Source organism: Ranitomeya imitator, chromosome 2, assembly GCF_032444005.1.
Source record: "Ranitomeya imitator isolate aRanImi1 chromosome 2, aRanImi1.pri, whole genome shotgun sequence".
Classification (NCBI taxonomy): domain Eukaryota; kingdom Metazoa; phylum Chordata; class Amphibia; order Anura; family Dendrobatidae; genus Ranitomeya; species Ranitomeya imitator.
The window spans coordinates 449748667-449812646 of record NC_091283.1 but is presented as its reverse complement, the minus strand read 5'-3'; the positions used below and the strand labels follow the sequence as shown (position 1 = coordinate 449812646).

The window sequence follows — 63980 nt, the reverse complement described above, 5'->3', positions numbered from 1 at the left end:
CTGAGTTTGACGGTACCTTAAAAGCAGGCATAAGGGTTCATGCAAAGGTCCGTGCCGACGTCCCGACCCAAGTGTGACAGCGTCATAGAAACTTATGGGAAACCAGCAGCCAGTCCATACCTTAGTGGTCCGAGATCGGACCGAAATCCACAGACGTGTGCATGAGCTGTAAGAAGTATTCCACTGCCGAATGACCGGTAAGTCGATCACAGCGCCAGCCTTTACAGGCTGTGTGTGGTATTGCAGAATCCAGTCGTTCACAATTTAGGAGGATGCAAAAATGAAGCCACTAACCCCCTCTGAGACTGAGCCAATTTTGTTTTTAGACTAAACCAGTAAGATCAACTCACCCACATATATGTGCATGCAGGTCTTAGAAGATATAAAGGTGTTGGATTTCCATTTCAATTGATTGCTGCATAGAGAAGCTGAGTGCTCTGGGTGTGACCGAGAACTTAAAGGGACACTGTCACCTGAATTTGGAGGGAACAATCTTCAGCCATGGAGGCGGGGTTTTGGGGTTTTTGATTCACCTTTTCCTTACCCGCTGGCTGCATGCTGGCTGCAATATTGGATTGAAGTTCATTCTCTGTCCTCCATAGTACACGCCTGCGCAAGGCAATCTTGCACAGCGCAGGCGTGTACTATGGAGGACAGAGAATGAACTTCAATCCAATATTGCAGCCAGCATGCAGCCAGCGGGTAAGGAAAGGGTGAATCAAAAACCCCAAAACCCCGCCTCCGTGGCTGAAGTTTGTTCCCTCCAAATCCAGGTGACAGTGTCCCTTTAAACCACTGCCTCTTTAGATTGATTGACAGTTCATGTGGAAGCTATTTGTGGTATAGACGCACTGCGGAGCTCAGAAGGGGTTGGGGCATTTGGATTTGGGCGCGATTTCCCTGGATTGGATTTGGGGCTAGGATGGACATGTCACCTTTCCAGAGCTTTTGGGCTACCAGTGGCCTTGAAACTACTACTATTGCATTGACGGATAAAGGACCTAAGTGGAGACCTGATTTTGCGGGATGAGTTGAAGCTCTTATTGGAAGAATTATCAGATTTTTGAATGCAGAATGAACAGAAACCAGCCATTTAAGAATTATATTTTTTTATGCTGTTTACTGGTGAATATAAGTGATAACGCGGCCATATTCTTTGGGTCAGTACTATTGCGGTGATAACAGATTTATACTAGGTTTTTATGCTTTGGGACTTATACACATCCTTTTATTTTGCAAAACTAATTTGGAGTAGCCATTTTCTGAGAGAACTGAATTTTTTTTTTCGTTGTCTCAGCCTTATGCGGGCCTGTTAGTTAATTTTTGGGGGGATATTTTTGTTTTTTTCAGTTTGATAAATTTTTTTTAATGGTAAAAGTTTGGGCCGTTTCGGACTCGGCGATACCAGTTAAGTGTGTTTATTGTATATTTAAGATTTTTCACTATGATCTTATGGACTGCAATACATGAGACCTGTTAGTTTTACACTGACACAAGCCCTTTAGACTCTGCATATGGTTGTGGCCACTGTCAGGACCCACAATTGGCGATGTCAATAGGGTTAAAGGAAACCATTTACATCTGATAATCATTTAGGGGTTTGAACCGATAGTGACTGTGAAAATTTGTTTTCTCCTTATCTCACACGATTACAAAACTTGATACCAGATCGATCTCTCCTGCCCCTTAAGATGTCAAAGTGGGATGGGATCATAGGAGTTTCAAAATTTGGGATACAAAAACAATGTTTCCATTCACTGACAGCAACACAAATGTTGATTCAGAAAGGAAAGAGGTGGATGTTATGCTGTAGCCACCCTCCAGTCCTCAGCTACAATAAGTATTCACTAGTGATGAGTGAATATACTCGTTGCTCGGGTTTTCCTTAGCACGCTCGGGTGACCTCTGAGTATTTGACTGCTCGGAGATTTAGTTTTCTTCGCCGCAGCTGGATGATTTGCAGCTACTAGCCTGCTTGGTTACATGTGGAGATTCCCTATCAACCAGGCAACCCCCACATGTACTTAGCCTGGCTAGGAGCTGTAAATCATTCAGCTGCGGCGATGAAAACTAAATCTCCGAGCAGTCAAATACTCGGAGACCACCCGAGTGTGCTCAGGAAAACCTGAACAACGAGTACACTCGCTCATCACTTGTATTCACCATTACTTTGGGAAAGGAGGACTTCATGTCTGATGCAACAGGTTTCCCCATCAGAAAGTTTCACCTATGAATAGGGTGACCCAAAAAGCATCTTGGATCATTTTAGACTTTCTGCTTCACACAAATCTACAGATACAGCAAACGAGCCTAAACAAAGCCCAGTTCTCCAGTGGAGCAGAGCAGTTTCACCTACGTCAGGGGTCCCCAACTCCAGGCCTCGAGGGCTGCCAACAGTGCAGGTTTTCAGGATTTCTTTAGTATTGCATCGGTGGTAATGTGATCATCTGCACAGGTGATGATTCCAACCCCTGTGCAATACTAAGGAAATCCTGAAAACCTGCACTGTTGGCGGCCCTCGAGGCCTGGAGTTGGGGACCACTGACCTACGTGAAGGTGGGCACAGAGGGTCCGGGTCTCCTTCCGTGTAGTGGTCTTGTCCCTGCACTCCTGTAACTTGAAGAAGAGTAGAGAAGGTTATTGTTAGGTCCCAGAGCACTCTCAGGTCTACTTATCAGTGACATATTACCCATCGTGCCTCGGTGACGCTTCTGGTCTGGTGTCCTTCCCGCTGCAACATCGCCACATTGTTAATACATTCTGATAATTGGAATGGATCCAGTCATCGGCTTCATGCTCCCTGAACCGCAGACAGCATAAATTGAAACCTGGCAGCAAGACTGTAGACCGATACAGGTGCTTCTCACAAAATTAGAATATCATCAAAAAGTTAATTTCAGTTCTTCAATACAAAAAGAGAAACTCATATAGTCTTTACAAACAGAGTGATCTATTTCAAGAGTTTATTTCTGTTAATGCTGAGGATTATGGCTTACAGCCAATGAAAACCCAAAAGTCATTGTCTCATTAAATTAGAATAATTAACATAAAAACATCTGCAAAGGCTTCCTAAGCGTTTAAAAGGGTCCCTTAGTCTGTTTCAGTAGGCCCCACAATCATGGGGAAGACTATGAACTTAACAGATGTCCAGAAGGCAGTCATTGACACACTCCACAAGGAGGGTAAGCCACAAAAGATCATTACTAAAGAAGCTGGTTGTTCGCAGAGTGCTGTATCCAAGCATATTAATGGAAAGTAGAGTGGAAGGAAAAAGTGTGGGAGAAAAAGGTGCACAAGCAACCGGGATAACTGCAGCCTTGAAAAGATTAAGAAAAGGCCATTAAAATATTTGGGGGAGATTCACAGGGAGTGGACTGCTGCTTGAGTCATTGCTTCAAGAGCCACCACACACAGATGTATCCTGGACATGGGCTACAAGTGTCGCATTCCTTCTGTCAAGCCACTCATGACCGATAGACATGACTTAGGCTCAGAGGTCCAAGGTGTTGTTTTCAGATGAAAGTACATTTTGCATTTCATTTGGAAATCAAGATCCCAGAGTCTGGAGGAAGAGTGGAGAGGCCACAATCCAAGCTGCTTGAGGTCTAGTGTGAAGTTTCATCACAATCAGTGATGGTTTGGGGAGCCATGTCATCTGCTGGTGTAGATCCACTGTGTTTTATCAAGACCAAAGTCAGCGCAGCCGTCTACCAGGAAATTTTAGAGCACTTCATGCTTCCATCTGCCGACAAGCTTTTTGGAGATGGAAATTTCATTTTCCAGCAGGACTTGGCTCCTGTCCACACTGCCAAAAGTACCAATACCTGGTTTAAAAACAACAGTATCACTGTGGTTAATTGGCCAGCAAACTCGCCTGACCTTAACCCCATAGAGAATCTATGGGGTATTGTCAAGAGGAAGATGAGAGACACCAGACCCAACAATGCAGATGAGCTGAAGGCTGCTATCAAAGCAAAATGGGCTTCCATAACACTTCAGCAGTGCCACAGGCTGATCGCCTCCATACCATGCCACATTGATGCAAAAGAAGCCCTGACCAAGTATTGAGTGCATTTACTGAACATACATTTCAGTAGGCCAACATTTCGGAATTTAAAATAATTTTTCAAGCTGGTGTTATAAGGTATTCTAATTTACTGAGATAATGACTTTTGGGTTTTCATTGGCTGTAAGCCATAATCAACATTAACAGAAATAAACACGTGAAATAAATCACTCTGTTTGTAATGACTATATAATATGAGTTTCACTTTTTGTATTGAAGAACTGAAATACATTCACTTTTGGATGATATTCTAATTTTGTGAGAAGCACCTATATGTTTTTGTCAAACACTGCTGAATTTTGGCGAAAACACAGACGACAGAGTTTTGCAGGTGACGTCAGCCAGTCTACCTCTCTCTGCCCAGATCCCATTGATTGACATGCAGAGAAGCATCAACTGGGGCAGGGAGAAGCAGTGTAGAACAGACTTCCGACTACTCACCCAAGACGCATTGTTCCCGGCCGGCTTTTCAAAATGTTTACTCTGAAAAAGTTGCAGAGTTTGCATAGCACATACCTGGCTACAATAACGCATCTAAGCGCTGATTCATACTACCTGTGGTTCAGGTAGCTTAAAAGCAATGACAGGTTCCCTTTATTTTGTATGCAGATACATTCTGATGAGATATAAACAGGACAAATTGTAAGGCCTCTTTTCCACTTGCGAGAAACACGTCCATGTCTCGCATGTGGAAACGAAGCTCTGGCGCCGGCACTCCGGAGCGGAGCGTGCAGCTCCATGTGTTGCTATGCGGCCGCACGCTTCGCTCCGGAGTGCCGGCGCCAGAGCTTCGTTTCCACATGCGAGACACGGACGTGTTTCTCGCGAGTGGAAAAGAGGCCTAACCGTGTATACAAACAGGTTTTTTTTTTGCACCCCATACATTTTATCAAACTGCATCCACAATTCTGATTCCCAACAAACACCTATAACATGATTATAAAATTCAGTCTGCAACTGCCACTAGGGGGAGCACTCAGCTGATGTAGACAGGTAGTACTGCTTTCCAGAGGAGCTGTAATACAATGAGCTCCCCCTAGTGGAGGCTGCTGGCATTTAGCAATGTATCATGAATCGTAACTTTGAAAAGATTTGGTTTATAGACCCAAAATTGAAACAAACATGGAAACAATTTAAAATAAAGGTGGTAAAAAAAATCCCAGAGTGAAGTATCACATATTTCAGGTTGCTAATAGAGACAAATGTTCTAATATCAAGAGTGGGAAAATTGTGACGTACCGGATTATCTTGGTATGTACACAGGGCGGATACACTGCAAGTTTTCCATTTAGATAAGCGTTCGGTCATCATGCAATTGTCTGTTCTAATTTTATCACTATTAAATGGTGTTATGGCAATTTCTAACTATAAGCTGAAGTTTACGCTTCCAAAGACATATGGATAAGGGACAGCTGAATAAGAGTAGAAACCGCCAGGGATTTGTTAAAGGATTGGACATATTGGGTTTCAACTGCCCAGTCCTGTTGTTCTCACAAAGATAAGCGGCTGCCTTCTTGCTTCTTAGGAGACTGTGAAATGCCTGTATAAATGGGACCGAGATCGGAGCGCAATGCACGGACTCAGGTCGGGAGCGCCGTGGCCAGTCCGAGCACAGCCGTCTGACTACACCCTGAGAACACCGGCAGGAGATCACTATATGACCTGCCTTAGGCTGGCTATTGCAGTTCATGGACCGTATCATGCAGAAGCGTGAATTCAGCCTAAGTGGGGGTCTGCTGACCTGAACAAACAGTTCCGTAGATATATACAAGGAGGCTAGTTTGGGCAGTAGAGCCACGGTTGGGAAAAATATTGCAATCCGAGCATAGCCGTATAATAAAGACATGAGAGTCCAGCCTAAGGTTGGTGTCACACTTCCTTGAAACATGGACTGTGCTCAGATTGCAATAACCGGCCTGAACTGAGCTAACTGATTCATCCAGGGGTCAATTAGCTCAGGAGACCCGGCGGGCGGTCAAGTCTAGTGATCAAAGCACAGTCAACATTTCAACAAGCCAGTTATCTACCCATTCTAGGGTTGGTATCATACGTCCAAGGGTGGGCAGGGGTCTCGGCAAGGTGCCTATTCTTCCCATCAAATCTGTTGGATTCTGTGATGGGGTCATTTCTCCAGTCAAGACAGACAGAATATAATTAAAAGGCTCCAGTCCACATCTGCACTAATTCATTCAGCTGCTGGTTGTATACAGAAACAGAACAAGGGGCTGGACCCATTATACGACGGACTCCAATGGGACAAACATGGTAATGTCTGTCTGGTCATCATTATTGTGCCCACTGTAAAGGTACCGTCACATTGAGCGACGCTGCAGCGATATAGACAACGAGCCGATCGCTGGAGCGTCGATGTTTAGGTCGCTGTAGAGACGTCAAACACCGGCAACAGCTGAGTGATGCAGGAGTGATCCAGTGACGTACTTATCGTTCTCGCTGGTTGTTCGCTCCATGTAAAACATTGCTGGCATCGTTGCTTTTGCTGTCAAACATGACGAATCACGCCGACCTGACGACCAAATAAAGTTCTGGACTTCTAGCTACGACCAGCGATGTCACAGCAGGATCCTGATCGCTGCTGCGTGTCAAACACAACGAGATCGCTATCCAGGACGCTGCAACGTCATGGATCGTTGTCGTTCTCGTTGGAAAGTTGCTCAGTGTGAAGGTACCTTTAGTCCAGTGTGCTGCTCTTAATCCTTGAAGGTAAAACATTTTTCCAGCATTTGTGAAGAAATCTGCAACCGACCTTAAAAAGGTTGTTCACCTTTGGGGAGGGGACTTTTCTAAAATAATATATTATATATATATATATATATATATATATATATAATAATCTTTATTTTGATATAGCGCTAACATATTCCGCAGCGCTTTACAGACATTATTATCACTGTCCCCAATGAGGCTCACAATCTGAAATCCCTATCAGTATGTCTTTGGAGTGTGGGAGGAAACCCATGCAAACAAGGAGAGAACATACAAACTCTTTGCAGATGTTGTCCTTGGTGGGATATATATATGGGATATATAAATAATCTTTCTAATGGAGTTGCATTCGAAATTCTGCATCGTTTCGCTTCCTGTAGATTCAACTTTGATGAGGTCTGTGGTCATAAGTTAGCCAGCAGGGCCGGTTTTAGACAAAGTGGGGCCCTAGGCAAAAAATTTAAAGTGGGGGCCCCAAATGATAACATTGCACTGTGGCCCCCATATTTAGGGGCCTCATATCGGCCAACGGGTCTGCCACTATTAGCTGTACGCAGGGGCGTTGCTAGGGTCAGAAAAGATTGGGGGCCCAAGACAAAGAGTTGCCCCCAAACCCCTCTTAATTTTTTTTAACTCTTCAGATAAAACAGTGCTAACTCTCTGAGTACAGATAATGTAGTAGATGTCACCTGCAGTCCTATGTAACACCAGCGATAGCAGTGATAATTCTCTGAGTACAGATAATGTAGTAGATGTCACCTGCAGTCCTATGTAACACCACAGATGGCTATAGCGTTTCAGAGTAAGACTATGTTCATATGCAGCATTTTTTTTCAGTAGCCAAAACCTGTTTTTCAGCTTGTTTTGCGGTGTTCTTCACACTTTTTTCAGCTTTTTTTTTTTTTGGAGTGAGGATGTTTGTTTTGTCTACAGTATGTTTAAGGCCACATTCACACGTTGAGTGTTTGGTCAGTATTTCACATCAGTATGTGTAAGCCAAAACCCGGAGGGTGATAAATACAGAAGTAGTGACGTGTTTCTCAGGCTATGTGAACACATAGCGGATTCTGCTGTGGATCTGCAGCAGTTTTCCATGCGTTGTACGGTACCATGTAAACGTATGGAAAACAAAATCCGCGGTACACATGCTGCGGAAAATACAGCGCGGAAACGCTGCGTTGTATTTTCTGCAGCATGTCAATTCTTTGTGCGGATTCCGCAGCGTTTTACACCTGCTCCATAATAGGAATCCACAGGGGTAAAAACGCTGTTGAAAACCGCACAAAAACCGCGGTAATTCCACGATAAATCCGCGGTAAATCTGCAGGTAAAACGCCCTGCGTTTTACCTGCAGATTTTTAGGAATCTGCGTGGAAAAATCCACAGCAGATTCCACAACGTGTGCACATAGCCTCATTGTTCCACTGCTGTTTCTGCATTACAAATACTGATGTGAAATACTGAACATGTGAACGAGACCTAATCGTTTAATTCACCAAAACCACTTAAAAAATTGCAGTGAAAAATGCCGTTGCAATATCTGCAGCTTTTTTATTCTTTCATTGCTTTATACGGGTGAAAACACACTGAAAGAAGTGACACGCTACAGATTTAAAAAGCGCTACAGTTCTGAAATCCAGTCAGAAAAAAAACAAGCGCATGCAGGAGATTTTGGAAATCTCCTATGTTTTGCTGGCACTTTATAAAGCAGCTTTTCGCCATGTTCATGTGCAGAATTTTTGCAGCTTTTTCTTCTGCAAATAAGAAGTTTACAGCATTTTACAGCACAAGTAAAACTGATATTTTCAGAAATCTCCTACACACCCTTTTATTTCCCGACTGAATTTCACAACTGCAGCGTTTTTTAAATCTGCAGCGTGTCACTTCTTTCAGCAATTTGTTTCACCCGTAGAAAGCAATGAAAAAGTTTGAAAAATGCTGCAAATGTTGCAACGTTGTTTTTCGCTGTGTTTTTTGTGAATAACACTAACTTTATCAAAACAGCAAAAGCTCTAAGGGTGTGTGCACACAGTCAGAAAACGCTGCGGGTCGGCTGCTGTGTACTTGTGCAGCGTCCAACCCGCAGCGGCCACATGTTACAGTATAGTGGAGGGGATGTCAAGAAATTCCATCTTTACTATCACCTGCACCTCACCCGTAGTGACGGACATGGGGCGCGTCTGTCCTGGCTGTAGCATATCAATTTATCTGGTGTAGACGCGAGTCTCCACAAGAGAAATCTCACCCCTGCAATGCATAGGACGCAGGGACTCCGCACAGATCAATGAACACACGCGGAATCACCAGTGTTCAAAAGATGGCAGCACTTTGGACACCGCACATGTCCGAGACATCCAAAGGCCTGCCATTTCCGGATCCTCTGCACATACCCTAAAAAATGGGTGTTTTGAAAGCAGTGTTTTTACTGCCAAGAGAGCAGGCTTTGGCTGCAGAAAAAAAATGCACCAAAAACGCTGATTCCTATGCACACCTGTACTATATGTGTAGAGTTTGCCCTTATTGTAGCTGGGCAATATACATGACTGGCCAATATACTACGTGGCTCTGTGCTGTATACTACGTAACTGGGCAATATACTACGTGACTGGGCAATATACTACGTGGCTCTGTGCTGTATACTACGTAACTGGGCAATATACTACGTGACTGGGCAATATACTACGTGGCTCTGTGCTGTATACTACGTAACTGGGCAATATACTACGTGACTGGGCAATATACTACGTGGCTGGGCAATATACTACGTAACTGGGCAATATACTACGTGGCTGGGCAATATACTACGTAACTGGGCAATATACTACGTGGCTGGGCAATATACTACGTGGCTGGGCAATATACTACGTGGCTGGGCAATATACTACGTGGCTGGGCAATATACTACGTGGCTGGGCAATATACTACGTGGCTGGGCAATATACTACGTGGCTGGGCAATATACTACGTGGCTGGGCAATATACTACGTGGCTGGGCAATATACTACGTGGCTGGGCAATATACTACGTGGCTGGGCAATATACTACGTGGCTGGGCAATATACTACGTGGCTGGGCAATATACTACGTGGCTGGGCAATATACTACGTGGCTGGGCAATATACTACGTGGCTGGGCAATATACTACGTGACTGGGCAATATACTACGTGGCTGGGAATATACTACGTGGCTGGGCAATATACTACGTGGCTGGGCAATATACTACGTGGCTGGGCAATATACTACGTGGCTGGGCAATATACTACGTGGCTGGGCAATATACTACGTGGCTGGGCAATATACTACGTGGCTGGGCAATATACTACGTGGCTGGGCAATATACTACGTGGCTGGGCAATATACTACGTAGCTGGGCAATATACTACGTAGCTGGGCAATATACTACGTAACTGGGCAATATACTACATGGCTGGGCAATATACTACAAGGCTGGGCAATATACTACGTAACTGGGCAATATACTACGTGACTGGGCAATATACTACGTAGCTGGGCAATATACTACGTAACTGGGCAATATACTACGTAACTGGGCAATATACTACGTAACTGGGCAATATACTACAAGGCTGGGCAATATACTACAAGGCTGGGCAATATACTACATGGCTGGGCAATATACTACAAGGCTGGGCAATATACTACGTGGCTGGGCAATATACTACGTGGCTGGGCAATATACTACGTGGCTGGGCAATATACTACGTAACTGGGCAATATACTACGTAGCTGGGCAATATACTACGTAACTGGACAATATACTACGTAACTGGACAATATACTACGTGGCTGGGCAATATACTACGTGGCTGGGCAATATACTACGTGGCTGGGCAATATACTACGTGGCTGGGCAATATACTACGTAACTGGGCAATATACTACGTAGCTGGGCAATATACTACATGGCTGGGCAATATACTACAAGGCTGGGCAATATACTACGTGACTGGGCAATATACTACGTGACTGGGCAATATACTACGTAACTGGGCAATATACTACGTAACTGGGCAATATACTACGTGACTGGGCAATATACTACGTGACTGGGCAATATACTACGTAGCTGGGCAATATACTACGTGACTGGGCAATATACTACGTGACTGGGCAATATACTACGTAGCTGGGCAATATACTACGTAGCTGGGCAATATACTACGTGACTGGGCAATATACTACGTGACTGGGCAATATACTACGTGACTGGGCAATATACTACGTGACTGGGCAATATACTACGTAACTGGGCAATATACTACGTAACTGGGCAATATACTACGTGGCTGGGCAATATACTACGTGGCTGGGCAATATACTACGTAACTGGGCAATATACTACGTGACTGGGCAATATACTACGTGACTGGGCAATATACTACGTAACTGGGCAATATACTACGTAACTGGGCAATATACTACGTGGCTGGGCAATATACTACGTAACTGGGCAATATACTACGTAACTGGGCAATATACTACGTAACTGGGCAATATACTACGTGACTGGGCAATATACTACGTGACTGGGCAATATACTACGTGACTGGGCAATATACTACGTGACTGGGCAATATACTACGTGGCTGGGCAATATACTACGTGGCTGGGCAATCTACTACGTGGCTGGGCAATCTACTACGTAACTGGGCAATCTACTACGTAACTGGGCAATATACTACGTAACTGGGCAATATACTACGTGGCTGGGCAATATACTACGTGGCTGGGCAATATACTACGTGGCTAGGCAATATACTACGTGGACATGCACATTCTAGAATACCCGGTGCGTTAGAATCGGGCCACCATCTAGTAAACTCACTGACTGATTCTCGGCTAACTCATTCTGTAGAGAGCAATAGACAATGCGACATAGCAAGCAAATACTGCAAAAAGGATATTAGCCCCCAATGACATGCATTTCATAAAATAAAGAAAAAGTGGTCGTCCTCTCCATGCAGAGGTGAACACAAGTGGGGCCCATTGAGCACCACTGTTGTCTTGTGTCAGTACTCCGATCATTTGCAGTTTTTTTTTTCAGCTCCTATGATGGAACAGAAAACCACGTAATGCACATGTGAATTCAGCCTTACAGGAGGTTTTAAGAACTTTTAGTCTCTACTGTCGGTATCTGAAAGGAAACAATGTAAACCAAAAAATACAAAAAGAAAAATCTTTATTTTTTTCTTTACCAGGATAACTGACAAAAGGTTTAGCTCTGTGCTTGGCACATAAGTCTCCATGAGGTGGCGCTGTGTGTATACTGTCAAACAGTCACAGCCGCACATATGGAAGAAACAATTGCACAGCCTGCACCTTTTCCCTATATTTCACAAGTAAGGACCCCCTTCCCTTAGGACGTACATCTCTGCTATGGGCACAGACACTACACCCTCCTCATCCTGCGCACAAGTAGCGTGGTGCCCCTCCTGCAGGCTACAATATACCATCCCTAGTGCATATACCAGCCCGTCCCCCATTCAGCCCCTTTATCTATGGCATGTTTTTTTTTTTCTCCAGGCCAAACTTAGTGCAAGAATTTTTTATAAAATAAAGCTTATCATTACTTTTTTGCTTCATGTAACTTTGGAATGTGCCTCAGACGCGGCATGGTGCTATATCCCCACCCGTCTGTGAAATATCCGTTGCAGTGCCAAGCAGCTCTAGCACAATGGCCAACATCACACATGGCATGATGGCACGGTACAGCGCCTATGACTCTTGCATCCAACACTGCCCCCATCAGCCTTGGTTTAGGCATTCTGATGGCGAAAGACAGACGGGCAAAAAGACAGAACCCCTGCCATGCAATCCATGATTGCTGCCACTAGTTCTAGACATAACAGATGCAGAATATTCAGTCTTAAGATGGACATCGACATTAGATTATAGGTGGATCACGTGCAGTTGCAGAAATATCCACATTCATGCCATACTTGACACTATTACGTATAGCTTATATGGGCTATAAAAACTATAAAAGTGATTGTGCAACCCCGGCAGTGCCTGTGGCTTGGGTGGCACTCCTATAAGGTCAATGGCCGGCTAGGTTGTATATGACAGGCTGATCTTTGCCAGTACACATTCTCTGCGCACGGCAATGACAACATCGCCATCTACTGGTCGTTAACAAGTACTGCTACTAAATTAAATTGCAGGATTTCCCCGTCTTGACACTCCATTATATTTTAGTGTCAAGAGATCAAATGCAATCAGATGATAACGATGAAAGTTGTTGAAGATGTTACCCTGAAGGCCATTAAAGACCCCAATCATAATACCAGATTTCTATTGTGCTGCGACCGATCTTCAAAGACAACCTTGCTCCTTTCCTCTGTGTCCCCAAAATCTAGCTTCCTGCAACGGGGTTACATTTTAAAACACAAAGCACAGGGTACACAATACAGAAACATGCCAAAATTCCCTCTACACACACCACTTTTTCCCCCAGACTGTGCAAAAGTAATGGCGGAGACGCAGAATGTTCACTTCTCATCTGAAAAAAAGAAAAGATTTCAGCTAATCACATGATCGAGTGCAAATTGATGAAAGCATTGTGTGGCTGCCCACCTCGGTCTTCCCTTGGGTTGTGTAACACTGCCCCCACATGGCTAAGTGGGGGTATCGCACCATCCAGATCAATGCATCTCACCATGATCTGCATACATTACTGTGCTTGTTGCCCTGAGCCCAATTTATCAAGTGCAAAAAAAATCATCTTCAAAGAGTAACCCTACCGAAACTGTACGAAGAAAGATACTCCATATACTTCAATAAAGTCTGCTGCCGCCCCGGGCCATCGCTCAGGCTTGGGACACATGCACCAACTATCGCTTCTAGGAAAATAAAAACACTGCAAGTGTGCAGGAAAAAATCCCCAGAATGGTTTCCTATTCAAAAATGCAAATGGCATGACAAGCAAGATGCACCGTCACCCGATCTTTCCATTTCCCAATATATAGGCACTCCTAGAGCTGAGCAGATAACGGTTATTATGGAATCAAACATGGCCAGTTGCCATAGCAACAGACAATGCGCTCATTATGATAATTATTAACAAGTGCGACCGAAAAGTGAAGATTCTACACACACACCGACCAATCAGATCACTGCTATCAATTCTCAAGCTACACTTAGACAATGGCCTGACCGCCGGTCACCGTCAGCACCGCCATCGCAAATACTTGCACCCGCTGGATTAAAGTGCGCCTATCGTTGTGTTCTCTAATAGCTAGACAGGGTCACAATTACGTGATGATTGATAGATTTTTTTTTTTATAGGGGTTAGAGATGCTTTCTGAAACAGAGCGCCAAATCTTCTGCCACATAGTACAGATGTGGCCAAAAGCTTTTGAGATTGACACAAATTTTGGTTTTCACAAAACCTGACGTCTGCCCCTCGCCCTGACAGCCGATATCGGTGAATAGGCCAAATCCTTACTGATGACCGCCCATTCTTGGCTCATAAGTGCGTGGAGTTTATCCCAAATTCTGTGGTGTGGCTTTCTTGGTCCTCTTGCTTTTTGAGGATTGACCCCAAGTTCTGACTGAGATCCGAGAATATTACTTTACCCAAGGTCTCGGCAGTGCAATCCCTGTACTTCCTGCAAAATGACTCTCCTTGATAAAGCCCCCTTCAGACTGGTGAAATGAGTGTCCGGACAAGGAAAGGTGAGCGCTACCATGAGTCCTGTATCTGCCCACAGTAAGGCATCCTGAGACCATTCATGTGAGGGGGCTTCTCATCCATGGAGGGGGTCACTCACAATTGAACACGGCCATGAATATAGAATGGGATCTAACATCCTCCAAGAGTAACTTCTCCCAACCATCCAGGAGCAATTTGGGGATGGACAATGCTTTTTCCAGCAGGATGGAGACCATGTCACAAGACAAATGTGATAATTAAGTGGTTCGGTCGAAAAAAAACATTGACATTTTGGATCCATGGCCAGAAAACTCCCCAGATGTCAATCCTATTCAGATCCTGTGGTCAATCCTCAAAAAGGACAAACAAAACCACAGAATTTGGGATAAACTCTAAGAACTGATGAGACAAGAATGGGCGGCCATCAGTCAGGATTTGGCCCAGAAGCCGATATCCAGCTGCCATGGAGAAGGGCAGACATCATGAAAGACACAACCTTATGAAGTGCTGATAATTGTACTTCAGTATCCATAAAAACATTTGACTAGAATGTGAAAAAAAACACTGAAGCTGCAAATTGTAAAAAAAAACAACAAACAACTAAATTTGTATCGGTCTCAAAACTTCTGGCCCTGACTAAGTGGCAACATTTTGGCTGTGCACCACTAGAGGGCGCTCACGATACAGATTTATTTTTCCGCTTCAGAGCACCCCCTAGTGGCATCTCATTAACCTAATCACAAAATTGTGCCCCTTAGGAAAGCTTTGATTTCACCAGCTTCTTCGTCTATGCAGCATTTACCCTACTGACGGCAATGATTTAAGGAGAGACGATACCCTCCCTCATGTGCTCATTACAGATGTAAAAAAAAAAAAAAAGGATCCTGGTCCCTTGTGCTAGGCATTCCTGGGGAAAGTCAGGGACGTTTCTGCCCTGGCACAATACTTATCATCCCTTGCAGTTCCTGAGATGGTACAGGAGGGGGCAGTGAAATGTATGACACTATTATATTGCACTGGTCATGGAGGGGGTTCTATACTATATGTTACACTACATTACACTCCTCCTGTAAGGTAGGGGAGAAATATCACAGCTGCCTTTCCTTACGTGCTTTATAGGGGGACATTAAAAATATTAAATTAACTCCTATTAATAAAATATATTTCTCAGAGCAAAGAAGGGCTCCATACACCTAGGCCACATATGCGGTCAGTGGCTATGCTGGAAAACTCCAATGTTTAGCGTGGGGAAGAAGATAGCTGCCATCTTTGTTTTTCTCCTCAAGGCTGTGCAGGATTGTAAAGAAAAAGCTGCGTGTATTTCAGAAACAGCGCCACCATTTGCCTACAGGTTGTGTCAGGTATTGTAGCGCATCTGCTTTCACTCAAATGGAGAGGAGCTGCAATACCAAGCACAACCTACATGGACCAGAGTGGCGCCGGAGTGCAATGAAAGCAGATCCTTCTCTCCAAGAAGTGCTCAATGACTGCTGTGTATGTATATATATATTCATTTTCATATTTAATTGTGCAACATGGTAATCAAGGATGATCACAAAAAGCGTCATCTTTGGGGGTCTGGCTGAGTACCCTCTTTAAATTCTCCCAGCTGCTGGTGGCCAAGCTCTAGTATTTCTCCCCTACCTGCAGATGTAGGAGCCACAAGACAGTAATGAATAAGCCTTTATGGCCCCCTCCATGTCCACAGAGCCTCCAAAAAGTGCAAAGCATAGTGCAGCAAAAATTTAAGACCACCCTACAAAAATGGGGAAGAAAGAAACAGTCAAAAATCACATCAACCCCTCCCCCTTTCCTCTCTGAGCCCTGCCCCGTACAACCCGATTCCTCATCTCATAATATCAAAAATAAAGCTCGTCTTCTTTCACTCGCTGAACAGTCCACCAAAAGGAATCTCAGAAACCCGGCAGCGCGTTACCTGAGAAGAACCTCCTCATGGCCATCTAGGCGGGGTCCAGCCCAAAAGGGGGCTCCAGACCATACAAAAAGAAATGCAGTCAATGTATAAAAATATTGGGTGTATAACAACAGTCCTGAATCATCGGGGACTTTTCACAAAAGGCTGGGAATAAAACAGTTTTTAGAGGAGGGGGGCGGAAAAAAAATATTCAAAAGCTCAGTTGCGCCCCCTAGGGGCAGTTGAGGTTTAGCGGCTGCAGCCCTCAGTCCATGAATCTCTGACAGGCCTTCTTCCAGCGGCAGGCAGTGCACCACATGTCTTTCCGTTCCATCCCGTACACCTTCCGGCATTTCTTTGCTTCCCCACGAGGCTTCCTGGGGAAGAGGGAAGAATACGTGGCCTGGATCAGAGGCGGACCTCTGTTATGCCCTTAAGATACTTGCCGGACACTTAAAGCGTGATTTTGCTGGAGCAGCTGCAGCAATCACATGACAGGGCACATCACACCATCGATTAGCCGCCGGCACAGGCACACCAGACTGCACATAACAGACACAGATGGAGGAGATTGTGCTGCTCACCGAGTCCCGGCCACTTGCTTTATGTTCGGTGGGGCGGTCAGGATTTGCGGCCTTTTCTCACTGATATTCAAAGTGGGTCGAACCTACAGCCAAAGGCAAGAAATAAAATGGTGCAATAATATGCCCTGGAGGATCCAGTAGGTCTCTTCTACAATTGGTGCAATCGATTTCCAGGTCCAGTGACCAAATCTGTAACCTATTGCTGCACAGGCAGGAAAGAGGAGGTTCGCAGGGCTCCCGTCTGACAGCCACAGATTAATGACGTGGCCGCTGGATCGGGTCCTGTGAACGGAGTCACTCCATCTCTAATCTCTGCACATCCAACTGCTGTCACCACACTCGGATTTCCACCATGTCTGTCTGCCTATGTGTTCATGCGACTTACATACATGCAGAGATCGCCATCTTTAAAAGTCTACTACTAGGACAACCCCTTCTTGATCTAAATGTATGGGCCCAATAAAATAAAACCGCCTATACTCACCTTCCATGCTGGCGCCATTCTAGTGGTATCGGCACTCGCGGTCCCGGGTCTATAATGCGGTTATTATGACATGTGAACCTCATGCCCAATCAGCGCTGGCGTCACTGTCCACGCCTACGGACGAATCGAACATGAAGATGAAGTCATATCAGCTCCAGCCCGGACTTCCTCTTCATGTTCAATCCGTAGGAAGTCGGGGACAGTGACGCGAGCGCTGATTGGGCGCCGGGCACCATACACCGCACAACAGTCCTGGGACCGCGAGTGCCATCACCGCTGGAACGGCATTGGCACGGGAGGCGAGTATAGGCTTTTTTATTTTATCGGGGGTCAAACATTTAGATAAAGAAGGGGTTGTCCTAGTAGTGGTCAACCCCTATGAGGACTGGACGATTTTTTTGTTTTTTCCTCCCTTTCTTCAAAGAGTCATAACTTTCTTATTTTTACCATGACATGTTATCAGCCGCAGGCCGAGCAGCATTTCACTGGCGGCTGTCAGAGGATGACTGAATAACACAGCCATCATTTGCCAGGACTGGAGCAGGTACAGCTCTTGAGCCTGCTCCACTCATCTGCTCCTGTCGAGTGCCGTAAATATACGATGCTCGTTATTAAATGGTTAAAGGGTCACTCCAGACAGAACTGGTACACAATGTTATACCTAGAGCAGGTACATAAGGAGCAGGGAATGACCCAGGTACTCCATTACCCTCAAGCCCTGCAAAAGATTAATTAGTTTAGCTTTGAAGTTTTATATAGAGTATGTAATCTGTTTTATTGCTGGAAAACCCTTTTAATTATTGAAGCAATACTTACTGGAGGGGCTTTGATGAGCAGGGGCGGAGGAGACTGCCAAGTGAAGTTGACCTTCGATGTAAAGGACACGCTGACAGGTGAAGGAGCCTGTGGGCAGAACAGGAGGAGAAGCCATGAAACCTCTGTCCGAGATTGTGAAGTGAGGACACATAAAGGAAGATGGCAGCATAGCTGGAAAATGGCGAGCTCCTGCAGTGTGATAAGATGACATTTACCTATAGCAGCTGCCAGTGCTTCACTTTAAGAGGAGCTAAACCCAGATCAGAATGGCCATCTCCACTAAGGCTGTACTCACTTGATAGGCGTGATCGGAGTGCACGTGGCAAAGGGTGCTGGGGGCCGACAGACTGAGGGGAGATACCAGTGGCAAGTCTATGTGGTTGGCAGCTCCAAGGGACCCAGCACAAAGGAAGGGAGCCGGGGGCCCGATGGTGGTAGGAGAAGTGGGAGTCAGACTGGACAGTCCATCTGTCAGCGTGTCCACATTCACGTCCATCTCGGTGTAGTAGAAGTCTTCTTCACCGTCATTGTGCTCTGGTTCTGCACGGGGTCTGCGGCACATAAACTTCAGGTGAGCAGACTGAGAAGAGATTTACTAAATTAATCCACCCCTTCTTCAACTAAACTAATAAGGAGAGAGGTGTAAGCTGCCATTAGCGACTTCAGCTTCTGACTACAGTTCATCTCCCTTAAGAACAATGGGATTAAGTGATCAAATCCAATATTTCCCCTTATATCAGCTGTGGGTGAAAGTATGGGAGACCCCATACTCATTTGAAGATTGGAGAGTCCACTTCATCTTCTTGTAATGTCTATGGGGGTCTTTAATGTAATTTAAGGAAAATCTGTGACTTGAGTGTCAGTTGTAATGTAGATACGGTATATCTGCAGATTTCTTGGGAGGGGAATACATTTTTTTGCTGTATGTGACATGTAACATCGGACATTGCTAATACACAATCTGTGTAAAAACCTTGCATGGTTTTGACGTTGCATGATTATCTAGATTTACATAGGACATCAAGGGTATTTGTACAAGCTAACAAACAGCTCACCGATGGCTGGTTTGTGTGTTCATGTCCTTTTTCCATACCCTCCAGAATAGATATAACATAATAGGGTTTGTCGACCTTTATCTGTCCTCTACTTTGGAATATCTGGTTAAGCCCAAGGATAGCCGACGCATTAGCAGGGGCACCCTTTCTTGATTTTTTATTTTCCATAAGTTGCCATTTTCCGCAGTTGGGGGGTGCACAATGAGTACAAGGTTATAGGGCTAGAGCACCCCACTGACATTCTTACGTGTGTCACTTTTTCACTATGTATGCACTTTATCTACACTTGAATAATTAGGGATTGTGATTTCATTATTTTATTATATACCTAATAAAGGTTATATTTTAATAAGGGTTTTTTAGAGGCTAGGGGATAACTTCCCAATTGCGAGGATCCTAACAGATCTCGACTGATCTGTGAATGGAGAAGTGGGTGACCATGCACACCTCTGCTTCATTCATTCTTAATGGGATTGCCGAAGACCAGCCAAAATTTGTACTTGGTCATCGCTAGTGGTCCTATAGAGAATGAATGGAGCAGAGGTGCACATGATTGGCAGCCAATCCATTTACACAAGGCTCTAGGAATCAGTGGTCAGATCCTTAATGATCAGAAAGATATCTCCTATCTAATGGATAAGGGAAAACTTCCAAGCCTGGTACGACCCCTTCAAGCTTTCACCTGAATGACTGAAAGACTGGCTGCTACGAATGAGCAGCTGGACAACCTCAATATAAAAACTGCACCCCGTTATCACACTCACCCCAGATGTTCAGTACGGATATGCTTCTGTATTGCAGCAGATGTGCTGAGAACTTTCTCGCAATTCTTCCAGAGACAGCGGAACATTAGCCTCCCCGAGTTCTGCAGGAACAGAATGTAGATGTCAAGATCATGTGACGGAATCACTATCGACCAATGGAGGAGGAATTAAAGATATCTCTGTGCCGTTACCTTCCTCTTCCGGGGAACAGGTTCTCCAAACAAAAAGTGAGTGGTGTCAGAGTCCTCCAGTCCGGCATCGGCACATGCCAAAGAGGGTGCGGCCTGTAGCGGAGGAGACGGCGTGGAAGGGATGGACATGTACAGTTCACAGCTGTTGGAACTGCTCGAGCTTGATGAATTGATGGCGTTCACCATGCACTGTTCACTCTGACATCCTGTAAATGCATCAGGATTAGTGATGAGCGAATATACTGGTTACTCGAGATTTCTCGAGCACGCTCGGGTGTCCTCCGAGTATTTTTTAGTGCTCGGAGATTTAGATTTTCTTGCAGCAGCTGAATGATTTACATCTGTTAGCCAGCATAAGTACATGTGGGGATTCCCTAGCAACCAGGCAACCCCCACATATACTTATGCTGGCTAATAGCTGTAAATCATTCAGCTGAGGTGAGGAAAACTAACTCTCCGAGCACTAAAAAATACTCGGAGGACCCCCGAGCGTGCTCGAGAAATGTCGAGTAACGAGTATATTCACTCATCACTAATCAGGATCAAAGGGGTCAAAACAGTTCAAAAATGTATAATAAGTCATGGATGGCAGGTTTAAATGGAAACTAAACTTACACTGCGCGTTGTGAGAATTTTCTGGTGCCGATGGTGAGAGCAAGCAGTCATATAACCACAAGTATGCAATATGCATGCTCCCAGCCACATTCCGACTAGACGTGTGAGGCCTTGCTCAATACAAGTGAACTGAGTAAGGCCGTGTACGTGTAGTCGGAATGTAGTCAGAAACATACATATTACATACTTGCAGTCACATGATTGCTCGGTCTGGTTGCAGGGGTCACGTGGGTAAAAGGCTAAACAAAATACCAGAAGGGAAGATCGGAGGTACCATCTTTTCCCAGGAACGTGCTGCTTGACAAGCCTATTTATAAAGATCATGGATGTTAGACATCAGGTACCCAGCAGCCAGACAATACAGAAAGACTCGGGAGAATCTGCAGAGCAGTAGTCATGCCATGCCAGTCCCCAGCTCAGCAGCAGGGCACAGATGGGTGAACACCTCCTTTACTGCCCTGTATCGTGAAAGCTATAGACGTATATGGATACCTGTTCCTGCTGGCAGCACCAAAGGCCCCGAGGACAGGCTGGTCAGAGCGGCTGCTGCGATCGCCTCATCAAGCCTGGAGAGAAAACAGATGTGTGATCAAGAGTCAAAGTCAACTTCTCACCCACTGGTAACAAGTAAACGATATTTCTGTTCACAGACACAAAGCAGAGTTAGGGAGCAGGGAATGTAAACATTTCCCTGCAATAGACGTAGATTATTCCGGCGATTAAGGTGGAACAGTGCAAAAATGACCGCGCACGAGTGCAGCCCTCGTTCACCTGTGTTTAGGGACAGGAATAACGGAGGGTAATGTTGGTTGGATTCGGTTCTGCACAGGCTGAGACCCGGATGCTGTTGATCGGGGGTACGGCAGGCCTCCATGGAAACTGTCCTGGTACTGCCCAGATGGCGTGTTCTGCATCTTGCCAAAGTGAAAGGATGTTCTTACATTGTTGTAATACACGGAGACCTGAAGGTGAGAGATCATACATGGGTTATTCACTGGTCTGTGCCGCTGGCTTAATTTGGGGCGTATCAACCCTGGAATGTATCTGTCAAACAGTAATGTGAGAATGGAAAAGCGTAACTCTGGAAATGGGGAAGACAATAAAAAATGTCAACCATCTTATTTACACATCTGCTCTGCTGCCCTCTGGTGGCCACAGGTGGTTGTGACGAGTAGGTGGTGTGTACACTAAATTCACACCCTATATAGAGCATACAGGACCCTATACACAGCCGTACTACATCATGAACCCAAAAATTGAGAAGGAATGAAAACAAAATGTGCATGGGGCAAGTGTCTATTCTAAAAACCTGAATATAAACAACATGGTCATGTGTCATGATCCCATCTGTACGCCTGAGCCACTTTTTTAAAGAGAAAGTTGACCAACTCAATTTGGCCATCAAATGGGATCGCTGCATAATAAAAAGTTCCACATTCTTAAACACTCTGAGATTAATATCACCATCTCTGATTGCGGTCAGTGAATGGGAAATGGACTCCTTTAAGTCTAGAGACTGAGAAGCTCCATAGACTTGGTATTTCTGATAGCTGAGAGTTTGTGGCAATGTATCAGTGCAGGGGAGATGCCTGGCCTGGAGCCCAGGCTGTTTGGCTCACAGGATTGTGTAGGCCAGATACAATTTTAACAAACCCTCAGCTGTGAGACAACGTCTATACAGTGCAGAGATTATGAGGCAGCCGTGGAGCTGAAGCACACACATTAGCTGTAGAATGGCGCCTCTGGGATACAGGAGGTGGAGAGGCCGCTGCTCACGAATCCTGTCCTGGCTCCAGGTGGACAACAAGTGAAATACTAGACCGGGATCTGTCCCCCGGAGCTCACAAGCTAATCAGCCATTGGGACCAATGTGCCATAGAGGACACAGAAATCTAAGGTGAACCCAGTGATGGCATCAGTCCTGCTGAGACCTGTAGTGCCACAAGAGATCTCCGCCAACAACATTGTCACCAGTTTCCCCAAACACCAAGAAGAGTCCTCAGATTCCAAGTGACACTGTGACCATCACTATTTGAGCCAGACGATCGGTCACAGTGTCACTTGGAACCTGAGGACACTTCTTGGTGTTTGGGGAAACCGGTTGACAATGTTGTTGGCGGAGATCTCTTGTGGCACTACAGGTCTCAGCAGGACTGATGACATCACTGGGAAAATACATTGACGATGGAAGTGACAAGGAGGGAGGAATCTGCTGTGCAGATGGGGCGTGCGGTGATATAGGGTGCTATCTCCAGTGATGCTAGGGGTCACTACGAGGAGGGGTGTGTGTGGCCCCCGGTGACACTGAGAGGAGGGGGTGTGTGTCCCCCGGTGTCACTGAGAGGAGGGGGTGTGTGTCCCCCGGTGTCACTGAGAGGAGGGGGTGTGTGTCCCCCGGTGTCACTGAGAGGAGGGGGTGTGTGTCCCCCGGTGTCACTGAGAGGAAGGGGTGTGTGTCCCCCGGTGTCACTGAGAGGAGGGGGTGTGTGTGTCCCCCGGTGTCACTGAGAGGAGGGGGTGTGTGTGTCCCCCGGTGTCACTGAGAGGAGGGGGTGTGTGTCCCCCGGTGTCACTGAGAGGAGGGGGTGTGTGTCCCCCGGTGTCACTGAGAGGAGGGGGTGTGTGTCCCCCGGTGTCACTGAGAGGAGGGGGTGTGTGGGCCCCGGTGTCACTGAGAGGAGGGGGTGTGTGTCCCCCGGTGTCACTGAGAGGAGGGGGTGTGTGTGGCCCCCGGTGACACTGAGAGTAGGGGGTGTGTGTCCCCCGGTGTCACTGAGAGGAGGGGGTGTGTGGGCCCCGGTGTCACTGAGAGGAGGGGGTGTGTGTCCCCCGGTGTCACTGAGAGGAGGGGGTGTGTGTCCCCCGGTGTCACTGAGAGGAGGGGGTGTGTGTGGCCCCCGGTGACACTGAGAGGAGGGGGTGTGTGTCCCCCGGTGTCACTGAGAGGAGGGGGTGTGTGTCCCCCGGTGTCACTGAGAGGAGGGGGTGTATGGGCCCCGGTGTCACTGAGAGGAGGGGGTGTGTGTCCCCCGGTGTCACTGAGAGGAGGGGGGGTGTGGGCCCCGGTGTCACTGAGAGGAGGGGGGGTGTGGGCCCCGATGTCACTGAGAGGAGGGGGTGTGTGTCCCCCGGTGTCACTGAGAGGAGGGGGTGTATGGGCCCCGGTGTCACTGAGAGGAGGGGGTGTGTGGGCCCCGGTGTCACTGAGAGGAGGGGGGGTGTGGGCCCCGATGTCACTGAGAGGAGGGGGTGTGTGGCCCCCGGTGTCACTGAGAGGAGGGGGTGTGTGTCCCCCGGTGTCACTGAGAGGAGGGGGTGTGTGGGCCCCGGTGTCACTGAGAGGAGGGGGTGTGTGGGCCCCGGTGTCACTGAGAGGAGGGGGTGTGTGTCCCCCGGTGTCACTGAGAGGAGGGGGGGTGTGGGCCCCGGTGTCACTGAGAGGAGGGGGTGTGTGGGCCCCGGTGTCACTGAGAGGAGGGGGTGTGTGGGCCCCGGTGTCACTGAGAGGAGGGGGTGTGTGGGCCCCGGTGTCACTGAGAGGAGGGGGTGTGTGTCCCCCGGTGTCACTGAGAGGAGGGGGTGTGTGGGCCCCGGTGTCACTGAGAGGAGGGGGTGTGTGTCCCCCGGTGTCACTGAGAGGAGGGGGGGTGTGTCCCCCGGTGTCACTGAGAGGAGGGGGTGTGTGGGCCCCGGTGTCACTGAGAGGAGGGGGTGTGTGGGCCCCGGTGTCACTGAGAGGAGGGGGTGTGTGGGCCCCGATGTCACTGAGAGGAGGGGGTGTGTGTCCCCCGGTGTCACTGAGAGGAGGGGGTGTGTGGGCCCCGGTGTCACTGAGAGGAGGGGGTGTGTGGGCCCCGGTGTCACTGAGAGGAGGGGGTGTGTGGGCCCCGGTGTCACTGAGAGGAGGGGGTGTGTGTCCCCCGGTGTCACTGAGAGGAGGGGGTGTGTGTCCCCCGGTGTCACTGAGAGGAGGGGGTGTGTGTCCCCCGGTGTCACTGAGAGGAGGGGGGGTGTGTCCCCCGGTGTCACTGAGAGGAGGGGGTGTGTGGGCCCCGGTGTCACTGAGAGGAGGGGGTGTGTGGGCCCCGGTGTCACTGAGAGGAGGGGGTGTGTGGGCCCCGATGTCACTGAGAGGAGGGGGTGTGTGTCCCCCGGTGTCACTGAGAGGAGGGGGTGTGTGGGCCCCGGTGTCACTGAGAGGAGGGGGTGTGTGGGCCCCGGTGTCACTGAGAGGAGGGGGTGTGTGGGCCCCGGTGTCACTGAGAGGAGGGGGTGTGTGTCCCCCGGTGTCACTGAGAGGAGGGGGTGTGTGGGCCCCGGTGTCACTGAGAGGAGGGGGTGTGTGGGCCCCGGTGTCACTGAGAGGAGGGGGTGTGTGGGCCCCGGTGTCACTGAGAGGAGGGGGTGTGTGGGCCCCGGTGTCACTGAGAGGAGGGGGTGTGTGTCCCCCGGTGTCACTGAGAGGAGGGGGTGTGTGGGCCCCGGTGTCACTGAGAGGAGGGGGTGTGTGGGCCCCGGTGTCACTGAGAGGAGGGGGTGTGTGGGCCCCGGTGTCACTGAGAGGAGGGGGTGTGTGTCCCCCGGTGTCACTGAGAGGAGGGGGTGTGTGTCCCCCGGTGTCACTGAGAGGAGGGGGTGTGTGGGCCCCGGTGTCACTGAGAGGAGGGGGTGTGTGGGCCCCGGTGTCACTGAGAGGAGGGGGTGTGTGGGCCCCGGTGTCACTGAGAGGAGGGGGTGTGTGTCCCCCGGTGTCACTGAGAGGAGGGGGTGTGTGGGCCCCGGTGTCACTGAGAGGAGGGGGTGTGTGGGCCCCGGTGTCACTGAGAGGAGGGGGTGTGTGGGCCCCGGTGTCACTGAGAGGAGGGGGTGTGTGTCCCCCGGTGTCACTGAGAGGAGGGGGTGTGTGGGCCCCGGTGTCACTGAGAGGAGGGGGTGTGTGGGCCCCGGTGTCACTGAGAGGAGGGGGTGTGTGGGCCCCGGTGTCACTGAGAGGAGGGGGTGTGTGGGCCCCGGTGTCACTGAGAGGAGGGGGTGTGGTGTGTAGCGGTGTTCCGTCCGCCCCACCCCCTCGTACCTCAGCTCTTTCTGCACCGGCTCCTAGATTCTGCGATGTTTCTTCGATACGGGCGGCCGGATTTACAGGTTGGTGGAGGCGGAGCGGAACCCCGGTGCTCCCGCCCGCTCTATCAAAACCTCCGGTGCTTAACGCCGCCATCTTCCAGAGGAGAAGGGGGGAGGGGCAGGGGAGAGAAACGACCAACGGAGAGCGCGCACCGGGACCCCGCCCACTCTGCCGCCTTCAGCACTGGGCACGCCCTCCTCCGCCTTCCGAACTCAAATCGCTTTCTATTGGCTGCCGCCAGATATCAACAAGACTCCGCCCTCCCTTGCTCTCTGGCACGTGGCCAGACCCTGCTCTCTCATTGGCTGGTGCTTGTTGTTGTTCACCGGCTAGGTCACGTGCTGAGGATAGGGGCGTGGCGGGCTTCTGGAGCATTCTTAACTCTTTCGTGGTCAGAGGGGGGCGTGGTGCTGCTGGCAGTCACTGGACTCTTGTGCTTGTTGTCGCTGTGTGGCCACTGTAACTCACCGTCACCTGTTCCTGCAGGGCTGAGCGGGCTGGCACCGGCTGTCACACAGCCACATGTCCTCAGCTGCACAATTTCCTCTCTCCCTTCTGATCTTCAGAACTTTAGTAAAGCTGGGTGACATCCTGTCTTCTCTCATGTCCCCAGTCCTACATGACAGTGACATGGCACCGTGTGATCAACACTGTTCTGGAATTTAGGAAATTCCTTTGTCAGAAAGGGAAATTTAAAAAAAATGGATGAAAAAAAAAGCAGAAAGAAACAAAATGGAGCAACAAATCAGCTTTCAGTTCTCATCCACTCACTCTCCTTGGAGAAATGAAAGCTGGAGTCTTATTGGTTGCTAGGGGCAACAGCTCCATTTTCTGCCTGTGCTATTCTTTATAGAAAATGGCAGCAACAGAGGAAGAGGGGGCGGCAATATAATGAGACAATGACATGAACACCCATTTTATACATAAAAAACACTGAGGGTTTACGGAGAAAACGTTTAATCCATTAAAACATAATAGCAAAACAAAATATTAACGTACATGTAAAGGTTTATATAACAGTACGGGATTTCATCCTCAAAAACCCCAAGTGGTCCTCGTCCTGGAGTCAGGTACTTGTGTCAATTAACAGTCAATAAAGCTGGTTGAAATCAATATGGCTGCCATGGTATTGTCACCCCTATTCCTGCAACGCAACTGGGACCAATTGGCCTCATGGGCCGAAGGGCCTTTTTGGGGCTCCAGGGCCGGGTGCTCCCACTGCCGTTACACTCCTAGTAATACACCCGCACCTCCTATATCCAGGTGAAAGACCCCATACACAGCCCCAAAACGGACTTTGAGAACAACACCGACAGCCATGTTGTTGGCCGTGACCTGACACACCGTGACAGAACAGGAGGACTCCAGGACTGATGGGCACTTTGGATTTGAGGGAGAATTAATGATCTCAGTGACAGCCTCAGTGTCTTCGCTTTCCTGTCGTTGGTGACTTGTCTTTTGCACATTGTAGCAGACGGGATGTGAATACTTTTACATTCGCTTTCTTTTCAGTTACCATAAAGGATGACAGCAGAAACTAAAAGTAAGAAAAATTCTAAACAGTGTGAATCATTTTCATGGACGACTTGTACGTGGCGTTTGCCTTCACCACATGAGGCCATTTTGTGTTTTTACATTGTGATTGCACAATGTAATGCAGTCAGTGAGTACGAGGAGATGATGGGGAACCAAGCCTGCAGTTAGCATTAGGAATGGGGTGCTGTCTAATGTAAGCCAACGGGGTGCTGACTAATGTAAGGTAACGGAGTGCTGCCTGATGTAAACCAATGGGGCGCTGCCTAATGTAAGGTAACGGAGTGCTGCCTGATGTAAACCAATGGGGCGCTGCCTAATGTAAGGTAACGGAGTGCTGCCTGATGTAAACCAATGGAGCGCTGCCTAATGTAAGGTAACGGAGTGCTGCCTGATGTAAACCAATGGGGCGCTGCCTAATGTAAGGTAACGGAGTGCTGCCTGATGTAAACCAATGGGGCGCTGCCTAATGTAAGGTAACGGAGTGCTGCCTGATGTAAACCAATGGGGCGCTGCCTAATGTAAGGTAACGGAGTGCTGCCTAATGTAAACCAATGGGGTTCTGCCTAATGTAAGGTAACAGGTGCTGACTAACGTAAACCAATGGGGTTCTGCCTAATGTAAGGTAAGGGGTGCAGCCTAACGTAAACCAACAGGGTATGGCCTAATGTAAGGTAACGGGGTGCAGCCTAACATAAGGTAACGGGGTGCAGCCTAATGTAAGGTAACGGGGTGCAGCCTAACATAAGGTAACGGGGTGCAGCCGAACGTAAACCAACAGGGTACTGCCTAACGTAAGGTAATGGTGCGGCCTAATGTAAACCAACAGGGTGCTGACTAATGTAAGGTAACAGGTGTTGACTAACGTAAATCAACGAGGTTCTGCCTAATGTAAGGTAAAGGGGTGCAGCCTAATGTAAGTTAACTGGGTGCAGCCTAACGTAAGGTAACGGGGTGCAGCCTAACGTAAACCAACGTGATGTGGCCTAATATAAGGTAACAGGTGCTGACTAACGTAAACCAATGGGGTTCTGCCTAATGTAAGGTAACGGGGTGCAGCCTAACATAAACCAACAGGGTACTGCCTAAGGTAAGGTAATGGTGCTGTCTAATGTAAACCAACAGGGTGCTGACTAATGTAAGGTAACAGGTGTTGACTAACGTAAATCAACGGAGTTCTGCCTAACGTAAGGTAAAGGGGTGCAGCCTAATGTAAGTTAACTGGGTGCAGCCTAACGTAAACCAACGTGATGTGGCCTAATGTAAGGTAACGGGGTGCAGCCTAACGTAAGGTAACGGGGTGCAGCCTAACGTAAGGTAACGGGGTGCAGCCTAACGTAAGGTAACGGGGTGCAGCCTAACGTAAGGTAACGGGGTGCAGCCTAAGGTAAGGTAACGGGGTGCAGCCTAACGTAAGGTAACGGGGTGCAGCCTAACGTAAGGTAACGGGGTGCAGCCTAACGTAAGGTAACGGGGTGCAGCCTAACGTAAGGTAACGGGGTGCAGCCTAACGTAAACCAACGGGATGGGGCCTAATGTAAGGTAACGGAGTGCTGCCTAATGTAAACAACAGGGTGTGGCCTAATGTAAACAACAGGGTGTGGCCTAATGTAAGGCAATGGTGCGGCTTAATGTAAACCAACGATGTGCTGCCTAATGTAAGGTAACAGGTGCTGACTAACGTAAACCAACGGGGTACTGCCCAATGCAAGATAATGGTGGTACTGACTAATGTAAGATAATGGGGTGTTGACTAATGTAAACAACTCTTGAATGTGAGGGAAAGCACACTTAAAGGGGTTGTCTGGTTACAATAGCTTACCTATGTGCAGGACCTTACATATAGGTGGGTGTCCTACGGCTGACACCAGCATACTTGTGACAAGACGGAGCGTCAACGTAAACAGCCGACCGCCAATTTCCTATACAGCTGCTGGGAACAGCAGAGGTTAGCAGCACCAGAAGGAATGAATGGAGCACGTATTTCCATGGCATACTTATGGGGATAAAACATCTGCCAACCGCTGAGGACCCCCAGCTGTTGGACCCCACCCGATCAGCAAGTCATCACCTATCCTGCAGATATGGGGTAAAACTTGTTTGAACTGGACGCCCCCTTTAATGAGAGGCCAGTTAATCGTTCAGGTGCCATCCTCCTCTGAAAAGAGCCCGTATTGATGCCAGGTTGCCTTTAAGGCTTGGGCTATACAGCAATTTTGGCTCCAACACAGGTCGCTCGGCCAAATATCGGTGTTACTACAAGGGAATGGGATCGCGCTGCAAACCGCTGGGTGCCGTGAGCGTGACAAACAAGTCACTGAATGTCAGAATCAGATGCATTTGTTTGGAACTCGCCTATCGGGGGCAAAGTACATTTGGGGGTCACAATACAATTTAAAGGGGAACACCACCCTAAAACTATTGATGACAATATTAGACTCAGGAGATGTTACCATGGGGTCAGTGAACTGAAAGTTTCCTTATTTCATGCTATTACCCTCACCACATTTAGAGAAACAGAATATTGTGCCACCACTTTAAAAAAGGGATTCAGTGGGTGACCATTACTACCGCCCCAACACTAACTTCACCTTTAAATACGGTTTACAGTAAATACAGGACAATCATTATACTGAAAAGGTCTGCGGCTTTCTGTGACACTTATGCCCCATCTGTGCTTGCTGTCATTGAATGGGAACTGGATCCATGGTCACACATCGGAGGAATGGTACAGATGTTACTTAACCAAGAGTGTTCTTGTTACTGACAGCATGCACAGATCTTGAAAAACGGTACCAAACACAAACCCCAAGTCCTCCTCCCTTTAAGCATAGACTTCAGAAGCCGTGCTGCAGTTAGTGTGATGGCTGCTCATGTCGCTTATACTCTCGTACAAGTTTTCTTCAGGTTGATTGATGGGGGTCTCGGAGTGAACGACCTCCTCTTCGTTACACGTCTTTATTAACCCCTCGGTGCTCTCCGTTTCTCTCACCTTCATTTTCTTCTGTACTTTGGAGTACATGTCTTCAAGCTGCAAGACAAAGATAGAAAAAAAAAACCTAAAATAATTTCTAGGATTTGCAAAAATGTTGCAGCGCCTCTGGCTTCCCGCCTTCTGACGGTCACAAGTTACTATAAGATGGATTCTATAGAGAGCAATGGAGAGATTGCCATCTGCTGGACACATGTGGCACTGCATATGACTATAATGAAACCTACACTCTAATGTGTCTGGACATCCGAAGTCTTCTATTATGTCATGCATGGGTCCTGTAGTATATACTTAAAAGGGCAGAAGTTGCAGAATGAGACCCGTACACATAAGAAGATAGGGGTTGTCCAAAGGCCTGATTGGCAACTAGCAGTTCCTCTCAATACTCCTCTATACATTGAGAGTGCACTCCTGCCTGGCCTTTCTTTCTTCTGATCTAATGGAGCTCAACGTCTCTGCCTGAAATAACAATTGCAGCGTTGATTGGCTGCAGATCTCTTGGCATTCCATCAGTGCTGCAGACAATTACAAACTGTGAGAAACAGTCAAGAATTGGTGCTGGACCTGGGGAGAGTGAGTAAACGGCTTTGTTTTTTAAGCTAGACAGGGTTTTTTGTTTTTAAACCAGAGAACCCCTTTAAATGGGAATTCTCATCTCATATATCGATGACAGATCCAAGTGATATGGTAGAAATATATAGTACATGTGGACCCCACCAATGGGATTTTAATCTCTCTCGATGCTGCGGCGGGGGCTGGAGAGACAGACAGAATTCTCATTCATTTCTATCGCAATTTTGCACAGGAGGCCGAGCGTGATGGAGGAGACAGATGTAAATCCCATGGGTGGGGGATCTACCTCTACTGTACATTCCTGATCTGACCCATGGGTGTGATATAAATGTATGAGATAGGAATAACCCATCAAGTCATACCCGGTCTGTAAGCCTGATGGGGTCTGAAAAACACCAATATTATAAATGTGGGGGCGTTACTATGGATTCTGCATGAGGTTTTACGTGTGGGATTATCACTAGATCAAGATTCACCAACAGGCCCGGTTGTCTGCTTTTGCGAGATTGCAATGCCCTTGTGGAAACACTGTGGATCATCAACACTTCTGCACTATTGGATGCCAGATTAAAGATATCCGCCACAATTCAAATACTATACAAATTGTCCAGACCCCTGACATATGGACCATGGCACAAATGAGGGTCCATGTACAATCCCACTTAGAAATCCTGAAACACAAGGGCCCCTGATTGTGCTGAACGTGCCAAGAATCTCAGTATGCCAAGGACAGGGACATGCTGGTCCGATGTGGCTGAATAGGCTTTATTGTCTCCGAAAAATCTGTGTGGTAACCAATCTCACCGTCAGAAGAGCTGCCACCCAGCTTTCCTAGAGATGTGAATGGAAGACCCTGGTGGGCATCTTGGTTATAACGCAGCTTTTCCAACAATAGGAATGACCGAAAAGAAAAAATAACAATGGAGGACATTGCCACGCAATAGCCCAGGACACGTACGGTCAGATCAGCTGAGCGACTCGGAAGACAAGGTTCTCCAGAAGATGCCGCGGGTTGGGTCTTCTCCTCTTCCCTGGTGTCTGGGGCCCTCTGGTTTGCTGCCTTCTTCACCTTCCGCACACAGGCGTACTCAGCAGTGACAACATTGACCTGAGGTTCGCTAATTGACGACTCCATGTCCGCCCGAGACCCCACACATTCATACAGAGAGTTCTTAGGGTTGTAGTTTAGGTTAGAGTAGGTTGCATCCTCGTTGGAGGAGGCATTTGGTGTTGGCCACCTTGGGGGGTGGTAGAGCGGATCCATACTGACTGGCCTTAGGTCTGGAGAAGGGAATTAAAAAAAAATAATAATTAGGCAGGGTTTCTGCTTGTTCAGTATCTGCATAGTGCAAGCTCTGGTGATTTCCATTCTGAAAAAGGTCATGCTCAGACCTCCACTGTACAGTCATCTGGAAGAAGCAAATAGCTCCCAGTATCCCCTGTAAAACTTAGCTAAGATGTTACAGTGTGTGTCTGACAGTGTATTGTCTGCTTCTAATAACAAGTAAAATAATAAGTGCAGCTCTGGATGATAATACAGGATAAGTAATGTAATGTATGTACACAGTGACTCCACCAGCAGAATAGTGAGTGCAGCTCTGGAGTATAATACAGGATGTAACTCAGGATCAGTACAGGATAAGTAATGTAATGTATGTACACAGTGACTCCACCAGCAGAATAGTGAGTGCAGCTCTGGAGTATAATACAGGATATAACTCAGGATCACTACAGGATAAGTAATGTAATGTATGTACACAGTGACTCCACCAGCAGAATAGTGAGTGCAGCTCTGGAGTATAATACAGGATGTAACTCAGGATCAGTACAGGATAAGTAATGTAATGTATGTACACAGTGACTCCACCAGCAGAATATTGAGTGCAGCTCTGGAGTATAATACAGGATATAACTCAGGATCACTACAGGATAAGTAATGTAATGTATGTACACAGTGACTCCACCAGCAGAATAGGGAGTGTAGCTCTGGAGTATAATACAGGATGTAACTCAGGATCAGTACAGGATAAGTAATGTATGTACACAGTGACTGCACCAGCAGAATAGTGAGTGCAGCTCTGGAGTATAATACAGGGTGTAACTCAGGATCAGTACAGGATAAGTAATGTAATGTATGTACACAGTGACTCCACCAGCAGAATAGTGAGTGCAGCTCAAGAGTATAATACCGGATATAACTCAGGATCACTACAGGATAAGTAATGTAATGTATGTACACAGTGACTCCACCAGCAGAATAGTGAGTGCAGCTCTGGAGTATAATACAGGATGTAACTCAGGATCAGTACAGGATAAGTAATGTAATGTATGTACACAGTGATTCCACCAGCAGAATAGTGAGTGTAGCTCTGGAGTATAATACAGGATGTAACTCAGATCAGTACAGGATAAGTAATGTAATGTATGTAAACAGTGACTGCACCAGCAGAATAGTGAGTGCAGCTTTGGAGTATAATACAGGGTGTAACTCAGGATCAGTACAGGATAAGTAATGTAATGTATGTACACAGTGACTGCACCAGCAGAATAGTGAGTGCAGCTCTGGAGTATAATACAGGATGTAACTCAGGATCAGTACAGGATAAGTAATGTAATGTATGTACACAGTGACTGCACCAGCAGAATAGTGAGTGCAGCTCTGTAGTATAATACAGGATGCAACTCAGGATCAGTACAGGATAAGTATTGTAATGTAATGTACATTCCCTTTAATGGTACAATCTATGCTTCCTGTCAACTGCTGCCTATCGCCCTGTAACAATTCCTTAAATGTGCCTGCTGAATGTGTGCTAAATTCATTTGTTGTATTGTATTAAATATTTACTGCTGCACATCCATTCTGGGGTCACGGGAGATACTATCTTGTGCAAGGAGGTGTTCGAGCACATGGTTGTAGCCAGATTCAGTGCCTTTGATCATGTAACCTCCCTCGAGGTGTTGGCCAATTGCTAATTTATCCCCAAGCAGGTTCCACAATCCCTCTCACCTGATCCTTTACTCAGTCCTATAAATTTAGTAGCATCTTAAGGGGTGCACGCGTGTGGGGTCAGGCACGCACATCCGTGCAGCAAAGCATCACGCAGCAGTTATTTCAACGGCAGTAGTCAGGACCCCACTCTATGTATCTGTCTCTTTTGGGTATGTCTGCTGAATAAGCACTTCTAATTACTTGAATCTTGCTTTTCTATTAACCCATCTTACTCCTTAACCTTCGTCCGGCTGAGTAGGTACAATTGTAACTATTCCGTTTTAAAATTGCAATAACTTTTTTTTTCGAAAAGCCGTAGAGGGCTGAAATTTCGTGACATCTCTGCAGTTTTAGTCCAGAATATATTGGCCAAATTTCAATAAAATATATATGAAGGTACAATTGTACTTCTGCAGCCTGTTAACGTTGTAAAATAACGCAGCCTGACGAAGGTTAATCATGTTTACATATGCCCTTACAGTGTTTGCTCCACTAATCCTCTCTCCTTCGCTGTCCACAAACCCCAGCACCCTCTAACCAAATAACCATCTCCTCTCCCCTTCCCTCTTACCTACCAACCTGTCCTCCTCTGCTTACCTGCTCCTCAACCTCAAATCTGTCCTAATAAAACATAAAACAAGTCGCCCACTCTTTTTCTCCCACCTGCTCTCCCTTTCTCTGCTTCTCCTCACTGCTGGCGACATACATCCTGACCATGGACCCCCACAGCTCATACCTCCCATGACTACCCCCTCCTATCGCTCCCTATCTAATACGAACTACTGCAATCTTTCCAACATAAAACCCGTGCCCCTGAGGCCCACTCCCCTGCTCCCTCTCTCTGGAGCACTCTGGAATGCCCGCTCAATCTGCAATAAGCTTCATGTGATTCATGACCTTTTTCTCTCTCACAATCTTGCCTTCCTTGGCCTCACAGAAACATGGCTAACACTCTCTGACACCGCCTCCCCTGCTGTGCTGTGTTACGGTGGCCTCCACTTCACCCACACCCCTCGTCCCGGCAATAGACATGGTGGAGGAGTGGGTCTTCTCCTTTCTTCTAACTGCACCTTTAACCCAATCCCACCTCTACCCTCCCTTATCCTCCCATCTTTTGAAGTCCACTCTGTCCGCATCTACTCTCCCTCCAACCTCCCAAGTGGCCGTCATATACCGACCTCTAGGTCCAGCCACTGCCTTTATTGACCAATTCTCCACCTGGCTTCTTCACTTTTTCTCTGTTGACATTCCCACCATCATCATGGGTGACTTCAACATCCCCACTGATACCCCTCAGTCAACAGCCTCCAAACTTCTGTCCCTTACTTCATCTTTTGGACTTACTCAGTGGTCCTCCGCAGCCACCCACAGACGGACATACACTAGACCTGGTCTTCACCCGTCTCTGCTCTCTATCTAACTTCACCACCTCCCCTCTCCCTCTATCCGACCACCATCTGCTCACTTTCTCATCCCTGTCCTCCTCACCGGTCACCCATGTCCAGCAACATGCGCACCCCCGCAGAAACCTTGCACAGCTAGACTCCCACACTCTCTGACTCTATCCTACCACTGGCATTCATATCCTCACTCCACGACACAGACCGTGCCACTGCTTTCTACAATGCCTCTCTTGCATCAGCTATTGACACGGTCACCCCTCTCGTTCATGGCAGAGTGCGACGTATCAATAGACAACCCTGGCACAATAACACCACTAAAAAGCTCCAGCAACTGTCCGGGGTTGCAGAGCGGTATTAGAAGAAAACACATTCGCAAGACAACTTCACTGCATTCGCTTTTAAATCTGCTCTCACCTCTGCTAAACAGGCCTATTTCACAACCCTCGTATCCTCCCTATCCTACAACCCCAAACAGTTATTCAAAACATTTAACTCCCTCCTCTGCCCCCCACTGCCCCCTCCAACCTCCCTCATCTCTGCTGAGGACTTTGCCACACACTTTAAAAATAAGATCGACCAAACAAGGCAAGTCTTCATTGTTCAACCACCACAATCCCTTTGTATACCAGATCAATGCCCAAACCCCATAACCTCCCTCTCCAAGATCACTGAAGGGGGCTTAACTGTCTCCTCTCCAAATCGCACCTCACCACCTGTGCGCTCGACCCCATCCCATCCCACCTCCTCCCCAACCTCACCACCACACTTATCCCATCCCTAACCCACCTCTTCAACCTATCACTAACTTCTGGCACCTTCCCTTCTGCTTTCAAACATGCCATAATCATGCCTATCCTTAAAAAGCCAACCCTCGACCCAACAGCTATGCCCAGCTATCGCCCAATATCGCTCGCTGCTCCCATTAACTTCGAAACTCCTGGAGCAGCATGTCCACCCTGAACTTTCCTCCCACCTCTCATCTAAGGCTTCTTTCACACTTCCGTCTTCTGCTGTGCGTCATTGTGCAGTGAAATGACGTATCGACGGACGTTATGAAAATAGCAGGATCCTGCATTCTCAAAAATCGACGGATTGTGACGGAAGCTGAAAGACGGAAGTGTAAAAGAGGCCTAACTTGCTCTTTGACAATCTACAATCTGGTTTCTGCCCCATCACTCAACTGAGACAGCCCTGACCAAAATCGCTACAGCCAAAGCTAATGGACAATACTCTTTACTCCTCCTTCTAGAGCTGTCCTCTTTTGACACAGTTGACCACTGCCTCCTACTACAGATCGTCTCCTCCTCTGGCATCAAAGACCTCGTCCTATCCTGGATCTCCTCATACCTTTCCAACCGCGGGCATTCAGCGTCTCCCACTCTACCTCCTCATCTCACCCTCCCTCTGTTGGAGTCCCCCAAGGCTCTGTTCTAGGACTCCTACTCTTCTCAATCTACACACTTGGCCTGGGACAACTCATAACGTCCCAAGGATTCCAGTACCACCTTTATGCTGATGACACTCAGATCTACCTTTCTGGCCCAGACGTCACTTCTCCGCTGTCCAGAATCCCGGAGTGTCTATCAGCCATATCCTCCTTCTTCTCATCTCGCTTCCTCAAACTCAATGTAGACAAATCTGAACTCATCATCTTTCCTCCATCTCATAGATCTTCCATACCTGACCTATCTATCGCAATTAACAACATCACGCTTTCCCCCGTAATGGAACTCAGATGCCTCAGAGTAACCCTTGAGTCTGCCCTGTCCTTCAAACCGCACATCCAAGCTCTTTCCACCTCCTGTCACCTCCAGCTCAAAAATATCTCAAGAATCTGTCCTTTCCTCAACCGTCAATCTACTAAAATGCTTGTGCATGCCCTCATCATCTCCCGCCTCGACTACTGCAACACCCTCCTCTGTGGCCTCCCTGCTAACACCCTTGCACCTCTCCAGTCCATCCTTAACTCTGCTGCCTGGCTAATTCATCTCTCTCCTCACTACTCCTCCACTTCCCCCCTCTGCAAATCTCTTCACTGGCTCCCATTCCCTCAACGTATCCAGTTCAAATTACTAATACTAACCTACAAAGCCATCTATAACCTGTCTCCTCCATATATCTCTGAACTAATCTCCCGATATCTTCCCTCACATAGTCTCCGGTCCTCCCAAGATCTCCTTCTTTCCTCCACACTTATCTGCTACTCACCCAACCACCTCTAAGACTTCTCCAGAATATCCCCCATCCTCTGGAATTCATTGCCCCAACACATCCGACTATCGACCACATTCGGATCCTTCAGACGGAACCTGAAAACCCACCTCTTCAGGAAAGCCTACAGCCTGCACTGACCCCGCTGCCTCCTCACCACTACCGAAGCTACCGCCTCACCAACACCGGAGCTCCTGGAACCCTCAACCTATTGTCTCCATCTCCACCATCCTGGAGAATGTAAGCCCGCAAGGGCAGGGTTCTCGCCCCTCTGTATCAGTCTATAATTGTTAGTTTGCTTACTGTAAGTGATATCTGTAATTTGTATGTAACCCCATCTCATGTACAGCACCATGGAATCAATGGTGCTATATAAATAATAATATTTATACAGGGACTCTCCTTTTTGCATTGACTAATTCTACATGTAACCATTCAAAAGACTTTAGCTGATTAAGCCCTTGCATCAAAGTTGGTTGAGTTTGCAATAAAACAAAAAAATGTCAGCCGAGCTCTTTAGAGAGGAAGACGGTGACTTACGAAGGTCTTCTGGCCGTGGTCTCTTGATTTCATGCAGTTTGGTATCAGATTTGCTGAGTGATCGTAGTTGAGTCTGACGGAGCAATGTCTATAAGATACAAAGAAAAAGGATCAATTCGCAAACTTAACTACCCTTAAATAAAAGTTATAGACTATTGATGCATTTGGAGTTTATACAGGATCCTAATCTATGAGAACAGCTACACAGAGCGTCTCGCACATGAAAGTATTACATAGACCAGCGCATTGATTTCAATGGGAACCGTGTAATAGTTCATTTCCCCTGTGGTGGGAACTGAATTTGGACACATTCATCCTCTGATCATATCTGATCTCTAGGACTCCAGACAGCAGCACGCTGTGTAATGTGCGGATTATCAAGGGACCGGTCTAACAAACAGGGATTGTCCAAATGGAGCCTCCCGGACACTCTACAGTCAGCATTTGGCCGAGGTATCAGTAACCGATGGACATGACTCTTCCCGGCCTCCATTTAGAAGTAATGCAGAGAATATAGTCCAGCGTTTTTGACACCAGTGAGGGAGGAAATAAGAAATGTTTCATCGCCATAATTTACTATGGAAATCGATACAGATTTTATGCTTGAATTGGAAGGAAGGCATGAGAATTAGCACTATTGCCCGGGGCACAGACTTTGGACTGCTTATGATATTTTAATGAAAATGCCCTGTAAGAAATCATTTACCACGTCAACGAGAGCAACTCCACCGGAATATGCAGTCCTCATCCTCCTCTTCTTCCTAATTAACGGCAAAAAAAAAAAAATTAACTTATTGCTAAAAAAAAAAGTGTCCATTGTCTTCTGTGGTGCCATTGTGCCAATGGGTGTGTTGTGGTACGCTGGCAATGTTACGGTGCACATATATCCCACTTTCCCAGCCTCCCTTTCCTGTAGGCATGCACACTGCTGCTTTTCAATGGGAAAAGGTGAGTAAACCATCATATACCTAAAGGGTTGCAATTTCACAAGCCCGATCATTCTTTCCTCTAAATCTCACCTGTCAGTAAGCAGCCCCTATACACTACAGACCCCATTAACTTTTATCCAAGAGCCCTTTATAATAGTAACTACACTGCAATGTAATCCGCTATATGGAGACTTATGTTATGGGCGATTTATGCAATCGGTAAAACAGTGCAGCCCCCTTTTCAATGGAGCCACCATCTATCCATCCTTCTTTATAAAACCAGTGACCTTCCTATATTTATTAAGTAGCTATAGTGGGTGTACAGGGAGTCATGCATGGCGCCTAGGGCGGCCCAAAGGCTCTTCTGTCACATGAGAAGTCGCTAGTATTACAAATAGCACATAGATCGCAGAGCCATTTACAGATTAATCATTGGGACGTACAATCAAGTTACTCCGCTGCCCATACAAGCCCTGATATTGTTAGTACATAGTCCTCTCCTGCTGATCAAACACTTATTTTATTGAAACCGCAACAAGTGATACATTGCTGGAATTGGAATCTCTGCCCCTACATCATGCTGCTTTTGGATTACATAAAACCCTGCTGACATATTCCCTTTAATAGTACTCCCATAGGCACGACTTGGAGACTAGGCTAAGGTTAGGGCTACATCCCGGTATCGCATTGTGCTTTCCTTTGGCGTCTCGATCTGCACGTACCTCTTTTTGCAGAACATGCACAGGCTGCAGAGCAGCAGGAACAGCGCCATGGCAGAGCAAAGAGGAGTGAGGACGTGGCCTTCAGACTCGGAGGTGACAAGTCTTGGCGCCATAATGGCAACCTTGACTTGGTATCTGTACGAGAAAAAAAAAAAGTTGGAGTAATGCCGTACTACAGTCACTTGTAAAATGCCATTAGCGATGAGATGATTTTCCAAAAATCATTTTGAGTTTCTGTGCCGTCAGCTGTAGATGCACGGGCTGCAGCGTCCTCGCTCTGTGCTGTTATACCACTTCCTGTGCAGACGCAGGTGCGCTGGTTTGCAGCACATGTGGTTTTGCACAGCAGATTTTACCAGCTGAAGGGAGCGGGTTGTATCTGATCAGGCGCAATCAACGGGGAACTAAACACCATGACTCTAAGGTCAAGTTTAGGCTGACAGTGCATGCTGGGGCTTTCATTTCACTATAACCACAGGTTAGATTTGCCGGTTATTTCCATGCAGTAGCTGTGCTTATTTAATCATACAAATCCATGGAGGAGTCTTCCTTCATACAGCTCTCCACAAACCCTGAATGCCAAGGATCTACAGGTCATTCAAAGTCTATGGTGACCACCCATTTGGGCATTGTAATGGCTGCAATTTCTGGTTTCCACTCATTGGCTTTGAGCACAGAGTTTTTCAAGAAGTTTTTGGAGCAGAAATCTAGAGGAAACTGAGCAGAAACTCCAAATCCTTCTCAAAAATCCAAAACCCTTCAAAAGTTCAGAGTTTCTGCTCCGAAAAAGGAGCAAGAAGACTACGTGTGCCCATAACCACTGACTGTGTAAGAGCTTTTTGAATCCAGCATGTCTGATAAATGACCCTGATAACATTCATAGAGCTGGAACCAATTTATACTGAGGTTCTCCAAATGGCCACGTTGCACCAAATCCACCTTCTTCTACAACGGGGCCTCCTACGAACAACCGTAAAACTCTTCTAAACTTACATCAGTTTTCCAAATCACTAATAAAAGAAAGCTGAGATACAATGAGAAAAATAGCAGAACCACCAGCATCTTCAACCTTATCCTTAATTAAATGGGCTTCTCAATGATGGGCTCAACACACCCATGGGAAGATTACATCAGTGTGAAGTCAGAAGCAAGATCGCCCAATACTCACTGTTAGAAGAGAATCTTCTCTCGCCTGAAAACCCCTAAAGTGTTATTCTGATCATTAATCCAAAGGAAAGGAGACATCTGGCAGACTACAGCCTAGTTCCTGGGACAGATTGATGTCCCAATGATCTGCAAGAAATCACCTATCCTTTGAATAAGTGATCATGCTACTGAAAAGGGGAATCGAGACATGCGAGGCTCAATAGGACAATGATCCTGGAATCTAACCATGTAAGGGAGATGTAAAACGTTATTCCCATAAGATACAAAATATTGAGGAACATCTCAGATCTTACCAAGAACTGGTCCATGTCTAACCTAATATCAGAAAGATGTCTTGGAATTACGTTATCATCATGGTCCCATCACAGCTAGCGATATCGTCCCGCACTCTTCTAGCACCCCACACCATCACTTCCACTTCTCACTTCCTCCTTACCTTTACAGAGGATCTCAGGCCATTGGGTTTTTAGCCAACAATGACCACTTTGTCCTAAGATGAAGATATAGGAAGCGCTTGTTGGCTGCAGAATAGCGCGCAAGAGAGCAAGATGGAGTAGACTGCAGCGAGCAGACGGTGAACTTCAGATGCAGGAGATATCACGAACACCAGAAGACAAGATGGTACAAAGAATAGAACCTAAAGAAGCAACAGAAGGAGCAAGAAGGGCAGAACAGAGCAGAAGGATGTGAAAATGAGGACAAGAAGAGTCGACGGGGAATGCAGACTACTCACAGGAAGCCGCTTGTGGTGTGGCACTCCCTTGACTTGCACATCATGACATTGAAAGGAAAGGGGAGGTGGGGGTTAGAAGACGAACCCAGGTGGAGGCATCAGGCTGCCCAAAATAAGAATTTCATGGAACGTTGCGTAAAAAAAAAAAAATATTTATTTTTTGTAAGTCTCAAAAACAAATGGGGAATATACATCATGTTACATAGGTCATACAGTCTCGCTGATCAATACAGGGGTATGTACATGGAGCGCCGGCTCAAAACTGCGTCATCTTCTTGTGCGTGTCCGCCTTCTTCTGCTCTCTCTGCAGACTCCTCTCCTGCTGCTGTAGGTCTGCGAGCTCAGAGCGAGCATTCGAGAGACGAGATTCCAGCTGCACGCTCACAACGCTGTCTCTGCGAGAGGGTGAAAAGCAAGAAAAAGGTGAAACAAGAGCCAGGCCCGTTGTATACATGTGCATAGAGGCTTGGCATCTCACCAGACGGCTGCAGCTGTTTCTTATGCATAGAGGCAGGGATTGTACGGACTCAGACAGAACATAGGGAAAATTCTAAGACTGCAATTTATCATTTGCGTTCTTTTAACTCACTTTGCTTTTTACTTTTGCTCTTTTGGTATTCGTTTTAGTTTTTTTTGTGTGCCAAATTCTTCAAAATGAATGCATTTTGAGTAAAGTCAAAACAGTTTTTTTATTTTTGGCTTTGACTTGTTTTGTTACCTTTCAGTGCAAAAAGTCACAAGGTTAGCAATATGGTGCCAAAATAACAGGCATACAAAAAAATAAATAAAAATCACGCTGAGGAGGTCTGCAGTACATTTTTTAGCCAGATTTTGTGACCCTTTCATAAAGTCTCACTTAATTAATCACCCGAAAACATCCAGAAACCCCAAACTGTGCTAACAATGGTAAATATAAAAACACAAGAAAAAAAAAACAAGACAAAGGTGAACAAATGAAGTAGACATTAAAAAAGGCGCAACATAAAAGAATTAGGAGAAAGTGAAACACTAGACAACAAATAAGGTGCAATTGCAATAATGAACCCGGGACCTATATTGTTCTAATATTCATTGGCACGACTCATCAAGAATGGGGATGTTGAGGCCGGTCTTGATGAGGCAGCACATGTACAGTCAGATGCTCCCGATTCATTAAGGGGCGCATGCAGAATCCGGAGTGTATGACAAGTGGGGTACACCTCCGTTACTGGACTAAGATTTCTGGCATAAGGAACATCACAGCTCATCATGACTTAGAGTCGTGCCCCCATTTTACCGCAACTGCACCCATTTAGGTAGAGCTGGGCAAAACTGTCATGAAACCGCCAACGGATGAATATTTTTGTCATTTTGCACACATCTGATCAGCTAAGAGTCATATAACGCTGCTGGGCTGTTCCTGCAGCTGCACACTCATTTATACTAGATGCACCAATGGACCCAAATCATTTTGGCTTACCTTCCCACGTTACGTGCCAAAGCCTCAGCCATCCTCCCGATCTCTCTCTGCTTCTGCTGGATCTTCTCCGTCGTCTGTGCTAGCGCAATGTTCAGAGCCCGCTTGCTGTCCTTACTGGCATTGTACACTTCCTTGCCTTTCCTCTCAATGCCGCTCTCTGCCGTCTGCTTAAGAGACGAATTGTGTTCCAGTTTCTCATTTAAAAAGTCAAAGATATTGCGGCGCGTATTGCCGCTCTGCTCAACTCTTGGTGCCTTGGACTGGCGCTTTTTCTTGGCTTTGGGAACAGGTCGCCCTCCTTTCTGCTTCCGCTGTTGAAATTCTAAGCATTGATCCAGAGATTTTCCTTTAGGTAAGACCACGGCCTGAACGGGCTCCACTCGCCCCTCTGAATTCTTTCCAAGACCTGAAAAATGCAGATAAAATATTTGATGACTGGGGCAGAGCTATACTCTCATAATAAGGGCTTAATGGGAATCTGTCAATAGGATTTTGCTACCCTATCTATGAACAGCATGATGTAGAGACAGAGACCCCTATCCAGTGATGTATTTCTTACTGGACAGCTTACTGCAGTTTTGTAAAAATCACTGGTTTCTCTGCTGCAGATCTACCTGTTCCACGAATGCTTATCTCTGTATAACCCCGCCCACTTATTCGATTGGCAACTTTCTGCCTATGCACAGTGCACACAGAAAACTGCCAATCAGTGGTGGGGCGGTGTTTTACAGAGCTCATGAATATGGAGGACTACATGGCAGCAGTTTACTAGTCATCTAGTGATAAAATCCCTGGTTTATCAGCAGATTATCCCAGGCTGGATTAATAGCAGAGGGTCCTCATGCACATGCTAGTGCTGCAGTGATGTCCTGACACTACAGAGGTGGTGTGTGCACACGGACATGAGCGTACAAGGCTAGAGCACTGGGGGATGCAAGGAGAAAAATAATACCATCTAGTAAGAGCCACCAGAAAGACGGTAAAATACCTATAGGTGTCTCATGATTCGGGCTCTCTGCCAGTCCTTAGGATGCTGTATTAGCTAAATATTACTCTATATGGTAATTTAGGTATACCCAAAGTAGGGCATTAAAAACAGACATTCCTTAAAAGTAGTTGTTTAGAGTTCTTAAATGGTAAAAAAATGCAAAGTGCTTGTACCAACAAGCAACTTTACAATTTACCTCTGTTAAAAAGTGATTTTTCATTTTAAAGTTTATAAATTGTTGCCAAAGTTATTGGCCCGCCTCAGAATGACCGGATACCTTGGAGGAACACGTGCCGCTTGCTCTGAAGCTAGTTGAATCCGAACAGACTGATTTTCCTTGTGCTGCTTTTCTGAACTGAAATTTCAGAAGCGCACCACCCAAGGCAACCTGGAAGCCGGGAGGCAGGGGAGCAGCACGCTCCTGAACGCAGAAGATTACAACACCCCTGTGACCTCTTAATCAGCCTTGCAAATAACATTCCGGATTATCAGACTCACCAAATAATCACCCACCTTTTCCTATCTCGTATCCCATACGCGCCATGAGCTTGGACCCGATCCCACGGGTATGAGCCTCCCATCCAGCAAATTCAGAGCTGCAGGGTGTAACGCCAACTTCTTCATTGTCCATGAGGACTACAGAACAGAGAAAGGTATCCATGAAACATGTGCAGAAGAGCAGAAATACAGAAGGGGTTTTCGAGATTCATGTAACCAATGCTAAATCATTGTATGATAGAAATTAGAATTGGCATTTCATGGTAATATCTCCGCTTGCTAACCATGAATACAACCATTATTCTCACATTCAGATACTGAAAACCTACAGCTATCCATTCCAGACCATCCTCTGTGAGCTGCAAGCATCGCCAGAAAACGTTTGTTACAATGTATCCATGACGGTAAAAGTTATTAGTCTGTAATCAAGGTTGTTTAGATAAAAGAGGACTTTCTTGACTGGATACAATTGTAACAAACCCTCTGCTGCACAAAGTATGAGACATGATGGGCCCAAGTATATTAGAAAGGTGCAGAACTTTACCCACTTACAGCGAAAGCCAACTTTACATTTACCTTTAGCATACCCAGAATCGTCCACGTCGTCCTCATCGGAGGATGAGCTGTCGCTCTCCCGCAGAGGCAGAATAATGGCGTCAGCCTCCAGAACCGCATCTTTCAGCAGCAGGGAGTCAAATTTCACCGTGTAAAAGTTGTCATCAATATCTGTAGAACGGGACCGGGGTGAACAGTCAGTGTGTGACCCACAGGACACAGAGAGGGGCAACGTGGCAGCTTCAGATTTTACCTATGATTCGTGCTGGGTACCAGATGCCATCCTCATGTTTGGCAAGGCAGGGAGTATCAATCCTAAGATTGCTGAGATCTGGTTCTTCGAAGACTCGGAGCTCGCTGACGGGCACAACCTGTCCATGAGAAAACCTGAGCACAATCGGAAAATGGTGACAGTGAAATTCCTCTGCACCACAAGATCCTCCACCCTTTACTTTCCTAAGCCAGTAACTTCTCTCCTGAAATACTCTGTGCTGCTGGAAGGGACTGCTCTCCACATGTATCATGACAGGGTTCTAACTACCATTGATGGACAGGTCACTACTGCTCACAAAATGAGCACAATCCTCTCCTGAAATACTCTGTGCTGTTTGGGGACCCTGCTTCCTCCATTATATATAGTCACCCTCAGTCTGTGGCCACCTATTTGTCTGTATTGCCCTCCTAACATTAGGATTCTGCTCCATCACAGTCAGACCTGACTTAATTATTAACTTATAAGAGAACGTGTCTCTCTTCTCCTTAAATACTCTGTGCAGCACATTCACCTGCAGTTTTCATTAAAGCGGCATTTTCCATCCAGAAAGTAAGGGCACGGTTTCATAGCCTTGTGTGTGGGGTAAAGGTACAGGACACGTACACCGGCACCTCCATTTTCCATGTGTTCTGAACCCACGACCATGGCATTGTGATATTCTAGGGTCCCCCATGTGCTGTAATAAGGGGCTTTTACTTTCATTCCACTGCTTTCTTCATCTTCCTCGTCTTCTTCCTCCTCAGAATTAGGATCTGTTGTCTCCAGAGGTTCACCTTCATTACTTAGCTCTCCGATCGCCTCTTTGAAGGCCTCGTACTCATCATCCTGAGACGATGAGGGTGGTGGCTCGCCGAGGGCTGACAGCAGGTTGGACTTCTGGACGGACAGCAGGCTGGACTCGGTCAGCTCTATGAGCTGCTGTAAGTCGCCCTGCAGCTGGAGGAGGTCCGCCCTCTGCGCCGGGTCCACGTCTCCGTGGAGGGTGAGCGTCACCTGCTCCAGCTGGGCCCTGTAGGTCTGTACAGCAGACACCAGACTCTCTTCATCCATGTTGTCCTGTGACAGACGGATCACAGAGCTGCAAACGGAAACATCAACATTAGCCGGGAAGATGCCATATAATGAGCGAGCGGGAAAAGACGCGTCCAGCGCCCACCATACGTTATATAAAACGCCTCAGGACGACCATGCCACATTGCATCCTGAATAGTGCACCCTGCAGTAACCTCCTATAACAAATGTCATGGTACAATCTCATCTGTGGCCCTTAGGGGCCACAGACATTCAGTAGTTAATCCTCCAAAGCAACTTCTTCACTACATTGACTCAAGGTGACACTAGCCTGCACATGCTGGGACTTCTAGTTCTACCCCAAGCCCTGACGACAGAAACTGCGTATTTTACACACTGAATACATAAATACAGCCCTCTAGGCTGATAAGCTGTTGTAAACCTTACCAGCCTCCTATAAAGACGCCATGACACCGGCTCGATGGCGTCACCATCAGCCATAGAGTTCTGCCCTGACATCGCCGCCGCCATTTTGGTGTAGCTCATTCGTCGTAGGCAGCTAGTTTCTCTGTTCTTACTAACGGGTTTGAGATATTGTTCTATAAAAGTTTTCGGTGAGGTCAAATGAGATGATTTTTTTTTAATAATGCAGAAAGGGGCTCTGGCGTTTCGTTTGCCACACACAAGATGGCCGCCACGTTTTGACAGGCGCATTTGGTATCCCATGATGCTGTGCAGGTCAGGACAACGGCGGAAGTTGTTGTTAGCCGACTTGAGGCCCGAGTAGTGGCGGGGGTGGATGGGGAGAAGGTGAGTTTGGGGGTTTTGTGAGGGGCACGGCTGGTGCTAGAGGGGGAACTTATTGCACTGTGCTGTCCTGGGGGGGGGGTTGCTTCTGTAACCAAAATGACTCCTGGGGAGGGGGCAGAAGTCTGCAAAAAGATATGGTCTCCAGATGGAGCCTCTGTAAATGCTGTGGGTACAGGTCAGGGGTCTAGTAGGGGGTTGCCCTGGGCTGAGGGTGTTTGTCCATATGGTACCAGTGGTGAGTTAGGATGAGGTTCTTTAAAGCCCCCCAAAAAAAACTGCAGTGTAAAGCATGGGGGGCCATGCAGTAGTCTAACCTCTGACCTAAGTACAGTCTATTTCAGACTTCGAAAGACAATGCAGCTAGGCTGGAGTCACTGATTACAGCTGCCCACTGAGCAGAGCTGCAGTGCAAATCATGGGGACAGGGCAGCTACCTAATGACCTAGAGAATGCAGTGCGGATCACTACACAATGAGAATGTGCATGTAGTAGAGGCCATAGCCGTGCCTAGGAGTGACGCCGGGGCTGTATGGATGGACAGACACTTTACCAGCACTTAGGGTAATAATTGAGATGACTTATCTTTTTCTTTTTACATAGGTATTTAACCCATTGTACTGCCTCCTACAGGTCACTATCATGTATACTCTGCTGTCCGGTCTTTATAAGTACATGTTCCAGAAGGATGAGTACTGTATCCTGATCCTGGGACTGGACAATGCTGGCAAGACGGTGAGTTTTGGGGCGACCGCAGCTTTTATGTAGTGTGATTTGTGCTATACCGGAGATGGCATCATAGTGACGGTGCCAGTGTGGGATAGCAGGGCTATAATATGAGAGGGACAGCTGTGGTTTGGATGTATTAGATCTGACAGTGCAGGGTGTCCAGAGATGTGCTTATGGTCTGGTACTAGGCTGGATTGGGAGGTGTATCCAGGTAGGTCAACTATGTGTGTAAAATATATATATATATATATATATATATATATATATATATATATATATATATCACACTAGATGGTGGCCAGATTCTAACGCATCGGGTATTCTAGAATATGCATGCCCGCGTAGTATATTGCACAGAGCCACATAGTATATTGCACAGAGCCACGTAGTATATTGCCCAGACACGTATGTAACAGGTTAAAAAAGACTTAGAATTAAGAATAAACATATACTCACCTTCCGAGGGGCCCCTTGTAGTACTGGCGCCTGTGTGTGGTGCACACACAGTAGCTTCTGGTCCCAGGGTTGGTATGAGCGCAGGACCTGTGATGACGTCGTGGTCACATGACTGTGATGTCATGGAAGGTCCTTCTCGCATAGCATCCTTGGCACCAGAGCCTGCCGCTTGCACTGCCGAGCACAGGGCGCGACGTCGGAGGGTGAGAATAACTTTTTTAAAATTATTATTATTATCTATAACATTAGATCTTTTTACTATTGATGCTGCATACACAAAAAGTTGGTCACACAGGGTTAATAGCTGCGTTAATGGAGTGTGTTACACCGCGGCATAACGCGGTCCATTAACGCTGCCATTAACTTTGTGTGAGGGCTGACTGGAGGGGAGTATGGAGGCACTGACTGCGGGGAGGAAGGAGCGGCCATTTTGCCGCCGGACTGTGCCCGTCGCTGAATGGTCGTGGGTGTTTTGCCACGACCAATCAGCGACTTGGATTTCCATGACACAGAGGCCGCGACCAATGAATATCCGGGACAGACAGAAAGGCAGAAGGACAGACGGAAGTGACCCTTAGACAATTATATAGTAGATATATATACTGTGTGTGTGTGTGTCTTGATAACTGCCAACTTCCATCTGTTGTCTATTCCATTTGCACAACAGCATGTGAAATTGATTGTCAGTGTTGCTTCCTAAGTGGACAGTTTGATGTCACAGAAGTTTGATTTACTTGTAGTTATATTCTGTTGTTTAAGTGTTCCCTTTATTTTTTCGAGCAGAGTGTATACTATATATATATATATATATATATATATATATATATATACAGTGGGGCAAAAAAGTATTTAGTCAGTCAGCAATAGTGCAAGTTACACCACTTAAAAAGATGAGAGGCGTCTGTAATTTACATCATAGGTAGACCTCAACTATGGGAGACAAACTGAGAGAAAAAAATCCAGAAAATCACGTTGTCTGTTTTTTTAACATTTTATTTGCATATAATGGTGGAAAATAAGTATTTGGTCAGAAACAAAATTTCATCTCAATACTTTGTAATATATCCTTTGTTGGCAATGACAGAGGTCAAACGTTTTCTGTAAGTCTTCACAAGGTTGCCACACACTGTTGTTGGTATGTTGGCCCATTCCTCCCTGCAGATCTCCTCTAGAGCAGTGAAGTTTTTGGCTTTTCGCTTGGCAACACGGACTTTCAACTCCCTCCAAAGGTTTTCTATAGGGTTGAGATCTGGAGACTGGCTAGGCCACTCCAGGACCTTGAAATGCTTCTTACGAAGCCACTCCTTTGTTGCCCTGGCGGTGTGCTTTGGATCATTGTCATGTTGAATGACCCAGCCACGTTTCATCTTCAATGCCCTTGCTGATGGAAGGAGGTTTGCACTCAAAATCTCACGATACATGGCCCCATTCATTCTTTCATGTACCCGGATCAGTCGTCCTGGCCCCTTTGCAGTGAAACAGCCCCAAAGGATGATGTTTCCACCACCATGCTTTACAGTAGGTATGGTGTTTGATGGATGCAACTCAGTATTCTTTTTCCTCCAAACACGACAAGTTGTGTTTCTACCAAACAGTTCCAGTTTGGTTTCATCAGACCATAGGACATTCTCCCAAAACTCCTCTGGATCATCCAAATGCTCTCTAGCAAACTTCAGACGGGCCCGGACATGTACTGGCTTAAGCAGTGGGACACGTCTGGCACTGCAGGATCTGAGTCCATGGTGGCGTAGTGTGTTACTTATGGTAGGCCTTGTTACATTGGTCCCAGCTCTCTGCAGTTCATTCACTAGGTCCCCCCGCGTGGTTCTGGGATTTTTGCTCACCGTTCTTGTGATAATTCTGACCCCACGGGGTGGGATTTTGCGTGGAGCCCCAGATCGAGGGAGATTATCAGTGGTCTTGTATGTCTTCCATTTTCTAATTATTGCTCCCACTGTTTATTTCTTCACTCCAAGCTGGTTGGCTATTGCAGATTCAGTCTTCCCAGCCTGGTGCAGGGCTACAATTTTGTTTCTGGTGTCCTTTGACAGCTCTTTGGTCTGCACCATAGTGGAGTTTGGAGTCAGACTGTTTGAGGGTGTGCACAGGTGTCTTTTTATACTGATAACAAGTTTAAACAGGTGCCATTACTACAGGTAATGAGTGGAGGAAAGAGGAGACTCTTAAAGAAGAAGTTACAGGTCTGTGAGAGCCAGAAATCTTGATTGTTTGTTTCTGACCAAATACTTATTTTCCACCATAAAATGCAAAAAAAAATGATAAAAAAACAGACAATGTGATTTTCTGGATTTTTTTTTCTCAGTTTGTCTCCCATAGTTGAGGTCTACCTGTGATATAAATTACAGACGCCTCTCATCTTTTTAAGTGGTGGAACTTGCACTATTGCTGACTGACTAAATACTTTTTTGCCCCACTGTATGTATATATATATATATATATATATATATATATATATATATATATATATATATATATATATATATATATATATATATATATATATATATATATATATAGTATACACTCTGCTCTAAAAAATAAAGGGAACACTTAAACAACAGAATATAACTACAAGTAAATCAAACTTCTGTGACATCAAACTGTCCACTTAGGAAGCAACACTGACAATCAATTTCACATGCTGTTGTGCAAATGGAATAGACAACAGATGGAAGTTGGCAGTTATCAAGACACACTCAACAAGGGAGTGGTTCTGCCGGTGGGGACCACAGACCACATCTCAGTACCAATGCTTTCTGGCTGATGTTTTGGTCACTTTTGAATGTTGGCTGTGCTTTCACGCTTGTGGTAGCATGAGACGGACTCTACAACCCACACAAATGGCTCAGGTAGTGCAGCTCATCCAGGATGGCACATCAATGCGAGCTGTGGCAAAGTTTGCTGTGTCTGTCAGCGTAGTGTCCAGAGGCTGGAGGCGCTACCAGGACAGGCAAGTACACCAGGAGATGTGGAGGGGGCCGTTAGAGGGCAACAACCCAGCAGCAGGACCGCTTCCTCAGCCTTTGTGCAAGGAGGAACAGGAGGAGCACTGCCAGAGCCCTGCAAAATGACCTCCAGCAGGCCACAAATGTGCATGTGTCTGCACAAACGGTTAGAAACCGACTCCATGAGGATGGTCTGAGTGCCCGACGTCCACAGATGGGGGTTGTGCTCACAGCCCAACACCGTGCAGGACGCTTGGCATTTGCCAGAGAACACCAGGATTGGTAAATTCGCCACTGGCGCCCTGTGCTCTTCACCGATGAAAGAAGGTTCACACTGAGCACGTGTGACAGAGTCTGGAGATGCCGTGGAGAGTGATCTGCTGCCTGACCAGTTTGGCAGTGGGTCAGTAATGGTGTGGGGTGGCATTTCTTTGGAGGGCTGCACAGCCCTCCATGTGCTCGCCAGAGGTAGTCTGACTGCCATTAGGTACAGAGATGAGATCCTCAGACCCCTTGTGAGACCATATGCTGTTGCGGTTGGCCCTGGGTTCCTCCTAATGCAGGACAATGCCAGACTTCATGTGGCTGGAGTTTGTCAGCAGTTCCTGCAAGATGATGGCATTGAGGCTATGGACTGGCCCGCCTGTTCCCCAGACCTGAATCTGATTGAACACATCTGGGACATCACGTCTCGCACCATCCACCAACGTCACGTTGCACCACAGACTGTCCAGGAGTTGGCAGATGCTTTAGTCCAGGTCTGGGAGGAGATCCCTCAGGAGACCATCCGCCGCCTCATCAGGAGCATGCCCAGACGTTGTAGGGAGGTCATACAGGCACGTGGAGGCCACACACACTACTGAGCATCATTTCCTTGTCTTGAGGCATTTCCACTGAAGTTGGATCAGCCTGTAATTTGATTTTCCACTTTGATTTTGAGTATCATTCCAAATCCAGACCTCCATTGGATATTCATTTTGATTTACATTGATCATTTTTATGTTTTATTCTCAACACATTCCACTAGGTAATAAATAAAGATGTGCAACTGAAATATTTAGTGATATCTAGGATGTGGTACTCTATTGTTCCCTTTATTTTTATATATAAATTTTATATGTGCCAGTGATTTGGGTATATCTGAAGTGCCCAGTATATTATGGGACTGCGGCCAATGGATATTCACAGTTCAACATCTTTTCTTCCAGACGTTTTTAGAACAGACGAAAATTCGATTCTGCCGCAACTACAAGGGGATGAACCTCAACAAGATCACAACGACCGTGGGCCTGAACAGTGAGTAGAGTAAATATATAGGATGGGGACGTGTTGTTGTGGATGTGCGGTGCTGTTACCCTCTCATCCATAGTTGGCACCATTGACGTGGGAAAAGTCCGGCTGATGTTCTGGGACCTCGGGGGGCAGGAGGAGCTCCAATCTTTATGGGATAAGGTGAGACGCACAACACTAATCTCTGGACCTGAGTAGTAGCTGCAGACCTGGAAAGTACTAAGTTACAAGTGGAGCAACTATCTCAATGTACGCTCTTGTAGTATTTTTCTATATATTTTTTTCTCTCTCCAGTATTACGCAGAGTCCCATGGAGTTATATATGTGATTGATTCCACCGATGAGATGCGCCTATCGGAGTCCAAACATGCTTTCGGTAAGTCCATAGAAAATGTCACCCCTCGCTGATGTTGCGTAGTTCAGAATGTATCATGTATATTCCTGTGTTCTAGAGCTTTGTAGGATAGAAAATAAAGGCTGTTCCATCTGCTGTCATAACTCGTTAATGGATTTTGAGAAGGATCAGTTTCGTGTATTATTAATATAAAATATATATATATATATATATATATATATATATATATATATATATATATATATATATATATATATATATATATATATATATATATATATATAATTTTTTTTTTTTTTTTGTAGAGAAGATGATCAGCAGTGAAGCTCTGGAAGGTGTGCCCATCCTGGTCTTGGCAAACAAACAAGATGTGGAGGTATTCTGAGGAGGGCGACCTCTATTCTGTTGACGTATATCTCTTATTGCCTGGTAAATATAACTCTGAATCTCCAGTCTTATGGGCCACCATGATGAACATATAACTAAATCAAAACTCCATGGTAAGGTCAAAGCTTTATGGCTTTTGCATCCTCCTGACACTTGCATTTAAAGGGAATCTGCCAGCAGGTTTTTGCTATTTAATCTGAGAGCAGCATGTAGAGGCAAAGACCCTGTTTCCAGGGATGTGTCACTTACTAGGCTGTGTGATGTAGTTTCTATACAATCAGTGTTTTATCAGCAGGTGATTATCACTGCAGGACTAAGTGTCTCATGCAATATAGTCCAGCTAATCTGTATAACCCCACCCCATCCATTGATTGACAGCTTGCTGACAATGCACATTGTATGCAGGAAGCTGCCAATCAGAGCTGTGGGCAGGGTTATACAGAGATCAGCATTCATAGCACTGCTACATCTACAGCAGATATAACAGGGATTCCATCAAAACTGCACCAAGCAGCCCAGTAAGTGATGTCACTGGAATAAGCATCTCAGCCCATACATCATGCTGCTCTCAGATTCTATAGCAAAAACCTGCTGAGAGATTCCCTTTAAAATATCATTATTTATGCTTGCCACTAGTGGGTGCTATAACCTAACCTAAAATGCCACTTCTAGTGTGATCAGCTTAGATGTGAATTAGTGTCAAGTTTAATAAGTACCCTGACCATCGGGGTTCCTATTAGGGTGGTACCGCAGATATTAAATAAAACTTCCTGTCCTTTAGGGTTGTCTCTCCATTCCTGATATCAAGACGGCCTTCAGTGACTGCATTAATAAGATTGGGAAGAGGGATTGCCTGACCCAGGCCTGTTCTGCCCTATCCGGGTAAGGTTTGGATGCAGTGATGGTTGCGTTTTTTAATTATTTTACACCATTTGGTCAGTATGTTTTTTGTAATCCATAGTACGGTGTCCCACAGAAAGTGTCATAAATCTGTATGCAATTGTTGTGGATTACATATGTACGTTGTGTATTTTGATTTCTGCTGCTTTTCATCAGTCTTCCAGTTTTGAGTGCATCATTTTTATGCTCCAGTCACATCCAGAGCAGCATTGTTTTTTGCATTTCTCTGTTATGACAGCCAATAGGATTGTAAATGCAGCTCTGGATGGGAACATTGTATAAGATGCGACGTCTGGTGCGATTATGGTCCCCAAACAGTTGTCCTTTTAATAATTATCCTGAGAGCACCTCTCTTTGTTCTTGCAGGAGGGGAGTGAATGAAGGAGTAGAATGGATGGTAAAATGCGTCATGAGAAACATTCATCGCCCTCCCAGACAGAAGGACATCACATAGAGACATCTATACCAGCAGCAAGTGACCGATATGATGATGATGATCAGAGCTGTAAATGCCCATCCAGCAGACTGGAATATGTGTGTGTATATATACTCCTCCAGAAAGATGTGTAGATAATTTATATAGAGATCTATTTATGTCCTTCCTTCCTACAAACTCCTCTTCAGTTCGGGTGATGTAATCAGTATGGTGACAGTCTCGGTATAATTGCGCCTTTGTTTTGGCTGCACGTGACCAAAGAGGAAGTTGCTGTATACTGGTGGCTGCCTGTGGGGGAAGATTCCATGTACTTGTGACTGCCACTGTAAAAAAAAAATTAATTTACTGGCAGCTGCCACTAGAGGGAGTATTTGTGTTACCGGTGACTGCCACTAGGAGGAGCACTTCATCGTTTCTTTTTATTTTGCCTGTAGCATTACTTAAGTGCATAGACTTCTATGTACTATAACTAAAAAGGTTGTCCAGTGAAAAACAAGTTATCACCCATTGATCAGTAGGGGTCCAGCCATTGGAACCCACTCCGATCTGCAGAACAGGAACTTTAACACTCTTTGGAGTGCAGCGGCATGGCGTATAATCAACCTCAGCCCCATTCATTTTCTATGGGACTGCCATGGAGAATGAATGGAGGAAGGGTTATTGTGTCTCTTTCCCTTCATTTTGTTACGTGGGATATATATGTATCTGACAATCAGTGCTGTTCCCTTTGGTCAAGCACCCATCAGTAAGCAAGTGATCACTGGACAACCCCTTTAATAACTACATTTTTTGTGTCTGGGCCACTTAGACAGCCGTATGTGTAAACCAATATTCTTGGGCATACATTTGGGGCCCAATTCAACATTTGCAGCTTTTTTTAATCATTTTTTTTCTTGTATTTAGTTGCCGTTTTTTTTTTTTCCCTCCAAATTCTTCACAATGGCACACCTGGTTCTTAAATTTGTGCACATAATAAAAAATGTGCTTTATTATTTGATAATTTTTAGCATGTTTTGCTAAATTGGTGCTAACTTTAAGCAAAATTGTAAGACTTACATAAAATTACTTCAGGGGGAAACTGAAGTACAGTGCAACATTTTTGAAACTTCTTAAAAGACTCAATGGATGAGCCCAAAACTCCACCAATAGTAACAAACAATAAGAAAAAAAAAACAGAAATAAAAATGGCAAAAAAAGGCAAGAATTAAAAATGGGTGAAAAATACAGAAAATTGGTCAAAAAGGCACAAATGCAGTAATTGGGTCCTTAGTTCTTTGTGTACACTGGTTATGAAATATCTAATTGTGCAGCACTGAATTAGTTAAAAGAAATTTGTAAGGTAAGAAAAATATTCTTTCCTCCAGAAACAGCACAACCATAGGTTTTGTCTATTATTGCTGCTCAGCCCTATTCACGTAGTGGCGCTATGTCTACGATATGGCAGCCATGTTTTTCTCATCTCTTGCAATCCCTTTAATTAACGGGGCGCTCAGGAATACTGGTTTCACTATTTATTTTTTTTCTGGCTTATTGTTGGGATTCATTGATCAGATCTAGTACACTGACCACAAAAATAAATTGTTTTCTTTTGGACAGTCAGCTGAGGGTGATAGTGTGTCTGGATTTTTTCTTTCTTCTTAAATTTCTATAAAATTGACATTCCTTTTTTTTTTTTTTAACTAATTTTTGAGATTTGTGAAAAAATGACAAATAACATATACAGAAACAACATACGCATGAAGTTTGTATGGCTAAGTAAAACCCCATGAAACCTTTAACGATGGGAGTGCATAAACAGCCGAGATCCAGCAGACAACTACCGGCAAACGCATAACATAAGCAATCCACTTAATACTAGATGATATTACCCAGCCATGTTCAATCTATAACATAACCAAGGACTGACAAAAACACAATCACACAGGAAGAATGAGGAAATGGAGAGAAGTGTACAAGAATTATCCATTGTATTGAGCCCAAAAATAATCCCAGGGCACCCAAATTGGCTCAAATAGTTCAACCCCTGCACTGAGGACCATCGTCATATATATTCCATGCTCCTAGTACTGTCACCTGTTTGGCATTAATTTTACCATCAGTGAATAATATTTACAGGGCCAAATACAGTTTCCTATATTAAATGGTTTTGATCAAGTTTGAACATTATCATATGCACTGAATAGAGGATCACTTCCGATCACTGGGGGTATGACCACCATGGCCCCCACCGAGGCTCTGAAGAGTGTTGGCTGAAGGTAGCAGAGGTCGGTCATGCGCACTCTCTATGTATTCTAGTAGGACTGCTCTGCTGGGCGATCTCCGCCACTCTCGGTAAGGAAGAATGGACTGGTAGTGCGGATAATCTGTTTTTTTTTTTAATTCATAAACTGCTCAGCATAGCCAAACAAAAAGAGTATTGTGGCAGATAGAAAACAAAGTAAATAGTCCATACAGTAGTGTGAGGTCGCCCGCTCAGGTTTAGTGTCCAGCTCTTGAGTCCTTTAGCAAACACAAGCAATACTGGAGGTCTACACACCTCAGTGTTAAGGTACCTTCACACTGAACAACTTAACAACGATATCGCTAGCGATCCGTGACGTTGCAGCGTCCTGGATAGCGATATCGTTGTGTTTGACACGCAGCAGCGATCTGGATCCTGCTGTGACATCGTTGGTCGGAGCAGAAAGGCCAGAACTTTATTTCTCTAGTCACCTTCCACAACGGCATATGGAGGTTGTCTCTTTGCCCTAATGGGGAACAGGAAACACAGAGAGGTTTAAAAGGACCTCCCACCTGCCAGTGTCTTTCCTGATCCCCATGGGACAGGGAGAGGTCTCCAGGTGCTGTTGTGGCCGGCGACTGCGGTACCTTTGTGCAGGCTCTGCCTGTTGTAGCCGGGTAGCTGATGGTCGCGCTCCGCCTCCTCCCCTGCTGCTCCCTTCGTCCTGCTATGCAGGTGCCTCAGGGACCCCCTCCCGGCCTTCCCGCGCCCCCACGAGGGCAAAGCAGGCCTGGGATCCCTCGCCGGGCTCCTCCATGAGCTGCTCGGCGTTCTCCCCCTCCATTGCCGGCTCGGCGTTCCGGATGTGACGTCGGCGGTCTCGCGCGTCACTTCCGGTCCTTCGTTCTCCTGGAGGCCGCTTCTTCCGGGTTCGCCGGCCGGCGTGTCGGACTGATGGCGTCCCCTCACATGGATCCCGGAGGGGGAGGGGGAACTGTTGATTGCTGGAGGCAGATGCGGACAGCGTTCTTAAACCCTGCTGAACCACCACTGAGGTAAGACTATTTTTCCCAGTATGGATGGTTCCTTGTGCCCTGCATCTGCGGAGCCCAGCGCTACCCCTGCTACAGTAAGTGTTTTGCAGGGATAGGATCCGGGAGGTAGTACCTATAGGGGGTTTAATGTCCTCACTCCCCTCTCCCTTGTCATTTCAGGGAGAGAAGTCTGCCCCTAAAGCCGCTATTAAAAAGAAGTGCCCAGTCTGTTCTACTAAATTCCCTCTTAACTGGGACAAAAGACTCTGCCAGCCATGTACTGACAAGATTGTAAAAGCTGAGCAACCATCTCTGCTGGATGAAATTCGCTCCTTAGTAAAACAGGAGGTGCAATCTTCGTTAGCAGCTTTTACTACTCCTCCTCCACCTCCGCCACGACATTCCCCAGCTAAAAAGAGAAAAATTCAGGTGGTCGAATCGGACTCTGATTCAGACCTCTCCCATACTTCATCTGTGGGCTGGGAAGATCCTGTATCACCTAAAGCTGAGGTCAGGAAATACCTCTTTTCCTCAGATTATATTGAGGATTTAGTATCTGCTGTCCGTAATACTATGGGCCTAGAAGAGGAATATGAACCACAGTCCGTACAGGATCAGATGTTTGGTGGACTCAGATCGGAGAAGAGAGTGGGGTTCCCGGTGCACGCTAACATCGTTAGTATGATTAATCAGGAATGGGAACAGCCTGAGAAACGCCTCACTACCCCTGCAGAAATGAAGCACAGATTTCCTCTAGAGGGTGAAGTAATCAAATTGGACATTCCAAAGGTTGATGTGCAGGTAGCTAGAGTCGCCAAAAGAACAGCACTCCCTTTTGAGGATTCTTCACAATTAAAGGATCCTATGGACAGAAAGATTGAAAGTCTCCTAAAGAAATCTTGGGAAACTTCTACGTCTATCCTTAAGGCCAATGTCGCTTCCACTTGTGTTGCCAGGGCCCTCTCCTGCTGGTTGGAGAAATTAGAGTCTCATATATCTCAGGGTACCCCGAGAGGTGAGTTATTAGATTCACTTCCCATCCTGCAAAGAGCCTCTGGGTTTCTGGCTGACGCTTCTCTAGAATCTGTTAGAGTGGCTGCCAGATCTCTCGTACTCTCCAACTCTGCTAGAAGAGCCCTCTGGCTTAAAATATGGAGCGGTGATATCACCTCAAAGGCCAAGTTGTGTGCTATACCCTTTAAGGGAGATTATGTTTTCGGTCCGGCCTTAGACGATATTCTTGACAAGGCTACTGACAAGAAAAAGGCACTCCCGGAGCAAAAACAACCGAGAAAACGTTTTTTTCGTGCCCCACAGTCTCAGCCCCCTCAAAGAGGGAAAGGCAAAACCGGCAGGTGGAGTTACGCAAAGGGTAGAGGGAAAAATATTTTTGTCCCCCAGCAGCAGCAGCAACAGTCCCAACAGGACAAGCAATGACTCCGACCCGGTAGGGGGGAGACTCTCGAAATATGTGGGTCAGTGGGAAAATATCACCAGTTCCCACTGGGTCCTCAATGTCATCAAGGAGGGCCTATTAATAGAGTTAATTTCTTCCCCCCCTCAGGGTCTAAAAATTACTACCCTTCCGACTTCAAGAGATCACAGTTTATTGACGTTAGGTCTCGGGGATCTTATGAAATCAAATGTGATCTCCCCAGTTCCACTTTTGGAACAGGGAAAAGGACATTATTCCCGGCTGTTCTTAGTACCCAAACCCTCAGGGGATGTAAGAATTATTATAAACCTAAAAGGTCTAAACCAACATGTGAAATATCGCAAGTTCAAGATGGAGTCTGTAAGATCTGCAATTCCTCTGATAGGACATCACTCCTTTATGGCAACCATCGACCTAAAGGATGCATATTTTCACATCCCTATCCACCCGAGACACAGAAAATACCTCAGGTTTGCGATACAGGGGAGTCATCGTGTGGAGCACTATCAGTTTGGAGTCCTTCCCTTCGGCATTTCCTCAGCACCAAGAGTATTCTCCAAGATCATGGCAGAGGCAGTGTCATTTATCCGGAGCCAAGGTGTCTGTATAGTGCCCTACCTGGACGATCTCCTGATAGTAGCCCCCACCAAGATGACCCCTGATGTCCCATGTGTCAACCACTTTGGAGATATTGAAGTCTCTGGGTTGGATTCCAAATATGAAGAAATCACAGCTTCAACCCTCAAAAACCAGAAAGTTCTTGGGTGTGGTTCTGGACTCAGCAAAACAGATGTCCTTTCTCCCAGACGATCACAGGCTACCATTAGTAGCAAAAGTCAGAAGATTCAAGGAGACGAGATTTCCTACTCTTCGGGAGGGAATGTCTCTCTTAGGCTCCATGACAGCCTGCATACAATCAGTGGCTTGGGCTCAAGCTCACTCGAGAATTCTTCAAACCCACATACTAGACAGATGGGATGGTCGTCCTGCCACTCTAATAAAAAGGATTCACACCCGGTCGAGTGAAAGCATCCTTAACATGGTGGATGAATTCCACAAACCTCCTGAAAGGTGTAAGTTGGATTCAGCTTCCGCTAGTCACAATCAAGACAGATGCCAGCAGGAGGGGCTGGGGAGCCATAATAAATCATGTTCCTTACCAAGGTCTTTGGAACCAGTCAATCAGCAACAAATCGTCAAATTTCAGAGAACTCAAAGCTGTGGAAGAGGCCCTGTTGGCAGCAAGCCGTCAGATTTCTGGTCAACATGTCCAGATCTATTCAGACAATATGACCACGGTGGCTCATATCAAGCACCAGGGCAGTACAAAAATCCTCAGTCTGAAAAAGATCTCCGCTCGAATTTTTTATTGGGCCGAAAAACACTTGCTGTCCCTGACGGCAATTCACCTAAAAGGGACTGCAAATATTCAAGCAGATTACCTGAGTCGCCAGGACATTCATCCTGGCGAATGGAGCCTGGATCTTCAGACGTTCAATATGCTAGTTCAAAAGTGGGGTCTTCCAGAGGTCGACCTCTTTGCCTCTCACCAGAACGCAAAAGTCAAAACCTTCTTTTCCTTGAACCCAAGAGGCAATCCCAGAGGTCTGGATGCCCTAGTCCAAGATTGGCACTTCCAGCTTGCCTACGCATTTCCGCCAATCCCAATCCTGGCAAAGGTTCTAAGGAAGATACGATCAGAAGGGACTCCGACTATCTTGATAGCTCCTTTTTGGCCCAAGAGAAGTTGGTTCAACTTGGTCATCCAACTACAAGTGGATGGACCGGTAATATTACCTCAAAAGAACAATCTCCTCTCTCTGTGTCCTATTCTCCACGCAGACCCTCAGAAATGGAACTTAGCAGCGTGGTTACTGAAGCCCACGTGTTGAGAGCAAAAGGTCTATCGGACCCCGTCATAGCTACTCTCCAAAAGTCGAGAAAGCCAGTAACCAACGCCATATACAACAAAATATGGAAACAGTTTTCGTCTTTTTGTTTACCTAACCTTCCAGACCCTCTCAAGCCTAATATACCTAACATCTTAGATTTTTTACAAAAAGGCTTAGAAATGGGTCTTAGGCCCAGTACTCTCAAAGTCCAGGTCTCTGCACTTAGCTCCTTTTTTGATCAAGATCTAGCAGGTCATCGCTGGATCAAAAGATTCTTAACATCAGCAACTAGGATGAATCCTAGAAAACAGATAATAGTTCCCCCATGGGATCTTAATGTGGTGCTTCAAGGTCTTACAGGCCCGCCTTTTGAACCTTTGTCCTCCTGCTCTCTTCAAAATCTTGCCTATAAAACTGTGTTTTTGGTAGCCATAACTTCGGCTAGAAGAGTGGGTGAACTACAAGCCTTATCTATAAGAGAGCCGTATCTTCTAGTGAGAGATGACTCAATAGTACTTCGTCTAGATCCTTCTTTTCTTCCGAAGGTAGTCTCTGATTTTCATCGTTCCCAAGAGATTATTCTACCAACCTTTTGCCATAATCCTGCAAATTCGGAAGAAAGAAGATTCAACACTCTGGACGTCCGACGTGTTGTGCTGCAATACTTAGATCAGACCCGTGCTTTCAGAATCGATCATAACCTCTTTGTCCATCCCTCTGGGCAAAATAAGGGTAAAAAAGTAGCTAAAAGTACCATTGCTACATGGATCAAAAAGGCTATAACGGAAGCCTACCTTGCTCAAAACAAAATACCTCCAGTAGGGATCAAGGCCCATTCAACAAGATCTACGTCAGTCTCCTGGGCAGAAAGAGCAGGTGCATCCCCAGAGCAGATCTGCAGGGCAGCAACATGGTCTTCACTTCATACTTTCTCTAAACATTACAGATTAGATGTATTGTCCAATAAGGACTTAGTCTTCGGCCGTAAAGTTCTGCAGGCCGTTGTCCCTCCCTAGTGCCAAATTAGTTGGTATTCCTCCATATGCCGTCGTGGAAGGTGACTAGAGAAAATAGAATTATTCTTACTGTTAATTCGGTTTCTAGGAACCTTCCACGACGGCACTAATTTCCCACCCGATACATATTCCTGGACTAGTTCTGGGATTCAGAAGGTAAACCGGTGCTATGGTTTCAGTTGTAAGTCACTGGCAGGTGGGAGGTGGGAGGTCCTTTTAAACCTCTCTGTGTTTCCTGTTCCCCATTAGGGCAAAGAGACAACCTCCATATGCCGTCGTGGAAGGTTCCTAGAAACCGAATTAACGGTAAGAATAATTCTATTTTCGTCGCTGGATCTCCCCCAGACATCGCTGAATCGGCGTGTGTGACGCCGATTCAGCGATGTCTTCACTGGTAACCAGGGTAAACATCGGGTTACTAAGCGCAGGGCCGCGCTTAGTAACCCGATATTTACCCTGGTTACCAGTGTAAATGTAAAAAAAAAAAAACACTACATACTTACATTCCGGTGTTTGTCGCGTCCCCCGGCGTTCTGCTTCCCTGCACTGTCAGCGCCGGCCGGCCGTAAAGCAGAGCACAGCGGTGACGTCACCGCTGTGCTTTACGGCCGGCGGTTACACAGTGCAGGGAAGCAGAACGCCGGGGGACGCGACAGACACTGGAATGTAAGTATGTAGTGTTTGTTTTTTTTGCATTTACTCTGGTAACCAGGGTAAACAACGGGTTACTAAGCGCGGCCCTGCGCTTAGTAACCCGATGTTTACCCTGGTTACCCGGGGACTTCGGCATCGTTGGTCGCTGGAGAGCTGTCTGTGTGACAGCTCTCCAGCGACCACACAGCGACGCTGCAGCGATTGGCATCATTGTCTAGATCGCTGCAGCGTCGCTACCTTTACAGACCCTGAATGATACACCTTGATCTCCTTTGTATCTGCCATACCATGTCCCCGGGGTGGGGGTATGTGAGCAGCCAGTCCCACCCATCTCTTTGCTCGTAAACTCGGCCCTGATTTTCCCTATTAACTCTGTCAGCACTATACGTGCTGGAGCTTGCTTTCCCTGGCTTACATCACCGAAGCTACCAACCTCAATGATACATATCTCCCCTCAAGGTCCTGTCCGGCGGTCATCTAACAACCTTTATAAAATAACACCCCTCTTGCCTCTGGTGCCGTTTCGGTGGTATTGGCACTGGCTCTCCCGAGGCTTGCGTGATGTTATGTCACACTTTGCCCTGTGCCAATCAGCAGCTGCTCCACCCTCCCCTCCTTTGGACAGATCTGACATCTGGAGGAAATGAGTGGGCAGCCGCATCTCTAGTTCCCTCCAGAAGTCAGTTATGTCCAAAGGGGGGGGAGGGGGGAAGTGAAGTGGCCACTGTTGGCTGAAGTGATTCCGTGTCATAACAGTGGCACACGAGTCTTAGGAGCATCAGTGCCGATACCGCTACAACTGTGCCTGCCTTAAGG

At 46.5% G+C, this 63980-nt stretch overlaps 4 protein-coding genes across 4 annotated transcripts; 1 reads left to right on the top strand and 3 right to left on the bottom strand.

Annotated features, from left to right (window-relative positions):
- Window positions 1–11974: 11974 nt before the first annotated feature.
- Window positions 11975–26223, bottom strand: SLC2A4RG (SLC2A4 regulator). Its single transcript, XM_069751074.1, has 9 exons — window positions 25962–26223; window positions 21659–21849; window positions 21380–21453; window positions 20273–20478; window positions 20082–20182; window positions 18558–18813; window positions 18263–18349; window positions 16963–17045; window positions 11975–16755 (listed from the first exon to the last, which is right to left on the bottom strand). The coding sequence occupies exons 1-9, from the start codon at window positions 26100–26102 to the stop codon at window positions 16644–16646; spliced, it is 1251 nt and encodes a 416-aa protein (XP_069607175.1). The 5' UTR covers window positions 26103–26223; the 3' UTR covers window positions 11975–16643.
- A 729-nt stretch (window positions 26224–26952) lies between these two features.
- LIME1 (Lck interacting transmembrane adaptor 1) lies at window positions 26953–41820 on the bottom strand. Its single transcript, XM_069751072.1, has 6 exons — window positions 41505–41820; window positions 39902–40036; window positions 38957–39011; window positions 38251–38338; window positions 32066–32388; window positions 26953–30573 (listed from the first exon to the last, which is right to left on the bottom strand). Exons 2-6 carry the CDS (start codon window positions 40012–40014, stop codon window positions 30367–30369), a joined length of 786 nt encoding a protein of 261 aa, XP_069607173.1. The 5' UTR covers window positions 40015–40036; window positions 41505–41820; the 3' UTR covers window positions 26953–30366.
- A 117-nt stretch (window positions 41821–41937) lies between these two features.
- On the bottom strand, window positions 41938–47169 carry ZGPAT (zinc finger CCCH-type and G-patch domain containing). Its single transcript, XM_069751071.1, has 7 exons — window positions 47034–47169; window positions 46087–46653; window positions 45555–45688; window positions 45323–45472; window positions 44762–44884; window positions 43261–43666; window positions 41938–42196 (listed from the first exon to the last, which is right to left on the bottom strand). Exons 1-7 carry the CDS (start codon window positions 47078–47080, stop codon window positions 42058–42060), a joined length of 1566 nt encoding a protein of 521 aa, XP_069607172.1. The 5' UTR covers window positions 47081–47169; the 3' UTR covers window positions 41938–42057.
- A 132-nt stretch (window positions 47170–47301) lies between these two features.
- ARFRP1 (ARF related protein 1) lies at window positions 47302–56511 on the top strand. Its single transcript, XM_069751073.1, has 8 exons — window positions 47302–47396; window positions 48027–48128; window positions 52753–52840; window positions 52914–52996; window positions 53129–53210; window positions 53495–53565; window positions 54358–54458; window positions 54843–56511. The coding sequence occupies exons 2-8, from the start codon at window positions 48036–48038 to the stop codon at window positions 54928–54930; spliced, it is 606 nt and encodes a 201-aa protein (XP_069607174.1). The 5' UTR covers window positions 47302–47396; window positions 48027–48035; the 3' UTR covers window positions 54931–56511.
- Window positions 56512–63980: the final 7469 nt, after the last annotated feature.

Bases quoted from the DNA above. Each gene is read 5' to 3' on its own strand.
- ARFRP1 (XM_069751073.1), top strand. From the start codon at position 48,036: ATGTATACTCTGCTGTCCGGTCTTTATAAGTACATGTTCCAGAAGGAT. The intron at 52,997-53,128 runs GTGAGACGCACA...TTCTCTCTCCAG, and splicing joins TCCAATCTTTATGGGATAAG to TATTACGCAGAGTCCCATGG. The intron at 53,566-54,357 runs GTATTCTGAGGA...CCTGTCCTTTAG, and splicing joins CAAACAAACAAGATGTGGAG to GGTTGTCTCTCCATTCCTGA.
- LIME1 (XM_069751072.1), bottom strand. From the start codon at position 40,014: ATGGCGCCAAGACTTGTCACCTCCGAGTCTGAAGGCCACGTCCTCACT. The intron at 39,012-39,901 runs GTACGTGCAGAT...GCCGTTAATTAG, and splicing joins TGCATGTTCTGCAAAAAGAG to GAAGAAGAGGAGGATGAGGA. The intron at 38,339-38,956 runs GTAAATGATTTC...TGTATCTTATAG, and splicing joins GAGTTGCTCTCGTTGACGTG to ACATTGCTCCGTCAGACTCA.
- ZGPAT (XM_069751071.1), bottom strand. From the start codon at position 47,080: ATGGTGACGCCATCGAGCCGGTGTCATGGCGTCTTTATAGGAGGCTG. The intron at 45,473-45,554 runs GTAAAATCTGAA...CCCGTTCTACAG, and splicing joins GTACCCAGCACGAATCATAG to ATATTGATGACAACTTTTAC. The intron at 44,885-45,322 runs GTAAATGTAAAG...TCTGTTCTGTAG, and splicing joins CGATTCTGGGTATGCTAAAG to TCCTCATGGACAATGAAGAA.
- SLC2A4RG (XM_069751074.1), bottom strand. From the start codon at position 26,102: ATGGCGGCGTTAAGCACCGGAGGTTTTGATAGAGCGGGCGGGAGCACC. The intron at 18,814-20,081 runs GTGAGTGTGATA...TATGTGCCGCAG, and splicing joins ATCCGTACTGAACATCTGGG to ACCCCGTGCAGAACCAGAGC. The intron at 18,350-18,557 runs GTGAGTACAGCC...TTCTGCCCACAG, and splicing joins ACTCCGATCACGCCTATCAA to GCTCCTTCACCTGTCAGCGT.